Here is a 72,089-nt window from a genome sequence, read left to right on the forward strand (position 1 = left end):
GTCTGTATAGTCTGTAGCCTTTGACTGACTTTTAAGCCCACATACTATGTTAAAGACATTGCAACCTCTATCCCACTGGGCTCTTTGTATATCTTTGAATTACTAAAATAGATGTTAACATTTTCCACTCCTCCCTCTGCTTGGTTACAAAGGGGCTTAGTTGCAGGTACCTTTACATGAGGAGACATCTCACAAGCCCCCTTTTCCCTTTTAACAAACATAACTTTCTTTATGCCTTAGCTAAGGTCAGCCTTTATCTTGTCAAGCCTCAGACACGTACACAGGTTTTAGTGCTGGGCCTTGCAAAAAGACTAGAACAAAATCCAATATTCCTATAGTAATTAGTAAGAATACATGCCCAAAATTACTGGATATTGTATCTACTGATGCACCTTCCATAGAGAAAACATTTGCCGATAGTACACAATGGTTGTTAAAAGAATCATAACATGGGAAGCAAACCTCCTGGGCTTGAAAATGTGAAGTTGGAAGTCACATATCCTGTATTCTCAATTTCACATGTAGACTTCAATACTTACTAGCTGTGAGATCTGACAAAACATGAAATAGCTTACTCCAGGTCTTCCTCGCCATAAGAGTAGAATTTCATTGACCCACTGTGTTGTTTGTTGTTGTTGAAGATTATAAAACAAATCTATGTTAAGCATTTCAACACATTGCCAAGCACATAAAATGTGAGCTATTATTCCTATGTTAGTATCAAGTGACTCATACTAGAGATATCTTTTGACCTCTCTACCCAGGTGACACAGTATAATCTCACCTTCTCTTGGGATAGGTCAAGAACTGCAGCCCAGTGATTCAGAGAAAAGTGCCTTGACAAGGAAAACACCAAACATAGTTCCCCCTTTGGTGCTTAGCATAGCTCTTCTTCCCATTGCCATTCATCATTCTACATCGCTTAAGACTGTCTAAGGACCAAGACAATCAGAATTCCCACTTTCATCCATCATGATAAGTGAAGTACATTAAAATATATTTTTAAAAAATCTTCACACCAATACACTACCTTATCTCATCACTCATCACCCCCAGGCTAGTAGGAAAATGATGGCTTCAGTTGTGATTTTGTTTTAAATTTGAAAATGTTATATATTCCATCCACCTCACATGAGATTGTTTCACCCCAAGGTAACACACTTTGTTTTGTAAAATAAAAATGGAAACTTTTCTATTTTCTGTGTCCTTGAATATATAAACAGAAATTCTAGCATCTTCCATATCAGCTTTTCTCAAAACATACTCTACTGAGTGGTCCCCTGAGGTATGCTTCTTGGAAGTAGTAAAACAAATGCAGAAAATTTTGTATTTCCTATCTCTGGTCCCCTAGAGAATTGCACAGTGTACACTGGTATTTTTAAAGACTCTGAACAAAAACCCTTAAAAAATGTTTATATTAAATGATGAGTTACTCAGACTTTCAAATTTAAAAGAAAATAAGTCAGGCTTTCATTACTGTTACAAAATTCCTGAGGTAACCAACTCACAACAAGGAAAAATGCATTTTGTCATGTTGGTCTATGATCATCCAACCATATTTGGGGCCTGTAGTGAGGCAGAGCACCTGGACAAGATGGCATGGTGCTGCAGAGCTGATTACTCCATGATATCCAAAAGCCAGAGAGAGAGAAAGGAAGAGCCAGGGTCCCATTAACCCTTCAGTGGCACAGTCCCAGCCGTCTAACTTCCTTCCAGTAGGCCCTATTATGTAAGTGTTTTGCATCTTTTAATATTGTCATGACCTAGAAACCAAGACACTAACCCATGGACATGGCTGCTGGGAGCATATTTAAGGTGAAAAACATAATACTTTTTACTTTAATAACATAATTTCAATATTACAAAGGAAATTTAACATGTAAAAATGATGGGGTTTTTTGTTTAGTCTCATCTATATTTTAATTAAGTCAATGAGAACCCTTGAACTACTTTCTAAATTAAGTAAACTTCTGACAAATAGTTTAAGAGATTGAAAGCAGTCATTCATTTCTTCAGTAGAGTGTCCCTCATTGATCTTTTTAATGGACTGTTAGTCCTAAAATTATTGAAACAAATTAGTATAGGTGACCGGGATTTAATTAAAAAGTTACCCTAGTGAATACTTTATGGTATTAATATGCAAATTATGAGAGGGATTATTTTTAAAAGCTGTCTTGAAATCTTAGTTCAACTATGAACAGGAAATGTTCATTTTATTATTTTTGCATTCTGCTGTAAACATTGAAGGAGAGATTTCATACTTACTGTATGGATGGACTTTTGATATTTGAGACCCCTAAGGACATTCTTTGAATCACCATGTGGCTGTATGTCACAAAACACACAACTTGGGCAATGTCTTGTTGGCTTCCTAAGATACACTAACTCTTGATCTTCTCTTCAATGTGGGTAACAGATAAGCATGAAATCATGACTCTTTCTGGCTGAACAAAGTATAGTTTCCAAGGAACATCTGTTCAGAACTCCCAATTACATGTTTTGCCAAGGGCTTTCCATTTCAAAAGGCCCACTAAAGAAAAATGAAGTGCAACTTAGCAACACACATGCTGTTGATGGAGTCGGGTACTACATAAAATTGAATGAGAGAACTTCTCAACAATTTCATCAGCTTCTGTGTTAGTCCACAAATAAGCCAAGTTGGGGGAAACTGAACCTGAAAATGGGAGAAGAATTGAATAAGAAAGAAAAATATGAGCAAAACACAGACATTTAAAGGGTGCAGGTAAAATGCTCTAAACCACCAGAGCTGGAAGGAGACTTTGCACAAGATTTTCATGTTGCTGACTCTTCCAGGTATTTTTGAATTAATAAATGAGTGTGTTTATATTATCAAATATTATCTGAAATGTGCTACATGTTTGGCACTCTGAATTTGGAAGTGATATTTCCTTGTGACTTGTTTATATAGAATCCAGCTCCATGATTTCAGTGTAGAACAATGTGTTGATCATTTTTTAAAAGTTTCATTTTCCTTTCTTGTCTGATTATTCTCCATTTGTATCTGTTTGATCTATAAAAATACGTATGAAGAAAAGAACCCTTACTTTGTGTTAACAGATCAATCACTGACTTAAAAACAAGCTCTAAACATTAAAATGGTTTAATCAAACTTCCAACAAACACACATTAAAAGTATTATAGATTTATATTGGGGATCATGATGTAAATAACCCATTTTACTTAAATGGCTCAGATTCCCTTTCTTCTCTAAAATGTCAATTTGATGTTATGTAGTAATCAATAAAGAGTTTATTTTTAGTATTTTATTGCATTTTATACCTATTATAATACAGTAATACACTTTATTAAATTTAGCTGAACTTAGAGATATATCTATGGTTTTTCATACATCGTATGACTCTGATGCTTTACAGCTCATAATCCCTTGGGGTGCTTAGTCCCACCTGCTACTTTCCTCCAGCTCCTGTTCAACCTGCCTCCTTCCCTACACACTGTTGAACCCCTTGATGACTCTACTATCATTTTTATGTAGAGAGAGCATGGCTACATTTTCCCTCTAAATTTTTAGGCACATCACCTTGTTTATCTAGCTATCGTCTCAGCCTTTCTTCTAGCCTTAGAGAGAAATCCCTACCTCTCTAAACCTAACTGTTCTATTTCCATAGGAGGAGACAGGTTCCTCTTTAGCATGGCTTTTTTCTTAAATACAGCATCCTGATTTTGTGTCTGGTTCTATGTTTTCATTGCCTATTTTTCTGTAGAAGAAAAGTTCACTATCCAATAAGAAAAGCTAGTCTTACAGTAGGAGGGATCAAATTCTGAGAAAACAAGAGTTGTTTTTCTTTGGATGTAAGGACTTAAGTACACTCTACACTACATACTGCCTTCAAGATTAATCCAGCCTACATGAAACATATGGATACAAACAAAAGGAAAATAGAAAGAAAGCTATAGCAAGTTAAATATTCTCACACTGGACTACATAACAAGTTATGGTTCAACCCAGGCTACAAAGGAAAAGCTTGTTTCAATACTTCCCTGTGAGTTGTTTGTCAAGGATTTCCCAGAGACCATCAAAATGATACTAACTATTGTAAATACTCTTGTCTTCCTATCAGAATTTAATAATAAGGTTCTATTGCTAAAGATACCACACACTTTTGTCTTGGGGCATGGAGAAATGAAGTCGGTTCTGAACAAAAATTATATTCAAATTTGTATTTCTATATTGACAGGTTTGTGCAGCTCTCAGACATCATCAGGGATGTTTCTTTGTGCAGTGGATAGTATTTAATGTAGAAATTCACAACTGGTCAGAACACAAAGCAAAAGTTTGGATGGCATGCTTAGCCACAAATGAGACATCTGTATCACAACCAAGGCCCAAGAACAATAATGGAAGAGGAGGTGCAAAGATGAGAGTAGGAAGTAATAGAGGATTGGAGCAAATTAGTGTCTCTTACACATGACAAGGCTGATGTAGTTATAAACTCAAAGCAGCTATAGTTGCTTTGCACACGTTCAAACCAGTTATCATTCCCTCATAGAGCAAATTGAGGCAGGAATTGGGGGCTCATGAACATCCACCTCTAGCTCTGGAACTAATGGTAACTGATGGCTTCTGAAAAGGAGAGTCAATTTTCTTTAAGCCTGCCTCTGCAGGGTACCATACCCATGAATATATGAACAGTACAGATTTAACTTTACAAATTATTTTTAAATGAGTGAAAGAGGTTTGAAAGGGTAGAGAATATGGAGCTGTGATGTAGGACTCCCTTCCATATGCTGTGAATAGCACTGGTTAATAAAGAGTCTTCTTTTGGCCTATGGTAGCACAGAATAAAGCAAGGTGGGAATTCCAAGCAGACAGAGGAGGAGAGAGTAGGCAGAGTAAAATAGACACCATGTAGCTGCCACAGCAGACAGATGCTGGATGTCGGATGATGGATGGAAACTTACTGGTAGGCCACAACCGTGTGGCAATACACAGATTAATAGAAATGGGTTAATTTAAGATGTAAGAGCTAGCTGAAAATATGCTTAAGCTATTGACCAAACAGTATTGTAACTAATACAGATTCTGTGTGATTGTTTCAGGTCTTGGTGCCTGGGAAATGAACAGGCAGCATCTGCCAACAGAGCTGAGAGGAGTTAGGGAGATGACTGGGAGCAGAGAATATGATCAAAATATATTGTATGCATGTATGAAGTTCTAAATAAAATAATAAAAATATCAAGAAAGAAAATAAATAAGTAATGAACCCTAAAACACAATAATATTAAAATAAATATGTAAGATATAAAATATAAAGTTGGATTGCTGTTTTAGTAACTCAAGAACAGTACCACATAGCACACAACAAAGAAACACAAAGGATGGAATTGAGATCTGTTGACAACATCATTAAGCATATTCTCCAAAGCTGGTAAATGCTTAATGGGCTTCTCATTCCAAGTTCACCCTCCAACATTTCCATCACACACATTCATTTAATTATTGAACCTCCAATTATTTAGAACTTCTGTTAGGTCTCTTTCATAGTGATTACATTATAAATATTGCACACAATACTCTGACACATGTTTATTGAATCTGTGCACTGAAGCTGGGAGTAGGCATAGTATTTATGCAATAATAAGCATTTTCCAGAGATGAGTGTGTTGATAAAAAGCTGCCAGGGACATTTGAGTGATACAATTTGTTTTCTTACTTAGGAAGCAATGACATTCTCTTTCTTTTAAAGAAACTACTTTCATAAGCCATGTTTTAAAAATGTGAGCTTTCCAGAGATTAAAAGCTTTCTCTAGCCAAGCAGAAATAGGAGTGAGCTAAAACATCTTGATACACTCTGGACTGGACAGTGTTCAACAGGAAAGCTGTTAAGAAACCCATTCAGTGGTAATACTCTTCTGAGAGAATGTTCAAAATACAAAATTATGATTTCCAAGGTGGACTGAAAGCCAGGGAAGCCTCTGCCATTAATTATAGTTTCAAAGTCATTTTGATTTAAGTACATTTTGGAAGCTTTCTCTCTCTCTCTCTCTCTCTCTCTCTCTCTCTATATATATATATATATATATATATATATATATATATATATATATATATATACATCAAGCTAACATACATATGTGTTGATGTGTGTTTTGGCTTCATACTCACTACAAGTACTTTACTGATCAAATACAACTTGGTTATACAGACCTGACTTTGATAAAAACTATGTCAGTTCTAAGATTACAAAAGTCACATTGTTACCCCAGATGACAATGCAGTACAAAACACATTTTTAACTATATCATACTAATGAACAAAAAAAATCCCTACAGAATAGCCAGTGATAGTACAACTAAGTTGTATTATCTGATTGTGTCAAAAAAAAAACCACCCTGCTCTACAACTATGTATAAAGTTGAGCTTGCAAATAGTGAAACTAAAGGTGGGTGTCTGGTTCCTGTTTCAGCTCTAGTCATTATTGTGCACACCCTTGTGTTTCAAATCTCTTATTGGAAAGAAAGGAGGCAAATGCACTTGCTATAGCTTTCTTCCAAAACTCTTAGTGGGGAGAAGAGAGGTGACACAACCCAGAGGGATCTCAGATTCTGAAGTCTTTCATCCTTGGCTCAACCTGTTGTGTTAACTAGGGCCACTCAGGTACAGAAAACCTCACTCATTCTTGTGCATAGGATAATCCAACTATTTCACAAAATTAATATCACATATGAATAATTTCTTGTACATGAAAATATATCTGTAAATGGTAGATTTCTATTTTGCATGTCAAATTACTACCTTGGGGTTGTATAACAGATATTCACAAAGGATCTAGTAAGTATTGTTGAAATGCTAATTTCCCAGGAAAATAACTCTAAATGAGCTATAATTGTGGTATTATCAGATATTCAAATTATAATAATTAAAATGCTAGTAAAGTTTGTGGGGGGATTAGTTTGATAGTAAAGCCAGGTTTAACCATTTGAAACAAAAGAACACTGAAATTCTGAACGTACAAGGATTTAGTCAGAGTCACGGAATGTTTACCAGACAGGAGTCTGGGAGGCCCAACATTGCCATGTTGTGTTGAGACAGAATGTTTGGTTTACCCTGCAGCACTTCCTACTGAGTCAAGGAGACAATAATAATTTCTTTCCACCTCTTCTGACTCAGCAATCACTGCTTCACATCCTACACACACTCCTATCTTAGTAACATTTATACCTGCAAGTATCTAGGTGGAGAAGAGAGTTGAGGAAGTAACTTTTGAGTCCAATTATTCTTGCATTCTTTCCAGAATATCCTGCCTAATATCCCTGAATTGAGAGTGAATTCAATCATCTGAGACCATAGGCAGGATATACAGGAGCATTGGGGATGTCACAATAAAATCCTGGTATTTGTTATAGGAGAATAAATAGATACAAAGTGGTTAAGGATAGCAAACAGATAATACAACAAAATACTCCAGGCAGAAAGGTCATTATTTTCAGTCCTAAACAGTTTCATGACCTGAATCTGCTTTCTACAGCATCAATTTTTGCCTTTGGTATTTGTTTTTACTTTCTGGCTCCATCTAAATGCTTTTTTTTCTCTTTATAAACTCAATGCGAGTTCATGGTCTCTATACAAGAGTTGCTCCATCTAGTTATTGTCTTCATGTCATCAAGACATATTTCAGTCTTTGAGATTCACTCTCCTAATGAGAAACCTGGCTGCTGTGACCCTCTGTTTCCTAGAAAAAAATCCTACATGTGGATTCGACCTCGATTTGAAAATCCCTTTATTTCTTGCAGACTTAAATGCAAAAGAAAATGAGTTTTGAGGGAATAGATGTTTTGTGTCACCTTTCTTTGTTAATGTAGACCTGGACACAGAGCCCATCAACTACTTCTCTGCATACACAATTTCTGGGATTTCAGATGATTTTAGGATTATAGGCAATTCACAAGGTGGATTGGGATCAATTTACAAAGGGCAAAGGCAAAGAAAGGGTGAATCCAAACAATAGCATCAGGGGCAATCCACAATTCATTGCTGGCCAGATGGTCCAGGGTTAATTCTGTTAAATTAAGAATCCTGGCACAGGCTGGTGAAGGTGAGATGTAGACAGGTGAACATAAAGGAAAAAAAATCCAGGGAGAGCAGTGGATGCCCTATACCAGCTCTGGGAATAGAGTTTCAGGAGCCTTGAAGAGCAATTCTTGCTTCTGAGTCAAGGGTAGAAGAAACTCCTGATGGTACAAAGATGGATCAGACAAAAGGGACGATACTATCACATGCAGTATGAATTCATTCCCCATTTCTTGTCCAAACTAAGATAAAATGTGACTTTATGATGCAAACGCAGAAAAGGAACATAATCTCACCTGAGACAAAGTTCCCACTGAAAAGCCTCTGAAAGCAGAGTTGCTAACTGCTATATTTATGAGAGACAGTAGGGGAGTAAAACAAGTCCACAGAACAATAAAGTATATTGGTTTTAACGCTTCCGAGATTGTTTTAGACGAGTTATTCAGATGCAGTTCCGACGTATAAGGATAAATGGCAGGTTAAACTAAAACAATGTGCAGTGCAAAAGATTACACACATACATAATACAAACGACCTGATTTGTGTTTCTAATAAACATGTGAATCTTAAAGAGCCAGGGGAAATCGTTAATGCTGAATATTCAGAACAAGGAGAAGTTTTATCCAAGGGAGTATTTCATAGGCAGATGGAAGTGAATATGTAAAATTGTTCCAGTTAGGCAAATGTTCCAGATAAATTTTCAAGATAAAACATGCTAGCAGTCCTATGTAATTTGCTCTATTTTTAATAGTCTGTTACTGGGGTTTTTTTGTATGACTTAAGTTATTTTATCACCCTACCCCTTTGAAGCAACACTGAGGATATGAAAAATGGCACTGTAAGAAGAGCTCCGGCTAGGCGGCGGGTCGGAGTGCCCGTGGGATAATGATGCTTCAATAGGACTATGAAAAGATGACAGATGTACAAGGAAAAGTTCTTAAGTATGTTGGAGATAAAGTCCATTAAGCCCCCAAACCTTGTGACATCTGTCTCATCATTCACTCTAGGATTCATTATACAAGTGATTCAGTACTTCCAAGATATATTTATTAAAGCTGCTACCCTCGTGTTACAGCATCGTTCTTAGAAATACCCTGTTAAATTTATTCATAGAATTCCTAACAAGAAAATAAATAATTAAACGATTCCAAGTAGAGAAATAAATGCACATCACAAGCGTTAAAAAAGAAACTGGGAATAAAAATTAATGAATTTGACTGCCAACTCTGTCCGTTGTAAAATATGTATCTTTGGGCATCTTGCAAAGTCTTCTTGCATTCCTGCATCCTTGCTTATAAAACAGAGACACATTATGAAATGTCTATTAAATGATATCACATACTAAATTCACAGATGAGGTCACAGACAAATGGCTGAAAAAAATCATCAAAACAGTAAAAGATTCTAAATGGCAATGATCCAAGAGCTCCAAGAATTTCTATTTCTTTCATATGGTCTTAAAATGCTGCCTTGTTCAAACTAAACCCAACTGCAAAACAAAGCAAGAATTATAATGTTTAGTATGAGAAAGCAATGTTTTCATACTTATCAAAAATGACTTAAACTAGTCTCAAACTAATTTCACAGTAGCCAGAAATAATGGATGGCCAAGTCTTAACATAAGAAATGATGCCTTAGATTTTTATGCTTTTTTATTAAAACAAACACAGAATTGGATAACTCATGTCCAAGTTAAATTTCAAAACAATTGGCTGTAAAATTTTTGACACCAAATTTCTCTGAAAACTTGAACACAAAATTGAAATGGAAATTTTGGGGCTGTAATTCTGCAGGAATGATTGACTCACATGTTAAAGTACTTAGATTTTATCTCTAGCACTATAAAGAAACAAAGAGCACACACACACACACACACACACACACACACACCAAAAAACCCCGAAAACAGAAACAAACAACAATAATGAGTAAGTCTTTCATAACATCAAGGATCAAAGTCCTAAATATCCTTGGTTTGCACAATATATTCAAGTTAAAAATCAGCTATATACTAAAGCCAGGTGCAAAATAGCAATATTATGCACTCACACTGACAGTGGAATAAATTTTCTAGTACATGTTAGAGAGAGTTAGTACTTTAATAATTACTTAATCTGCATAAATTTTTACTGAAAGCTAATTATCCCATACAATGGAACAACTTAAAAACTATTAAGACATTGGTTTGTCAATCTTGTAAATCTTCTCAATTGACCGATTATTTGCTTTGTTGACTTAGGGTTGTTGTATTTGTGTGTGTGTGTGTGTGTGTGTGTGTGTGTGTGTGTGTGTGTGTGTTGATTTCATTAATTTCAGTCCTGAATTTGGTTATTGCTTCACATCTATTTTAGAGTGTAGGTTGTTACTATTTTCAGGCATATCATTAAATTATTAATTTGAGCTCTCTAAACTTTAGGGTATAGGCACATTGCACTGTAAACTTTTTCTTTTATGACTCTCTCAACTGTGTCTCAAGGACTTTAGTATGTTGTATATTCATTTAGATTCCATTTTCAGAATTTTTTATTTCCATTTTGATTTCTTCCTTTACCCAATAAGATTCACTAGCATGTTAGTTAGCTTCTATGAGTTTGTGTACGTTCTGTCATTTTTGTTATTGTTGATACCTAGCTTTATTCCACTATAGACAGAATGCCAAATGTGATTTTTTAAATGTCTTCTTGTATTTTTTGAGACTTGTTTTATGTCCTAATATGTGACCTATTTTGGAGAAAGTTCCATCAATTGCTGAGAAGACTGTGTATTTCTTTAGTGTCTGGGTATAATGTTTTGTAGATATCTGCTAGATTCATTGATTTATGATGCCATTTAACTCCAGAGTTTCTTTATTAGGTATTTCCAGATAACCTGTCTTGATGAGTATAGGGTGTTGAAATTATTCTTATTACTGGCTGGTGTCAATCTGTAGTTTTAAAATTAGTAGTGTTTCTTAAGGAGATTGGGAAAGAAATAATTCAAGATGCAAAATAACATTTAGTCTGGTATTCCTGGGAGAAAAGAATTAAAAGAGAACATTAAAAAAATGGAGACAATGTGCTTCAGATCCTTTTGAAGAATGAGAAAGAACAGAGGGAAGAGGTATTCATTCCTACATTCAAGGCCAAAAAAGTAAAAAAAAAAAAAGTAGAGAGATTTTTTTTAGATCAATATGGTAGATCATGTTTGCAAAGATGGCTACAGCAATATCTCTGACTCCAGACATTTATTTATAATGTGGCCTTGTCATCTGCTCATCATCAGGCAAAGTCTGTTTCTTTTCTCCTTGAAGATGTGCTGACCCTGCAATCCTTTTTTAACCATAAAGCATGTTGGTAGTCATGCTAGCATACAGCTTTGGAAACTAAGCTTTAAGCAACTTGCACAGCTTTTCCAGCCTTACTGTTTATGAAGTTTCATTACAAAGTTGATCACCATGCTATAGGTAACACCGCAGACATGTGCATGGTAGCAGAGCCTCTTGGCTGATAGATGAGTAGCAGCAATTGGGTCCTGTAAGACCTCAAAAGCCAAAGAAAAAATTTCTCACTAGATGCTTAATGGATATCAAATGGCAGCTAACTAGGAAATGGTATGATACCACTTAACTTTTAGAAATATTTCTGATTTCATGTTAAACAGTAAAGTAAAAAAAAAACTTAAGAGAGACAATAGGAAGTGACTGTAAATTGTTAGTTCAAGAAAGCATTGCCTCAGACGATGGACAATAGATAGAGAAGAAATTAAGATACAAGGTATGTATGTACTCAGGATGATTCTCCCACTGACCATCTTCCTTGAACCAGCAATGAATTTCAATAATCTATTTATCCTGTTACTAATGCCTTCATGTCAATGAACCTTCTATTGAGTGAATTTATCTCTCTCAGCTCTGCTTAAAACGTCCATGGAGATGACTCTTCCCAGAGTCACAGCTACTCTTCCAGGTGCACATATTCCTGTGCAAAAGCATGACATACTGAATTAATAAAATTTTGTGAGCACTATCAATTCTTATTAAATGAATTTGATCATGGTAACTGGGTCAAATATGTTATCTCTTTCAGCACTTTGCAGTAGGGACATAGACAAACATACCCTATTTATTGTATCTCATGTCTCATTTCTATGTGATGTCATGCTGCAAGTTTGAATTTCTTAAGTGACAGAAATTCAATTTCCTCAAATGGTCTTTGCTTGATTTCTTTAATTCTTTCTGGGTGAAGAAAAGAAATCATCCCAAAGCTTTTTGTTGTTGTTTTCCCTCATCAAGCCTGCTGCTCGATTGAAACTCGGCATTTGAATTCTTGAGATTAACTAGAAATGGAAACACCAGGAGGGAAAAAGAACTCCGAGCTATCCAAGCCAAGTTGGAGAGAAAGATCAAATGCCAGAAGCATGATATGTTTCCACAGACCTAGAGTAAGAAATGAGTGCATAAAATGAATCCTAGATTATAATATACATGTTCAAAATTATAGCCTGTATGCTACAAGTATTATCAGTCAAGGATGAAGAATTAAAGCCATGCATACCAACACAGGGGGTCAATAAAGATCAGCTGATCAAGAATCAACATCCTGGAAGTATTAAGATGAGAACTGAATAAAGCTCCTGAATAACAATAAAATCTAAATTCCACCAGCTTCCTTCCTTTGTTTAGTTCCAAAGTCTTCCCTTCCCTCAGGCTAGATTTTAGATGCTCATTCTTATAGCAAATTCTTCTTCCCTGTTACAATGCGTATTCTTATATTAATTTCTATCTCACTGGGTTTGGATTGTTATAATATGGTATGTCTTTGGGTGGTTTATGTGAAACTCTGAACCATGAATTTGCTTCCATGGTCTGGATGTTGGATGTTTAGGATTAGGGTACCAACAGAGTCAGGGACTTCTGTGGCCCTCCTTGCAATTTCAGTCTGTCAGCTTCTCACAGTATGCTCATGAACAGTAAAGAATGACTAGCAGACTGTCTAGCATCTCTTTCAGGAAAGATAAGTCCCATCCATGAGTTACTTTTTCATCTACGTTACCTCCCAAAAGTTTCCACAACCTGATATCATCACATTAGACATCAGAATTTCAACAAGTAAGTTTTGCTGTGGTACATTCAGTTGATAGCAATTGCCTGTTCCTACTCTATAGCTTCTCTAGGATACGACTAAAGCCGAATCTTATCCTAAAATATATATTGCTTAATGCAAAATATATTCTCAACAAATGCTTGTTACTGGAATAACTAAATGACTTCCTCCAATGTCAAAGACCAGCCTCAAGAAAACTCATACGTTCTAGGGTAGGAGTGTGAAGATTAGAATTATTAAACAAAAGGAACAGAGAAATGAGATAAAGAAGAAGAAGAAACACAGAACAGTATTGGGAGGGAAATTCAGTCAGTGCTGAGTTCTGAATCCATGCTTATTTTCCACATCCTTATATACTTCACTGCAAAAGGGGGGGAGGCAACAGACTACACTAACATGATATAAAGAATAAACTTGAATTCTCCAACATTTGGTCCAAATGGAGAAGATTCACCTCTATACCCAAAATACCAATTAACCACACCCTAGGTCAGAATGTCTCATTTGTAGCCACACCTATTGTCAACAACTTTGAAAGAGAAAAATTAACCTCAGACTCTTTGATCTCCAGTCAAGGTGGAACAGGCTCACATATATGAACCCTCACATTCCAACGACTGAAGTGAAAGAAAAACTTGGTCATAAGTTATGAAGTTCTGAAAGCTGGAGAGATGGCTCAGCAATCAGGATCACTGACTGCTTTTCCAGAGGTCCTGAGTTCAATTCCCATCAATCGCATGGTAGCTCACAACTAACTATAATGGTGTCTGATACCCTCTTCTGGTATGCAGATGAACATGTGGACAGAGAACTCATATAAATAAATAAATATTAAAATAAAATAATTATATAGTTCTATGTGATTTATATTAATGTTCTCCCAAAGGCTTAGGAGTTGGTAATACTATTAGGGCGTTGTGTGGTCAATGTTTTAAGAAGTGAAAACTAGGTCACATGCAACATGCCAAAAAGAGGATAGTAAGCCTCCACTCTTCTTTTATTTTGCCTGTCAGGTCCCATGAAATAAGCAGCTTCTTCTACCAGTCACTCCCAGCATGCTTCACTCTCTTGCCACAATCTCAAACAAAGGAAACAATGATCCAAAGATCAAAATCTCAAAATCTGTGAACCAAAATATAACTTCACTCTGTTTAAGTTGCTTTATCTCAGATATGTGCTGCAGAAGTAGAAGGCTAACACAAAACTAAGAGCAAGCCAGGCCTTTGTCAAAGTAGTAACCATTATCAATCTTCCATAGTTTGGATTTTGATTGTAACCCCCAGTTCCACATGTTCAAGCTTTAACTGCCAACCTGTGGTGTTGTAGAAACTTTGGAATTGTTCAAAAAGTAAAATATACTGTAATCAGGGTAGGCTACTGTGATGATGTCTTAAAAGGGAATCTCAAGATCCTAGCACCAGGATACACACACACACACACACACACACACACACACAAATGCACACATACACACATACGTATAAACACATCATTTATCTCTTTCTTTACTGTCTGGACATTATGATGTTAGCAAATTTCTTTGTAATATGTTTCTGGCAAAATAGGTTACTCTGCCCAATGAAATAAAGCAATGAGTATACTGATCACATAAAGCCTTCAAAATACTGATTCAAAAATAACCTTTTCTCTTTATAAATTGATTTATCTCTGTCATTCTATCTCAGTGACAGAAATGTAACTCACATGTCTGCTAAAAGAAGAATTGGGCTTAAAATGTTCTGGATTTACAAGAGAAAGTTAATATTCAATGGCCGAGTGAGATATAATAAAAATCTGGGAGATGAAGAGATCATTTACACTGTCATAGCTTGGAGTTTTCAAAGATACAGTTACTTATTTATATATAATTTAGGGTCTAAATATCAACAGTCATGTGTCACCTAAATTATGTTATTTGACATTGCAGGCTATGGCTGAAAAGGTATTTCAAGCTATGAAATATTGATTGTACTTATGCATAGAAACTGCTTTTAGAAAAGAATTTCTTTTCTAAGGTTCTGAATGCTAGTGGAATAAAATCAATGAGATTTTGTTCCTTTTTTCAGGGAAATTCCTTAAAGGCAATGATCTACAAATATTGATATGGTACAAGACACTACATTGCTGATGCTACAAAAGGGAATTCTTCATTTCAGTAGATAAAGGCATCTGAATAAAATACATGTAAAATCATGATGCCTTGTCCACAGACAACATCTATGACCACTTGTGATTTCAATGGCATCCGCTGACCCAGTGTGATAAGTATGAAGAGAAAGTGGTGTAAGTCCTCAGGACTCTATGTACAACAAAACAGCAGAAGGGATGTTCAGTAGACTGAGGACAATTGTCAAAAGATGACAAGTGCCTTTCAACATGATATTGAATTGATAAGGAAACTTCTGACCTATGGTATATCTTGTTAAAAAATTTTGAAGATGCTTGTGGCAGCACACATCTTCAATCCCAGAACCCCCTAAGTAGAAGCAGGTATATCTCTGTGAGTTCAAGGCCAGCCTGAGTATGTGGCTCAAGAATAGCCAGGACTATGTGGAGAGACTATCAAAAAACAAACAAAAAATTGTTATGTTTAATAATCAAGCATAAGTTTCAAAAATTGCACATGCACCTCTGAGTTCTTCATGTACACGCAAATCTGAAAATGGCTACACTAATAAACACTAAGTTATGAAACAAGACATGACTAACTCTTCACCTGTAGTATTTTATGTGTACCAGCTTCACCTTTCACTTAAATGCTGCTGGTTTCTTCCAAACATTGGCATGTGTAAGCACACTTCTACTGTTCAAAGGCTCTGGAATCAAATATTCTTGACCCTCTGTGTAAGTTCATTGGTTAAATCCTCCTTTTATCCTTTTATATAATTCTTTCTGTGAACTTCCAGATGGATAACAAGAGTTGACATATGCTAATTGAAAGCAAATGTGTGCTCTGCTCTCTTGTTTTATATTTCTCTCCTGCTCATTCTCTCTGGTGCTCCTTCTCTCCTTCCATTCCCTCTCCCACACACATGTGCTCTCTTTCGCCTCTCTCTCTCTCTCTCTCTCTCTCTCTCTCTCTCTCTCTCTCTCTCTCTCTCACACACACACACACACACACACACACACACACATTCACAGAAACACCATGCACATATATGCACTCAGCTAGAAAAATACCGTTAGCTGATAGATGTATTATGAGAACAGAAACCATGCTGAGAGCCCATAACACAAAGAAAGAAGAAGAAAAAATGTTGACAATACAAAGAAAAGAAGCAGGCCAATCAAATGCCAAAGCAAATGATTGTTTTCAAGTCATATATTGCAACGTTTATAGTTGAACTTAGAAAATGAGTAGGAAGCAGCTCATAACATCCCAAAGAATTTCACACTACTTTACACTGTCCTCAAAAATTTAGATTTTGCTCTTTCCCATTTGAGTTTATCGAGGTTGTTTGTAAGCAGATACCAGAGGCATGAAATAGCAGACCCCTTTTCTTTAAAAGAACTGGAGACATTTTATCTGAGATGCTAAAAATAAAATGACTATTGAGTGCAAATGTTCAAATTTCAGTGAATTCTTTTTGGCAAAAAAAAAAAAAAACATGGAATGGACTAAGTCATTTCCCTCAAAAATGTTTATGCTGAATCTGTATCCCTTAGTAACTCAGAATCTGATTGCATTTGGAGACAAGACTTTTAAAGAGATGAGTAAGTTAAATCAGGTCAAAGATATTCCCTAATCCAAAGCAACTGGTAACCTAGGAGATTAGAACAAAGAAAACAGATGAAAAGAAAGCTACAGGAATACATAGAAAAAGGCGGAGATGCCTCATTAGAAACTCAGCCTGCTGATACCTTGGTCTGTTTCTAGCCTTCAGAACTGTGAGAAAGCAATTTTGTTGTTGCTTAGGCTGCCATCTATAGCATGGTATTTAGTGTGGACAGTCCTACCAAGCTAGTACACTGCTAACTTCCTAAACACATGGTGAATACCACTTCTTAAATGCAAACCTAGTATTACAATAATCACTTTTCTGTATTACCTATAGCAAAAAAATGGTACTATCACTAAGAGAATCTCTTATGTAAGGAAACCAAGGTCAGTGAACAGCCCCCTAAGTAACAGCATTTGCCATCCAAGTCTGACAACTTGAATTCAATTACTGGATATCACAGTGAAAAACTGAACTGGTTCTTTAAAAGTCCTTTGAGCCCTACATGTATACTGTACAAGTGCGCCTGTGTTCATGTACACACAGAGAGAGAGACAGAGGGAGACAGAGAGAGATAAGATAATATCTTAAATAAAATAAAGTCAACACATCTTAAGGCTGTATATGTGCCTTCTTCCTAACTCTGGCCAAGTTTTTCACAACCTTCAAATCCTAAATGAGCCTCAAAGGAAAAGAAATGGTACATTCAGGAATTCCAAACAGACCCACAAAATTAGAAAGATCAAAGACTAAGCTATGGAAGCAAATAGTTAAAGTCTGTGTTTCTGAGAACTATGGGAAGTTTTCAATAGACAGGGAAATTCAAGTCAGGCTGCCTCTGTTATAGTCTCCATGATGCCTAATTTATTTTCCTAATCCCCCATGATGCTAACTTATGTTGCATTTATATATATATATATATATATATATATATATATATATATATATGCCTGCCTTCAGTCGCTGGATCAGAAGTTCCTCTGGGACAAACACCATGTGTCTGTCTCATTGAATGTGCATAAGTTTGATAATTGAGAGCAAACAAATGATTGAAAAAAAAAGTGAATGAGACAAAATCAGATACTGGGAGTGTCTATGACTATTACAAACAGCCAATGATAAGCAGCATAGGCACATGAATTCTTTAAAAGCAGCTATTAGCGTAACACTGTCTTTGGACCACACATACGCAGTGCCTGGAAGCATTATTCTGTCTCATTGTAAGTTCTCTGAAAATGGACTAGACCACATTACATCCAACATTCCTTATACTATTATAGCATGTCTAACAATGTGAACTAATGATGAATCAATAAATATAAATTTCTCCTTCCAATGAGAAACAAAGACACCAAAGTACCTAGGAAAAAAATAGACCTGTATTTGGAAAGTATATGTCTATACTGTGTCTCTAGTCATGATAATTGTAGTTTACCAAAACACATGCATTGATCAAATTGACTAATCTCAATTCAGTTTCAAAAATATACTCATTGGTTCCTATAGAAACATCACTTGAAATTTAATAAAAGTTATGCTGTAAAACAAATTTCAATAAGGAATTGAACTAGAAATCCTAACTGTGGATGTGGAGACAAGCCTTTGCAGGGTCATCCCCTCTGGGTCTGAAGAGCCTGTCAGTCACCTCACACAGCTCCACTCTGCTTTTGGTCAGCAGCCAGAAGGAAAGCACACGAATCAAATGGTTTAATCACGGTGTGTTCAGGAGCACTCAACATGCCTGTTATTTTAATGTGAGCTGAACATTCATCATTTTAATTACATATCCACAGCACCTTAGTCATCTACTTGGCAATTAAATGACTCAGGAGGTTGACTAGTAGCTCATTTGAATCAAGAAAAAAAAGTTATATAAAGAGATGGGGTGAAAGGGGGTGTGGGATTGACAAAATAGGTGTAAAAGAAACTCAAATTAATTAGACACATGTTATATGTCAACCACAGTGTTAGGTTCCTAATATGACTCATTTCATAACAACCTTCTAGGGCAGATACAGCCATCTGTAGCCTAGCTTACAGATGGGCTACCTGGATCTTAAAGATCCATTTAACCCATTTGGTAATTTTAAACAGCAATCATTTAATTATTTTTCTGATGACTGATGAATTCAGCTGGGATAGTCTTCTAGCATCTATAGAGATCCTTCAAACATGGCTGAATTTAGATCTAATAAAGGATTGGCTGTATCTTGGAAAGTGAGCAATTTTGTTAGCTAGTTATACCTATGTTTCATGTGCTATTTTTCATACATGCAATGAGAGGTCCAGCCTTGGAGGTACCATGAAGTCACTCTTCTGTTTCCCAAACCCATCCTTCTAGCTAAAACAATGACAGGGCCAAACCCATAGTTAGTGGATAAGGAAATAATATTTTCCCATAGACTAAAGTACAGTCACGTTGGTCAAAGAAGACTATAGCTATAACCATTCTGCAAGTCTCATCGGCATCAAGTGGTTTTATTTCCACGTCATCCAACCAGGTGGTGCTCATTTAGACAGATTTTGAAAAGAAATCTTGAGTCTTAGCTTCACATTTTCTCTCCATTGTCATTGTTCTCTCCTCAACCAATATTACATATGTGTAAGAATGCCAGATTCTAACTGAAAACATCCTACTGAAAAAGATCTACATCTACAGTTTATTATAAAATAAACTCCTCACACATAAAAGAGTTCCCACAACCTTGTATGTTAATGGCATAACAAGTTTCAAAGGGATTGAGTGAAGTGAGACTTTTGGATAAATATGCCTAAAAATTAGTGCATATAAACTACACAACAATGACTACTTACAGTTGGATTCAAATGCACAAGTGTGAGTTATAATCCATAAAACATATAAAAAATAAAAATTAAAAAGTGTCAATAGTTTTGTTGTAGAGCTAGAAATATAATATTCCTTATGATTCTCCTCTCACAGGAAACCACTTAAAGGCTATGAGAAAATGTAGGGGAGTGTGAATAAGAGTTATGAAGAAGGGATTAACAGAAAAAAAATCAGACCATATAACATGGAGGCAAAGTAGCCAAAAAGGTTCTCTGAGTCCTTATTTTACATACATGGGCAAGCAGCATGATACGTAACCACAGTGTGTACCACATGTTAATTCTTTTAAGATTTCTTTTTTCTTAATTTTGTTTATCTTGTGAGCATGTGTGTGTCTAAGTGTGGGGATGTACATATTTGTGTGTACAAAAGAGGAGACCAGAAGAGGGTGTCAGTTCTGCTGGAATTGGAGTTATGAACTACCTGGCATGGGTGTTTGAGATTTAAACTCTGGTCCCCTGGGAGAGAATTGTGGGCTCTTAACCATTGAGCTATTGAGCCATTTTCCATCTGCTTGCTTGCTTGCTTTCTTTCTTTCTTTCTTTCTTTCTGTCTGTCTGTCTGTTTCTCTCTCTCTTTCTCTCTCTCTTTGTTGTTTTGTGTGTCTATGCACATGCAAGCACACGCATGTGTGCCTCTATAGGCTAGAAGAAGGCACAGAATTCCCTGAATCTGGAGTTTACAGAGCCTGTGAGCCACTTGATATGGGTGCTGGAAACAGAATTCGAGTTCTCTGGAAAAACAGGAAGTGCTCATAATCAGTGAGCAATCTCTCCAGCTCCAATAATCATTTTTTATAGTTCAGGTAAGTACTCAGTTAAGTCTCCAATTGCTTCCATTTTTATAAAATTCATTAGCATAGAATTTCTTGAAAATTAAAATTAACAAAACAATGCATGCTATACTGTTCAACAAATATAATTTGACAAAAATCCAGAATATATTTCTTTTTGTTGAGATATGTTACATATCACACAAACACATATATATGAATGTATACATGTATATAGAATAGCATATTAAATAGAAGTTATATTCTTGATTTACTTATCTTGATAGTCAAACTATTCATGAAAGGTTCTATAAATATCTGTGGTTAACTAATTACTGGGTTTATTCATCCTATTTCTTCTATTTGTCCAAACATCTAGGTCTTTCTTGAACTATACAATAAGAAAATATTTGATGGAGTAAACAATCAAGGAAAAAAATAAAACACCAAAGTCTCTAATTCCTTCACTTTTCTATATTATCAAAACTAGCAGTTACCACCAATACAACAAAAACCAGCATCTCAATTTAAAAAAAAAGGGGTTCTATTTAAAAACTAAAGAACCAAGGTTAATAATAATCAGTATTTCCACAGGATGACGAAAGCGCAAAGATAGGCAGAGTCCGCCTGCTCTGTACTGCAATGTCAGCTAAGAAGTAAAGCTCCACATACTGGCTATGCCGCCCACAGGTCAAGTACTCCTCTGTCCCACCAGTGTCAGGGGTTTCCCTCATCACTGCATTTTGGGACTAGAGTTTCTTCTGCTTGATTGAGTCTGCCAAGCAAATGTTCTATTTCTCATTTTCATGAAGACATTGAATGTTTTGCCTTTAAAATTTGTGCAGATGTGAACAATCAAGTATGTTCATGTATAAAATGAATATTGCATGTATGAGCCTACATTTGGCTGTTAACTGTGAAGTCTTCAAGAAGACGTATAATCACATAAAATCCATATAACTACAGAAGCTAGGCACAGAGTAAGAGATTAGAGGGGAGTAACAGATCTCCCTAGGAAGGGGAAATAGAAATGATAGTTATAAAAAGACAGGGCAGGAGAACCTGGAATGGGAGAGTCAGATAGGGAAGGTGAAAGACCCCAACACCAGTCTCCATATTAAGATGTTTTGTGATGTTTTTGCGATAACCTAGGGAAAAACAGGATACCTATGAGTAGCAGAAGCAGCCTTGAGACCAGCTGCACCTGCCAAGGGGGCAAAACAGGATATCTGTGGGTGGCAGGAGCAGTCTTGAGAAAAACACCCAGTCCTTTGTGTATCAAAGCTCAGGAGGCAGAAACTGGCTGAAAACTGGCTTAATTTAGACTTGTTTTTGTTCTTAAGGTTCTGACAACTTGGTAACAGCTTTAAGTGCACAATCTATACAGGTAATATAGGTTATAAGATATGCTGAACCAGAAAATACTGACAGTTTACTGTACAATAGCCTTATCAGTGAGTGCTGTGGACCATTTCTACCAAAAGGAAATGCACTTGTTTTCATCCTGTTAGACTTGTTTTCATCCTGTTAGACTTGTTTTCATCCTGTTAGACTTGTTTTCATCCTGTTAGACTTGTTTTTATCCTGGTAGACTTGTTTTCATCCTGTTAGACTTGTTTTCGTCCTGTTAGACTTGTTTTCATCCTGTTAGACTTGTTTTTATCCTGTTGGACTTGTTTTCATCCTGATGTTGACCCCCCCATATGTTAATTTGAGTTGACCAATGATATTGCAGCTGCTATGGTTCCCTGTTATGTAGCCCTTTGACCCTATAAATGCTTGCTGGAAGAATACCAGGGGGAGGCTCAGTCTCACTGGAGTATTGAGTTCCCCGTTGGCGTCTTCGACATTAAAGAAGCATCTTGCTGTTTGCATCCATTGGCGTGGCTTATTGAGTCTGGGAAATCCGTCCCTGAACCCTAGAAATTAGGGTCTTTCAAAGGGAAGAAAACAGAGGGGTGATGGAGGAAATAAGGGGAGGGTGTTAGAAATTTTTCCTAACACGAGCTCTCTGCTGACACCAAAAATCCCAATCAAGTTGAATCACAAGAAGCCAAATTAAAGAATATCCAGGTTCAATCGGATTTCTACACTCTCGGATGGCCCCAAGGGGAACCCGGAAGCCTCAAGCACGACCTTTACAGGGAGCAGTTTAAATAGATTGGGGAAGTGTTCAAGGTTTTGGCGGGCTACCTTGCCCCTCCTCAGGGGAGGGGCCAAGGTTTGGCAGGCACAGGGGCAGGGCTTCCAAAGATGGAGGCCAGAGACCAGGCCTTAACAGAAGGTAGACAAAACTAAGGGTCATTTGTGGGGTTATATGGAAATATAATATATTAGAAGCATCCTAAAACATATGAAACATATGAAAATTATCTAAATGGAATAGTCAAATAATGAAGGTGATAGCTCCCAACTGAACCTATTAGGTTTTATTTCTGAAGACAAGAACTGCACAATTCATTGAAAATGGAGAAATTGAGCTGGTACCTATGTAGAGCCTACTATTATTCATAGTACTAGAAGATACTCTTCATGTTGCCAGAGGATAAAGGTAAACACCAACTCAGTTATAAACCCTTTGATCTCCAATGATGACCTGCCGGCAAGATAAACTGATGTAAAATTGACACAAAGTTTATGAAAGTAATGAAACAACATCTGACTGTATTTAAGGCCCACTCTATGAAATGGAACCCCATTCCCCTGCTTGTGGGGCCAAGAAACTGATACTAAAACTACTTTTCTGTTAGAAATGTAGCAATAAAATGGCTCCTAATAACATTCTGCTATGCTCATAAATCAGTGTCATGATCAGCCATCATTAGAGAGGCTTCCTCCTGCAGTAGAAGGGAACAAATACAGAGACCCACAAATGCACAATGTGAAAAGAGTGAGAGACCTTGGGACACTCAGCCCAAAATATGATGTTTCCATTAAATCCTTTCCTTGAGGGCTCAAGAAACCCTAGAGAAGAGGAGGCAGAAAGAATGTAAGAGCCAGAGGGGATGGAGAACATCGAGCAAGCAAGGCTTTCTAAGCATAGCAGACCCAACAGCATACAGATGACTTCACAGAGACTGTGGGAGCATGCCTAGAGCCTACACAGGTCTGGACCAAATAGAGTCCCAGTGCTGACAGGAAGGACAAACAAGCCCCAATCCCTAGCACAGAAACTATCTTCAACTGATAACCCCTAGTAAATGAAAAATTAGTTTTCTTCAATGGGATCTCAGTAGGTATACATAGCACTCTTATGACCATGCCCCATGGTCAGCAATAGATGGTCAATACAAAACAAACTCAATGGCATTTTTAGAGGTCCTTTGTCTAAAAACACCTTGTCAGGACTTTTTTAAAAAAAAAAAACCTTTAATATATTATGGCTTTGCAATTTTATGGGATATCTGTGTGTGAGGATGTGTGTGTCTCTGTGTATATTTGTGTTTCTTATGGTTTTTCTATGGTACTTCTATTTTTTTGCTTTGCCTTATTCCAGTTTCTTTATTTTTATTTTTTATTATTATTTTTAGATGCCTATTTGTATTCCAATGAGAAGAAAAGAAAGGGTGTTTGAGAAAGGCTGGCGGAATTGTGGAAGGGAAAACCATAATCAGAATATGTTGCATGAAAAAAATCTATATTCACTAAAAAGTGGCATATTGGTAAGTACAAGCAAAATTTTATTTTATAAAGCATGTGTTTATTTCATATAAAATATATGAAGCAAAAATACATATATTGCACAAAAATTAACAAATGTACAAAATCACTGTTATCAAAGTACAAAGTAAATTTAATAATGTTGTTGAATCCACAATAAGTGGAAAGCATTGCATTTTCAAAATTTAGCAGCAATCAACTAAAGAATCCGAAAGACAATTCTCTGTAATAGAGTATTAAAACAAATTAATATATCCTATCAGTAATGCATATAATTTTTGTTTTGTGTTGAAGTTTAAACTTTATAAATAAATTTTAGCATAAAAATTTCAAAGGCATAAAAGTGTTTTTTAAAAAGTTATTCCCTAGAAGACTGTTCGCCTTCTAGAGAAGCCCCATTCTTTCAATAGTGGTAAGACTGGCAGGGGCTAACAAAGGTGATGAGAACTAGGAACACAAGTATGATGGGAGTGTGATAGACATGAAAGAGAGGCTGTTTCTTAAATCCCCAAGAAGAACACAGGAATGGAAAGGAATGTTGGTTTGCTAGGATAACACTCAGACTTTAGAGATGGCTGCAATATGACCATAGAACAACAGTTAGGATCTGGTGGGAGAGGTTCTACCTCAACAGAGTCCAACAAAGCCAGAAGCCAGTAGAACAATCCTCCCAGCAACTATCTATTAGCAGCTTTCTCAAATCATCACCTTCTCTCAAATACAGAGAAATGGGGAAAGGGAAACAAAAGAAAGAAAACCGTTGCAGGGAGAGACCACTTGTTTCCCGAATACCTGGGCAGCTTAGACCCAAAAATAATCACACAGAAACTATATTCATTAAATCACTGTTTGGACCATTAGCTCTAGTTTGTTATTGGCTAACTCTTACATCTTAATTTAACCCATTTCCAGTCATCTGTTTATCACCACATGGATGTGGCTTACCAGATAAAGTTCCCAGCGTCTGTCTCCAGAGTCTCCATGTCTTCTCCTGACTCTGCCCTTCTTTCTCCCTGCATTCTGTTTAGTTTTCCCCACCTAGCTCTGTTCTCCTATTGCTCTGCTATAGGCCCAAAGAAGTTCCTTTATTAACCAATTGTAATCACAGCATACAGAGGGAAATCCCACATCAGAACACTCAGTCCTGGTCATCCAAATAGTATTTCAAAATCAATGTCTTCAAAGTGACTGAGTGATTATAAATTGCTAATCCTGACTATATTCCTCACTATGAACAGGAACACACATACCAGAGGTATATTTTCTCATAACAAAATAAAAAAGATGTGTTTTGCATATCGAGTACCACAATAGTACAATATTGTGCAAACTGTATTCGCTACATGCCTCCAAGGAAAATAGTTTTTTCTCGCTACAAATAAGACCAAGTTTGCACAAAATTAACTAACTTGCTCATCTTGGCTTTTCTGATAGCTGAGATTCCCACTCAAGTGTCCTCTGTTACAAGGTTCACCCACTCAATATTCATGGCTACATTCACAGCTTGCGATCAGTTCCACACATGTATAAAGATAATTTCTCAAAAAGACATATGTCCCCACAGGTGTCCCGAACAACAATGGTTTTCTTGGAACCTTCTTCCTAAAGCTCTAGTCACAACTCTGTCTCATTATTCTGCCTCATGTGCTACAGGATCCACTTAACCCAAATCTATTGCTTGCTCAAACTCCCACTTTTGACAGAGATTTTTGTAGCCTTTCTTCATTCCCATCAACTCAGCACCCATGGAACAGGAGCCATGAATATTTTCTAAGGTCCTCTAAGAAAGGCTTTTGTCATACTTCATAGTAACTTAGCATATTCCCACCTGAAGAACAGGAATATACCAATCTTCAGCTACCCTGCTGTCAAGGTTCTTCCGAAGGAAAACAAGAAGGAACCATGGCAGAAACTATATTTTTCCTTGGGCATGCCCTGGTAATTGTTGAAATTGTGCTATCTTTTGCATACTGCTCCTGAAATCCTTACTTTCTTTAAAGTTCTATCTCTGTATACACCAAACCTACTAGTTTGGTTATGGGTGACCTCAGTTTTCCAGAAAAGTTCTGTACAATATTTGATTCAATCAACATGGTCTACTGAATATAGAAATTAGTTCTGGAACTGGCAAATAATTAAAGGCAGACTCGTGATTATTTTTTGGTATATTGCCTCTTGGTTAATTTTATATAAATGTTAATAAAGAGAAAGCCTTTTCATTTTATTTTTAATTGCTTTTATTGAGCTCTATATTTTTATCCACACCCCTCTTTTCCTGACCCCCCTGCCATGATCTCCATGCTCCCAATTGACTCAGGAGATTTTGTCTTTTTCTACTTCCCATGTAGATTAGATCCATGTATGTCTCTCTTAGGATCCTCATTGTTGTCTAGGATCTCTGGGATTATGGTTTGTAGGCTGGTTTTCTTTGCTTTATGTTTAAAACCCACTTATAAGCCGGGCGGTGGTGGCGCACGCCTTTAATCCCAGCACTTGGGAGGCAGAGGCAGGCGGATCTCTGTGAGTTCGAGGCCAGCCTGGTCTACAAGAGCTAGTTCCAGGACAGGCTCTAAAAAAGCTGCAGAGAAACCCTGTCTCAAAAAACCAAAAAAAGAAAAAAAACCACTTATAAATGAGTACATATTATATTTGTCTTTCTGAGTCTGGGTTACCTCATTCAGTATGTTTTCTAGATTAATCCATTTGCTCAAAAATTTCAAGATGTCTTTATTTTTTTCCACTGTGTAGTACTCCAATGTGTAAATGTACATTTTTTTTTTCCATTCTTCAGTCGAGGGCCATTTAGGTTGTTTCTAGGTTCTGACTATGATAAATAATGCTGCTATGAACATTGTTGAGTACATGTCCTTGTAGTATGATTGAGTATCCTTTGGGGTAAATACACAAAAGTGGTATTTCTGGGTCTTGAGGAAGGTTGTTTACTAATTTTCTGAGAAATCTCCATATTGATATCCGAAAAGGCTGTACCAGCTTGCACTCCCACCAGCAATGCAGAAGTGTTTCCTTTACCCCACAACCTCTCCAGCATAAGTTGTCATCAGTGTTTTTGATCTTGGCCATTCTTACAGGTATAAGATGGAATCTCAGAGTTGTTTTGATTTGCATTTCTCTGATGACTAAGTATGTTGAGCATTTCCTTGGGTATCTTTCAGCCATTTTAGATTCCTCTGTTGAGAGTTCTCTGTTTAGGTCTGTACCCATTTTTATATTGGATAATTTGTTCTTTTGATGATTGATTTCCTGAGTTCTTTGTATATTTTGGAGATAAACTCACTCTCTGATGTGGGATTGGTGAAAATCTCTTCCCATTCTTTAGGCTACTGTTTTGTCTTGTTGACCATGTCCTTTGCTTTACAGAAGCTTTTCAGTTTCAGGAGGTCGCATTTATTAATTGTTTCTCTCAGTGTCTATGCTACTGGGATTATATTTAGGAAGTACCTACTCCTGCGGAGGTTACTGGCTCAGGCCTGCTTCATAGAGGTCACTGGCTTAGGCCTGATCCTACAAAGGTTGCTGGTTCCTCATACCTGCTCCTATGGAGGTCGCTGGCTCAGGCCTGATCCTGCAGAGGTCAGTGGCTCAGGCCTGCTCCCAAGGAAGTCACTAGTCTGGTTGGACCTGGTCCTGCAGAGGGTGCTGGCTCAGGTCTGCTCCCTCAGAGGTTGCTCCCTCACACCAGCTTCTGCATAAGTCTCTGGCTCAGGCCTGCTCCAGTGGAGATCACTGACTCTGGCCCAGATTTAATTTTTTGAGGGGTGGACCAAGAAAGTCTTTTTCAATGAAGTTTGCTACCATTATAGGATGTAGGTCTGGAGCCATAAGAAAAAGTCCATCTAAAACAGATCCCAATGATGAAAGTAGAACCAAGGAGTAAAAGTCCTTTAGGAAATCCTTGAGTCACTGAGTTTAGATGAAGACAAACTGTGGCTGGACTTTTAAGTTATACAACCAAGTTTCATTTCCTTAATTGAGCCATTATTAGCCAGATTTAAGACACTTATGACCCAAAGCGTTCTGAATAATGTATTTTTCAAAGGAAGCAACACTTCCAGTAATGGCAAACAACACACACAGAGTACTTAGGAGAAGTTAATTCACTTCTGTGAATCTGGCCTTTATCCCAATCTGGGGAGGTAGGGGCATCAGAAGCTTGTTCAGAAGAAAATCTCTATATTTCCCTTTTGTTGTTGTTGCTCAATCAAATAAATGGCAGTCCTCCCTCCTCCTACCACAAGCACCACCAGCTTTAGGTTTCTGTTTCTATTGAAATAAGTTTTTGAGGTGTTGCAATTATCAAACCGCTTCAAATTAAGATTCATTTTGTGCTTCTTATGAATCATATTAATCTTTTCAAAGAACCTTGAGATATTCAGGTGAGAGACCAGATAAAAGACAAAGCAACATTATTAAGTAATTTAATCATTATTATTCTTTCAAGAAAAAAATACAAGAATGAAAAATCTCCAGGGAACATGATAATTATGGAGACAATAATGGAGAGTTGATTAAGAAAAAGTCTCCTCAGCCTGGAAAATAACAGAATCTTCTAAGGGCTTTTAGTGATGCACAGTTTGTTTTCTTTTCATCCCTTGCAAAACCAGTACCTCTGCCCCCTCAGCACAAACACAGACATCCACATATGAAAGTCCCCACCCACCCACTCAGGGGTCTTTCTACATATTCTTAAGAAAGGTCGGAAGGAAAGCAGGAAGTAATTCGCACACAGGGATAGTAGTGCCATTTCATGAGACACTCTAGAAAGACTTCTCTGGTAGAGATGGACATTTTTAAAGGAATAAGCAACAGGAGAATCTCAAATAACTGCTCAGACAACTCATCAGAAGTAAGAAGCTATAAAGCTAGCAGCTGGGGAGGGGAGGTGGTCCATGAGTCATTATACACAAATTTCTTACTTAACATTCCAAAGTTCAGGACAGGATTTGGTGGTGAGTGGTAGACAGGCAAACTGTGATTGTCCTAAAAGACCAGTTTAGGGGACACTTAGAGGATGCATCTTCTGCAGCCTCCATGTCGGGATAAATTCCTATGGTGCCACATCACTTCATATAAAGGTCAGACAAAGAAACACTCAAGTGATAATGATGAAAAAAACAGTCATCTCTTAAGAATTAATGACTGGAGGGAAGCAATTGATGGTCTTTGGCTCTGCTTTCAGATCTTAACCCCAGTTGGCCATTAATTCTCAGGAAATGCCCTGTGCTGGGGATGTTATTACTGTTATAAACTATGGCTGAAGGAAACTGCACATGCTCAAACATCAGTGTAACAAATTCAGCTTAATGAACGAAGCACTCTGGAAAGCATATTCAGGATAGCCCAGAGAAAGAGCTGTTCCACATGCAGTTTTCTCAGCTTGTATCCACTGGCTCCTTTTAGTTAGAACTAAAACTAGAAATGGTACCAAACTAGACTCTGAACCTGCCTGGGTTGGCATATGATATTCCTGTGATTGATATTCCTGTATTGTCAGTGTTCTTGATTAGAGCAATATAATTACAGGGTTTATTGCTTATGTCAGTGAAATTACAAAGAGAAGATTAGCAGCTAGCACAGGGTTTTGCAGACATTTCCAGAGGTCTGTCCGCCCACTGACTAGTTGATGGAGTTGGTATTTTGCTCTCCACCAAATTATTTGTAAAAAGGAGCTGGACTATTTCATATTCCTTTCTGAGTGACATTTCTAAAACTGTCATCCTTATGCCTGAGGAGATAATTCCCCAAATTGGGTTTGCATGCTGAAAAAAATCAAAAGCTAATCCCCATAGGCTGTTTGAAATGCCACCTCTGCAGGGACTCCTCTTGAAGCAGGACTTCCAGAGTGACATGAAAGGATTAAGAGGTAAATAAAGGAATTGGGCATGCTCCAAAGTCAATCTATTCAAAGAGTAGGAAAAAACAAAATGTAAAAGTAATGCCACATCAGGGTTAACAGTCAGGAGTAAAATTCATTGAAACATAATAAGAATAGTATTAAGCAATAGGAAGAAATTTCCTGGGCCAAAATATAAGACATTAGCTGGGATTTTGAAATGATTCAAATATATATATATATATATATATATATATATATATATATATACACACACACACACACACACACACACACACACACACACACACACACACCATTAGGGGATCTTAGCCAAATGCTAATTTTGGTGCAATTCATTTTGAATCTGATAAACCAGACTAGTTGTGCATGCTTAGATAAGGAATAAATAGTAATGAACCTGTGTGTGAAGAGAATCTCCGGGAGATAACATCAAAATGATATTTTTCAAATCACTGTTCTTCGAAGCAGGATGCAAGGTAAGCATTTTATTCCAATTTTGAAGATGTACAGACTATAACTCAGTGATTGTTCAAGAGTCTATTTAAAAACAGATAGTCATAAACTTCCCAAGTCACACAACTGTCCCCCACATTCAAAGGAACTAGTTCAGTGCTTGTGGGACCACTAGCAGTGGGACCAGTATTTATCCCCAGTGCATGAACTGGCTCTTTAGAGCCCATTCCCAATGGATGGATACCTTTCTCAACCTAGGTACAGGAGGGAGGGCTTTGGTCCTGCCTCAAGTGATGTGACAGACTTTGTTGACTCCCATGGGAGCCCTCACCCTCTCTGAGGAGTGGACGGGGGGGGGGTGGAATGAGGAGAAGGTGGGAGGAGCTGGAGGACAGGAGGGAGAGGGAACTAGGATTAGTATGTAAAATAAGATTGTTTTTAAAATTTAAAAAAATGAAGTAAAACACTCATATAGAGAGAATACAGTATCTTAACCTTGCGTAATCTGACCTCAAAATTCAAGCCCTTTGTACTGCATTCTTTTAGAAATAGTTCAAGGCGCAGCAATTTGACTCACAGCTATGATTTCAGCATTTGGGAGCCTGAGGCAGAGAGGTGTTGCAAGTTCTGGACCAGCCTAAGAAACAATGAGCATAATGATTTTCATTCATGGCTACTGGGCAGAATGAGATCCTTTCTCCAACAGGAAAGAAGAAGGGAGAGAGAAAGATGGTGGAGAGGGATGGCCCAGGTGGCTTATGATCCTTCTATGCATCTCTAGACCTGTCTTCCAGGACCCCTTGTACCTGCTCCAGCCAAAACTGCTTTCTGCAATTCCTTCAGTGAACCCTGTAGTGTGGAGCTGCGGGCAGGCCTGCTTTTCATCCTGCCCAGCTCCCGGCCACTGGCTAACTTATGCCCTGAAATAACATCACACAAATTGTATTCTTTTAAACACTGCCTGGCCCATTATTTTCAACCTCTTACTCACATCTTGACTAACCCATATCTAATAATCTGTGTAACATCACAAATGGTGTCTTACCGGGAAAGATTCAGCACATCTGACCTGGTGGCTGGCTTCATTGCATCTCGCATCTCTCTGAGGAGAGGCATGGCGGTCTGACTAACTTAGGAGAGGCGTGGCATCTGACTGAGCCTTCTACCTCACTTCCTTCTTCCTGTTCTGTCTACTCCACCCACCTAAGGGCTGGCCAAGGCAGTTTGTTTATTAGCTAATGAGAATCCTCCATCAGAACCCTTTGACTTTGCCTGTACCATTATGCCTACCTGTGGATGCCCATGGAGGCCTGCGTGCCTGAACAAAGCCTCCAACAATACATGGCACATTCCATCTTCACACCTCCTGGCCACCCATGTGGTGCCTGAAGCACTCGTCTCTTACAAACCTTGTTTCACACCTGTGTGTGTCACATATTCTCTTGCTTAGAATAGGATTTAATTATAATTACAGTGTATTTCTCATCATCACAGCATCCTCTAAAAGAGTTTGCTGAATGAATGAATGCTACCATCTCACCACTCATAACTTTTCTTGATTGTCTGATTAGTAAACGTAAGCCAAATGAAGTTTGCCTCGTACAAAATAACCACATGTGACCACTCCTAGAGCTTTGATAAATAATTCTCTGATTAGATTCTTGGTTTGTCATCCTCCAAGATAAATCCGACGAACTCCATCAAAGTCTCAGACCCTTCCTCTTTCTTTTCTTCTTTGATTGTACTGTGATGGTTGCTGCAGTCAAGCCCTGTGTGCAAACGGAGCTCCAAGAATGAGAAGTATACTCCTAAAGAGAAGAATGTAGCCGGTGAAACTTGCCTCTTTTCAAACTGAGAACAGACTTGAGTCTAATATTTCCTTTCTCTCACTTGTTAGAACAGAGTCAGAATGAAACTCAGTCTGAATCCCCGAAAAGCACCCCATCACTCAAATGCACCCCATTACAGCTAATTACTGCAAGTGACACACTCTGTGATGGGCATGTGGTGTTCTCTAAGTCCTCTCAGGTATACCATGAATTACCTTACTAACTAATCAACGTCTCTTAGAAAAGTATCTTGCAAACCAAAGGTGGGTATCATAAGGATAAAATTATATTTCTTTTCTTTACCTTCTCCTCAGGATTTCTTCTTTAAAATGCAAGAGAGTTGATAAAAGTATTACCTTTTGAAATCACAGTGTGAGGTTAAGGGCTTTGTGACCTTTGAAACTGCCATCATGTACCACCAAAATCAGTTCTTTCCCAAGATATACAGAGGTAACCAGTGGTATCCCTTTGTCTCAAGGAAGCAAGAAAGATTTTAATTATTCCTTCTGTCTACTTGATTATATGAATATCTCCAAAACTCTTTGCATGAAATGTAATGAAATTCCTCATGTGAAATTTTATCCAGACAATGAAGTCATTTGTGGGCTATCCTCCTTGCATGTAATTCTAAAAAATACATTATAATAAAGTATGATTCCCTCATTTGTCTCTGTTGGTAGTGGAAGTTCTTTGTATAATTTTATGTTACATTTTCTGTACAAGGACAATTGATAGGCCATATGCTATGCACTTACATATGAGCAAGGCAGTTGTGTCATACGCATGAATTTATAATGAAAAAAAATTGCTTCTGAGATATATGAGGTTCACAAAGATCTCAACTGCACAAACAAAACATTGAGCGGCTTACAAAGAAATCCAGAAGATGGAGCAGAAGGAGAAAGATGTAGGGAAGAAACAGGAATAAAGACACAAAAAAGTTGTCTATCACAAGCAGTAAAATTGATTTGAGTGTTGAAAAATAATGCAGGTCCTAAGTGGGAATCTTGTACAGCTGAGCTGTATGAGATCATAATCCACTGAAATACCAGTCTGCATCCAAATATTTTAAAATTACATATATATCAGAAAGGATGATTGACTTCTTGAGTGTGTAATTTACCATGAAGGAAAACTGACTAGGAGGCATGAAAAACAACTGGTCTTATTGCAATAAATTAACAAAAATTCTTTTAAAAGTCAAATAATTACATTATGTAATTATTTTCTGCTTTTTTAATTGCAAAGAGAACACCTGCTGAGGACCCCCCTTCTTGCCTGCCTCCATCTCCAGAGGATCATATGGATTTTCTCCTATAGCATTTCTCTTCACCCACCTCTGTCTCAGCCCATAACTCCTGCAGGCATTTCCTGGAAACCCACAAGCCATGTCTGCTAGGGAAGCAAGTAAGTCAGGCAAGCAGGTGGGCTCTGTTTAGATCTTCACTGCCCTCCTTTTCCCCCAAGTACAGCCTAGTTTCATTCCCCAGCTTAGTAGCAGACCACCTGCTGTGGCTTCTCCTCCCTCTCTTTTCCAGTTCTCAAGGGAATTGAAACTGCTTTCCTCCAAATTGTGGATATCTGTGGCCACATCTTCTAGCTCACTTCCATTCATTTTTCTTAATTAATCAATTAATTAATTTTTCCCAGCCCAATCACAGTTTCCCCTTCCTCCTCTCCTCCCAATCCCTTCTGCAAATCCACTCCCTCTTTTTTCCCTCAAAAAAGTGTAAGCCTCCTAAGTGTATCAGTCAACCATGGCATATCAAGTTACAACATGACTGGGCATCTCCTCTCCTATCAAGGATGGACTAGGCAACTCAACAGGAGAAAGGGGTCCCAAGGACAGGCAACAGAGTCACAGATAGCCCTCTGTCCCTCTGCCAGGAGCCTCACAAGAAGACCAAACCACACAAATACAACACATGGACAGAGGGTCCAGATCAATCCCATGCAAGTCCTCTGGTAGGCAGTTCAGTCTCCATGAGCCCCAATGGGCCCAGGTCAATTTACTCTGCTTTCCTGTGGTGTACTTGGCCCCTGTGGCTCCCATAATCCTTCCTCCCCTTCTTCTACAGCATTCCCTGGGGTCTACCAAATGTTCTGTCTCTCCTTGTTTCTATTAGTTGCTAGGTGAGGTCTCTTTGATGGTAATTGAGCTAGGCAATGATCAATGAATATAGCATAATATTATTAGGAATTATTTAATTGACTTTTTATTTTGGACAGTAATATTTGGTTCTACCCTAAATCTATGTACTGTCCAATCTCTGAGTCTTGGCCTTCCAGGTAGTAGCAGGGGTGAGCTCCCTCTCATGGTCTCAATCTGGACCAATCATTAGTTGGCTACTCCTACAATTTCCTTCCTCCCAGCATATCTTGGACACAGGGCAAAATGTAGGTCAGGGGTTATGTGGCTGGGTTGGGGGTACCAAGCCCTCTACTGTAAGTTTTGACTGATTACAGGAGATGGCCTCTTCAGGCTCCTTATCTGCTATACCTAGGGGTCTTAGATAGAGCCACTCTCATAGATTCCTTGAAGTTTTGAAGGGACATGTCAATCGGTAGTTAGAATTAACCAAACCAGCTTAAGATAATAGATTCAGCTTTAATAAAATGGATAAAAAGGGGGACTTACACAACCAGGGTTCCAGTGAACCAGGAGCGCAGGGAACAAAGAGAAAGAGGTGAGTGCACCTGAATGTTTTATCTGTTTTCCTTGGCCTCATCCATTCTTGATGTCTATTCTGTTTCCCCTACACAGTGAGATTCATGTGTCCTCCCTTGAGCTCTCCTTGTCACTTAACCTCCTTGGGTCTATGGACTGTAACATGGTTGTCCTTTGCTTTATAGCTAACATCAACCTATAAGTGAGAATATACCATGCTTGTCTTTCTGGTTCTGGGTTACCTCATTCAGGATGATCTTTCCTAGTCCCATCCATTAGCTAGAAAATTTACGAATGTCATTGTTTTTAACAGTTGAGCAATACTCCATTGTATAGATGCACCACATTTTCTTTACCAATTATTTGATTAGTGGACATGTAGATTGTTCCAAGTTTCCAGCTCTTAAGAATAAAGCTTCTATGAGAATAGTTGAGCAAGTGTCCTTGTGATATGATAGAATGTCTTTTGGGTATTTAAGCTCAAGAGTGGTATAGCTGGGTCTTTAGGTAGGTTGATTTCCAAATTTCTGAGAAACTGACATATTGATTTCCAAAGTGGATATATAAGGTTGCACACCAACAAGCAATGAAGTAGTGCTCCCTTTGCTCCACATCCCTCACCAGCATAAGCTATCACTTGTGTTTTTGATCTTAGCCAATCTGACAGGTGTAAGATGCAATCGACGCACACCTCCAGGCCACCCTCATTCTTAAGAGCCAGTTCCCAATACCTAGATACCCATTCAATCTGGGATCCTCAGTGGCCATACCTGGCAGGATATCCGAAGCATTTTCTATCAGAAATGGCAATAGAAGTAAAGGAATGAAGCAACCACTCAACAAAGAAAACTAAAGTCAGATATCAGTGTCCAGAATTGCAGTCATCTCAAAGCCAGCTGCCAGAATGCCAGTGTTTAAAAACTAAGAACCATTTACAGCCAGGACAATGTGCTGCCACTAAAGCTCAACAACATTATCATGGTAGGTCCTGATAAATGTGTTATAACTGCAGACAAGGACTTCAAAATAACTTTTATAAATATATTAGAGACCCTTAAATAATAAATGAATCAATCCATTAAATAAATTGTGAAATAAATAAAGACAAAAAAGGAAATGAATAAAAGAGTTCAAGACCTGAAAGTGAAAATAGAATCAGTAAATAAAACTTAAATTGAAGAAAATCTGAAAATGAAAAGGTTAGATTCTCAAACAGGAATCTAAGAGGCAAGTCTCACTAACAGAATGCAAGAGATGAAAGCATCTTAGGCATTGAAGTCATGCAAAAAAATAGATAACTCAGTCAAATAAAACTTTAAATCTAAAATACTCACGGCATGAAACATCCAGGAAATCTGGAACATGATTAAAAAAAAGCATACATCCTATAGCCACACTGATGATTATCTTGCATATTACCATAGAACCTTCATCTGGTGAAGGATGGAGATAGAGACAGATACCCACATTGGAGCACTGGACTGAGCTCCCAAGGTCCTAATGAGGAGCAGAAGGAGGGAGAACATGAGCTAGGAAGTCAGGACCGCGAGGGGTGCATTCACCCACTGAGACGGTGGGACAGATCTAATGGGAGATCACCGAGGCCAGTTGGAATGAATGGAGCATGTGATCAAACTATACTTTTTGAATGTGGCTGACAGTGGAGGCTGACTGAGAAGCCAAGGACAATGGCGCTGGGCTTTGATTCTACTGCATGGATAGGCTCTGTGGGAGCCTTGTCAGTTTGGATGCTCACCTTCCTGGACCTGGGGGTAGTTGGGAAGACCTTGGACTTCCCATAGTGTATGGAACCCTGACTGCTCTTTGGCCTGGAGAGGGAGGGAGTGGGGGTGTAGGTGGAGGGGAGGGGAGGGAAGTGGGAGGAGAGGAGGAGATGGAAATTTTTAATAAAAAATAAATAAATAAGAAAAAAGCATACAAAATAAATAATAAGAATAAAGGAAGGAAAATAAAGTTAGGTCAAAGGAACAGAAAGCATTTTCAATAAATCATAGAAGAACATTTTTCCAACCTAAAGAAGTAGGTGTCTATCAAGATTCAAATAACATACAGAACATCAAAGAGATTGAACCAGAAAAGAAAGTTCCCTCATCACATAATAATAAAAATAATAAAGGTACAGAACAAGGAAAGAATATTAAACTTGACAGAGAAAAAGACCAAGTAACATAAATGCAGACCTATTAAAATAAACCTGACTTCTCAGTTGAGACTCTAAAGCTGAAAGAAGCAGTACAGACTCTAAGAGACCACAGGTGCCAGCCTAGATTACTATACCCAGCAAAATTTTTCATCATAATTAAAGGAGGAAGAAAAACTTGATAAAAACTAAATTTAAGCATTATCTGTCTACAAATCCAGTCCTACAGAAGGCAATAGAAAGGAAACTTCAACCTGAAGTTGTTAATCACACCCAAGAAAACTTGAGGAATAAATAATTCCAGACCAGTGAGTCAAAAGAGGGAAAATGAGGGAGAAAAGATACACACATAAAAAGAGGGCAAACACACACACACACATACACACACACACACACACAAATAACAACAGCAACTACATGATGAGAACCAACAAACAGTGCTCATGGCTAATTTTCAGTATCAGTGATCTCAAGTTCCCAATTAAAAGACACAGACTAACAGAATGGATGTGAAAATAGGATCCATCTTCCTGCTGTATCTAGAAATCTACCTTAACATCAATGACAGACACCACCACACAATAAAAACAAGGATGGAAAAAGATATTCCAAGTATATAGGCCTAAGAAGCAATCAGATATAGACATTTTAATACCTATTTAATACAAAACAGACTTCCAACCAAATTAACAAGAAGAGATAGGTAAGGACAGTACATACTCATATATACTCATCAAAGGAAAATTACACCAAGAGGGCAGGGCAATTTTTATATCTACACCCCAAACACAAGCACCCAAGTTCATAAAAGAAACACTATTGCAGCTTAAATCCTAATCCTCATGCTGATCTTCATACACTGATAGTTGGAAACTTCAATACTCCACTCTTGCCAATGGGCAGATCATGCAGATAAAAATTAAATAGAGACATGTTGAACATAACTGAAATTATAGACCTAATAGACCTAAAAAATATTTACAAACATTTCATCTAAGCACAAAAGAATAAACGTTCTCAGTTTATCATGAAACTTTTTCCAAAGTTGACCACATACTTTGACAGAAAGCAAGTCTCAACAAATGTAGTGATATTTTATTTGTGTTTTAACAAATAATGCTTGCCTGAAGATAGCAGAGGTAAGTCACTAGAGGCCAGGTAATGGTGGCACACACCTTTAATCCCAGACCTTGGGAGACAGAGGCAGACAGATCTCTGTTAGTTCAAGACAACCCTAGACTACATAAAATTATTCCAGTCTATAAGAGAAACACAACACACATAAAGGTGATCCCAGCTCTTGGGTCCCCACATCTTTAATCCCAGCACTAGGAAGGTAGAGACAGGAGTGATATAACTAAGTGGAGAGAGGAATATAAGGCAGGAGAAGACAGGAGCTCATTGCCATTTGAAGATGCCATCAGAGAACTCAGTCTGAGGAGATAGTCTGAGGACAAGTTTTCCCCTTTGGTCTAAGCATTGGTAGAGGTCAAAGTTCTCTCTAGTGACTGGCCAATCTGCTTCTCTGATATCTCAGCTTTCATCCCCTAATATCTTACTTGAGGTTTTTATTAAGAACAGTTAGAATTCATGCTATATTTGGTGCCCAATGTGGGGCTTAAACCCATGACCCTGAGATTAAGAGTCTCATGCTCTACCAACTAAGAAAAAAAATGAAATACAGAAAATTGAAGTAACACGCTACATCCCTGTCTGACTACCACGGAAAAATTGGATATCAACAACAAAAGAAACAACAGAAAGCTTACAAACTAATGGAAAGTGAATAACTCCCCACTGAGTGAAAAAAGAGTCAAGACAGAAAATAATAAAGCAACCACATGAAGAGTCAAAATAGAAAGAATTATAAACCAGTCTCCTTTATGGATAGAAATGGATGCCATTATTCAGATTTTACCAACTATACATCTAATATCTAAAATAAATAAAGAATTCAAGAAACTAGTTATTAAAAAATACAAATGATCCAATTAAAAACTCAGGTACAGATCTAAACAGAGAATTCTCAGAAAAGGAAAGTAAAATTACTGAGAAATGCTTAAAGAAAAGTCCAACATCCTTACTCATCAGAGAATTACAAATCAAAACTTCATTATATTTCATTGTGCATCTATCAAATTGGCTATTATCAATAAAACAACTGAAAACTCTGGTGAGGATGTGGAACAATAGAAACATTCGTCCATTTCTGGTGGGAGTTAAAACTTGCATAGCCACTATGGAAATCACTATGGAGCTTCCTCAGAAAGATAGGAATCTACCTTACGACCCAGCTATACCAGTCTTGGGGATAATCCCAAAGGACACTTCATACTACTGACAGACACCACCACAGAATAAAAACAAGGATGGAAAAAGATATTCCAAGTATATAGGCCTAAGAAGCAATCAGATTTGCTCAACCATATTATTGATCCTTTATTTATGATACCCAGAAATTGAAAAGAACTTGAATGTCTGCCAATGTATGAAGAAAGTGGTACATTTATAAAACAGACTATTACTCAGCTTTGAGAAATGGAAATCATGAAATCTACAGATGAATGGATAGAACTATTAAAAAACATCCTTACTGAGAACTGAGACCCAAAAAAACAAATATGTTATGTAATCACTTTTATGGTGATATTATCTGTTATATCAATGATAGGCAAGCTACAATCCATAGAACTAGAGGTTAGGTATAGAGTAAGAAAATGGATGAAAGAGATAGATTTCCTGAGGAAGGAGAAATAAAAAAGATAGCTATGGCTGGACAAGGTGAGGACTGGAATCTGAAGATCAAATGGGCACAAAGGAGGAAAGAAAGGTTCTGGACAGGAAATACAGAGAGGGACAACTAAGATTGGTTATATACATATATACATACATACATATATACATATACAATGTTTAATGTGTTATTTTGATACATGTATATAGGCACATGATGATGACGTCATCTTTAAGGAAATACATTTATAAAAACATTTATGCTTTATGACTGGGTCTTAAGCCATGCTTTCAAAGTTGCTGGTTCATGATCAAAAATAACTTTATCTTAGTGGGATTTCTTCTGAAAAAACAAGAGATTCATTTCAATTTCATACCTGCTCTGTCCATTTCACATGGACCTCCAAGTAAAAATATTACAAATGAGTCTATTTGCATACAAATATTTTAGCTACTTTTCTAATACTGAAATTTAAAACATAATCCTTATAAATTTTTAAGGAAACTACAAAAGAGCCACATACTCCATGTTGATTGAGTTGTCTCATATTCCTGCACAAGCAGCTACCACCTTTAAGATTTAACAAAGCAAGTCAGCACCTCTAGCACCAGTTCTGAGCTTCTGTTTTTGTGGAAGCCAGAGTCTTTATTCTGCCTTCATGCAGCTTCATAGGAGGTCCCTGAGATGACTACCCTGAGATGACTACCCTGAGATGACTACCCTGAGATGACTACCCTGGAGCGTTCTTCATCTGGCCCCATCTACCAACCTGCGCATGTGGCCTGGTTCACAGCATAGAAAATAAAAACATTGGAGTTTGGCTCCATTTTCCTGTGATTCTGTGTAAATTGAAATGGAGTCACAAGCTCTGCCTTGAATAAAAGCAGTAGGTCAAGAAAACCACTTCATAATCTGAAGGAATGATCAGTTCCACGTTACCGTTACCATGGCATTTACTTCAAGAAAGAACAAAGAAAACAGCTCACAATAGTAAACGGCAGGATGGTTGCTTGCTTTGTTTTGTTTTTTAAATATCACGTATCAACATTTTTCCACAGGAAAGCTTTGGTGTTCCTGCATGGCTTTGCCTAAGATAAAAAGACCCCCGAACTTTTCTCTTGGAAAATGTACTGTGGAAAGAAAATTCATCTACCTGCAGGCAATAACAAAGTGTAAGAAAAAAAATCTTATCTCCCACACCCCCAAAGCATTTTATCCAGTTGAAGTCTGGATCATATGAACATCTGAGACAGTCTATATAAGCAAAATGTGTATGATCCTCTCTTACAGCTAGCAAAACTGAAGGTATATTGTGTTATGAGCTAGGTCAAGTTTGCCAAACTGATGAGCTGCTTCAAGGGGCTGGGTAGGGACCATAAGTAAATAATGCAATTTAGAGGGGGTTAGTAGAGACCAAAGTGCAAGAAGCAGAATGTATAAATGAGTCACTTGTTCAAAATTCTGTGGAAGACAGACACCTCACCTGAGACACTATCTTATGACTGGTGAGTACACAAATTCCTGCAAAGAGTGAAGAAAAGGCTAGAATTGCAGATTTTTGTAGAATAAGCAGATTAGTGACCCATACGGAGCCTGACTGAGTGGCTCCTATGAAGTCCTGACATCCAGGACATTTTTGTGCTGGTTTTCTTTCACCCATCAGATAAATCTCTGTATCACTGGCTTCTGATCTTTTCCAAGCCAAGGGCATTTAGCAGGATTCTTTGTAGTTATGGAAACCAATAGTAGATGGACAACATCCATATGATGACAAATGAACTAATAATTTCTACAGGGTACTGTGTAGCTAAGCTATGCTGTTCCATATGGCAATGTGCATTGAATGCATCAGATTCATAACTTTCAATTTGTGATGATTGGTCAGGACATTACAAATTGAAAGTTGTTTACAATTGAAATTGAAACTGGGTGTTGTAAGTCAAGGAATATCCTTATCCCACAGACCTGTCTAGGTGGGTTTAGCCAACCCCTCTTTGTGGTAAGGAGTGGTCTCAGGAAACTGTTTCAGTACATTCTCTGCTGCGTGATTCTAGAACCACTAGACAGCAGGTGTGTGGATGGGTGTGGCTGGTCTCTCAGCACACAGCTTTCTATTCAGTTGCCTAGAGGGAGGCTGTATTGTACTTGTCTTACCGTCTCTTCCCTGAAGCTCCTCTATGTTCATCAGACTTTCATATTACCTCTTGATTCTTCACTAAATTCCTAACAAGACACTTTCTCCCTTTTCTTCTAAACAAGACAGATGGCTGTGATTCTGTTCTCAGTCCATGTCTGTGTTGCAGAACCCCATTGCATGAGAGTAAGGAGAGTACTGTTGAGTCTTTGCAGCAAGGGAAAATGGGTTCCAAAATGGTAGAGGGCTAAGAAGAAATAAAAATGGTAGCAGCAATCTACCAAATTGTGAGAGAGAAGTGTGTGAGCTTCCTGGAAGTAGCAGACAAGACAGGTGTGAACCAAAATCTGTGCATGTCAACGGCAATTATGAAATTACAGCTGCAATGTCACCGTAGATTGAGTTCTTGCAGTGCTAAAACATAGACATTATTTGTGCTATCACATTTTCTAATCGGCAGCCCAGTTGCCCCATAGGGGAATCCTTGCTCATCTTCATAGAGGGAGTGGAGCCTCAGAGGCTGGGGGTAGAAGAGGGTTAAACTAGTGAGAGGGATTCATCTCAAATCCTCATTGAACCCAAGACTGATTCCGCACAATCGATCACAGCAATGTCACTGACAGTAGTTAATTCTTCAGCGGGTAAGGGATCTAGCCAGTACTCTAGCTGTGATTCCAGGAGGCATCAGTACTTGGGTTTGGGAGCAGCCATTGGTTACAGTGAGGGTAAATTGTCATTTCCATCCTTAGCCTGCTTTTACCTGATACCTTTTCATACACCAAGTAAAACTCTATTACTCTGCCTCAGTGAGAAACCTTTCAGGAGCATTGACCGAACACAGAACTATTGTCAGGTCAGGCTTTAGTAACAAGCTCAACTCTACAACTTCAAACAATTCCAATTCCCTTACTTCTTTGATCTTCTGTCTCCATATAATCTGCACGCCCCCCGCCGCCCCGGCAGTGGCCTACTACTCAGACCATATTGAAGAGAAGTTATAGGAAGCTTGAGGATTAGTAAGTAATACAGTCCAGAAATTTCTCTGGAATTGGTACTGTCACCTTTTGATGGAAAAGGTCTAAGAGCCATAGGAGATGTGAATTTCTAAGGTCATAGGCCTGCCTCAAAGTGCTGAGTGCACTAACACACATTTGTTAATAACAAAGTGAGTTTAGATACACGGAAAGAAAGAAATACAAAATAAAAACAGAAAATAGAAAGAATTCAGATACAATAATCAAGATAACAATGAAAAGCTGTTTTCTTATTTTACCAAAGCTCATGCCTACTTCTTGAAGTAGGATCTGGTCATCTCTTGAGCAGCACCCTTTACCCCAGAGTGACCGTGACCCTCTACTATTTATAAAATAGCTTCCCCATGTGTATCTCCTAATAGGAAGCTATAGCTTCCTTTGCCAAGAAGAAGAACAAAGCCCAACAGGGAGGGATAGCTTTCACTTTCTCCATCTAGGTACCCCAGAACTGGCAAGGGCCTGCTGAATTCCTCTGAACTGCGCATGACCCCTCTACAAATATTAGGCAAACTGGGATGTCGATAGAACCTGGAAAGAAGCACGGATGTTTCCTGTGCAACAGCCAGGATTTATTTAGCGAGGGAGAAGCTCTCTGAAGGACAAGACGTAGGGTAAGTGTACACCACCTGGGATGATATCAGGAAAGCTGCTGCCAGAGGTCAGGAGTGGCAACAAAAACTCACTGCAAACTATATAAATAAAAAATTTCCTTGAAGTGTTGAAGAGCATTGAAACACTAAGAAAAGGATCCGTTTAAAACAAAATCAAGGAATTTTATCTGTTGTGATTCTTTTTATTATCTAGCATGGCGCTGGAGTTTGGAGAAGTTGGTTAGATCTTTTATTTCAATTATATGGGAAGAAAGAGACTAAAGTGGGTAGGTAAGTTGCTTACCAGGTATTAATTTGATGTCTGAGATAACATTTTAAAAAAAAGAAAGAAGTGGGTGTAAAAATAATAGCCATAGGAAAACTAAGGAAAGCTTCAAGATTTCTTTGGATTGAGCTACGTGATAATTTGCTCTGCAGCAGTTTCCTCTAGATGAAAACCTCCTATCTTGGAAAAAAGCTCCTTAAGACACAGGATGGTTTCTAAGGGGACACAATATTTCACCCTGTAGGGAAGCTTGTTAAACTCAGAAGATAAACAAATCAATGGCTTGAGGAAGTTTCTGAAACTTAGCAGATTTACTAGATCCTTCCCATGTTGGTTACTTTTCTATTGCTTTGACAAAATCACAAGCAAGGCAACTTCTAAAAGAAAGAGTTTAATTGGGCCTGTGGTACCAGGGGTTTAGAATCCACAATGGTAGAACAAATGGTGGCAGGAAACATAAGGGCTCACATCTTGAACTGCAAACATAAAACAGTGACAGTGAACTAGAAAAGGCATGAATCTTTAAAGTCTCAAAACCTGCCTCCAGTAACATACTTCCTATAATATTATATCCTTTAAGACTTCCCAAATAGCACCAACAACTGTGAACCAAATATTAAATACCTGAGACTATGGGGGACATTTCACATTCAAACCATTATGCCATCCTTTTCCAAGTATATATAAAGATCAAGGACTGCTGAGATATACTCCAGACAAGCTGAGCTGTCTAGAAGAAAAATAGACCCCCTGATCTGCCTGGAAGAGGCTCAGCTCTGAAAAGGACAGTCTCCAACCTAGTGAGTTGCCTACAGGTTGTACTGAGTGCTACAAATTTTTCAACTTCCATGAGCTGTTGACCATAATGAAATGGGCTTTGGTGATAGAGCTGTTTTGTAGTATTTAATCATTTCTTCTCCTTCCAGCAACTCTGACTCACAGTCTTACAAGTAACTTCAATAAAACTCATTAGTTTGTGAACTTGGACTTTGGTGGTATCTGTACTTTTATCTGTAGTCAATTCCCTCTCTGAATTGAGTAGATGTTAGTTTTACTTTCTTCAGGCACAATATCACACAACATACACTCCACTTAAAGAAACAGATTTGATAAGATGCTTGCTTCTTCCTCACTTCAAGACTAGGGGGAATTTGGGAAACTACTTGGAGAATATGAGATCCACTCTCTGGAGTCAAACAGACACACCAGAGTATTGGATGCATACATGGGAAGCAGGCTAAGCAGCCAGTGGTCTGTGTCTGAGACACTTGCCGAAGACCAACTACCGTTTAGCCATTGGCTGTTATTTTCATAGGGCTGCCATGACAAATTACCACAAGCTTGATAAGTTAAAGCTATACAAATTTATTTTGTTACAATTCTGGATGCCATAAATCTAAAATCAAGTTGTTAGGAGGGATAAAGTTCCCACCAGTAACTTTAAGAGAATTATTTCATAATTCTTTGAGCTTCCAATACTTCTAGGAATTCCATGGCTTGGGGTTGTCTAGTTCCAATCTCTACTTTGGACTTCACATGACTTTCTCCTCTGTGTCTCTTTTCCATCTATATTTCTCTTATAAGGACAAATAATTGAGTTTAGGACTCATTTCATCTAAAAATTCCTAATTACATCCTCAAAAACCTCTTATCCAAGTAATGTTTATATATTTAGGGGTAAGATACATAAAACCATTTCAGGTACATTTAGTCTCAGCCAGATTAAGGACTCTGCAGTAAAGTTGTTTTATTAGATTTGATTTGAAAACTATGTAGCCCAGCTCCTATATTTATAATCCTTTTTCCTTTTTATCCCACATGTTTGACTTCTAGGTAAGTGCCACAATACTTTCCTAGATGATTTAAAACAAAATTTAAATGTATCTTTAAAAACAGCATTCAGCCAGAGACAGGACACATTTATGGTGAGTTTCTAGAGATGGTAATCAGAATATTAGAGGTGCCATAAAGGTCAGAAGCAAGAAATCAAAAAGATAGATATACTGATTTAGTTAAAGTACTGGTGATTAACCTAACTATGTGTCCTCTGGAAAAAATATCCAAAGTCAGTAGAGGCAAGAAAGCCTAGAAGCTCCCTTAGGCCAGCGGGAAACAAGCTAACTACTGAAGCACTGTTGAAAAGATGCCCTTGTACTCCCTTTTACTTTCCCCACTTCTTCCTCAAATCTTGTGATTTTAGAAACTTCAGTTAACAAATTTAGAGAATACTGAGAATGGAGGAAAAGACCACTTACATCCTTTTTCAGAGGCAAAGTGATTTTCTATACTGAGTCTCACTGGGGCAGGAGCTTAGAAGGTTTCCTTTCCATGAAGACTAGGGAATGGGCCATTGCATAAACTTTGAAAATCTAATTGATAGATCATGGTTACATTTTCAATCTTAAATTTATGACAAGATTTTATATCACCTAATAATAATGATGATAAAAATGCTAGGGCTGCCTACAGTCTCATTCCAGAAGCCCAGAAATATCATTCCCCCAGACGAATGCATTTTTTACAAGCAGGAAACACTAATGTCAACAATTGACCTCTGAATGTCTTCTACATGTCCTCATCAGTCCAGATTCTAACTACACTCATAAAAGAACCTGAGAGTTCCCTTGACTCAGAACATTATTAGGATGACCAGTGGTATTGATTCACTGTTCCAAATTGTTTCCCAATCTGAAAAAGAAAATGAGAATCAGATTCAGTTTACTCTGTAGACCAATATACAAATGAGCCTAAAGGATATTCAATGGGATATGACATCCACCTTCAATTGACCATCCCAGAGAAGACCAAGCTTGCTGTGTTGGGAGACTTCCTCTGTGTCACATGTTTGCCCTGTGATGAGTCATCTACTCTGAAAGCTCTGATTATTGGTTTTGGTCCCTTAAAAATACCTCCCTTGCTGGGAGATGATGACAGATGTCACCCAGCATTCGGGTGGCAGAGGCAAGTGGATCTCGGAATTTAAGTCCAGCCTGGTCTACAGAGAATGTTCCAGGGCAGCCAGGAATACACAGACGAATTCTGACTCCAAAAATAAAAAATAGAAAATAAAAACTTAAATTACAAAAAAGAAGCTTTCCTTTCCCAGAGACAAGCCCTCTTATTGGTTGTCGAATGAGAGTGGTCGGCCTTGAAGCCATGTACACACCAACAACAAAACCAGGCTCATTTGGTCATACATACATACATACAAACATATTATATATATATATATATATATACATACATACATATATATATGTGTGTGTCTGTGTGTGTGTGTGTCTGTGTGTGTGTCTGTGTCTGTGTCTGTCTGTGTGTATTCATGCACACATGCAGACACACACACATCACACCACTCCATACCACACCACACAACACTACACCACATGTAACAATATTTTTTAAAGCATCTACTATGTTCATAGCAGCATTATTTGTAATAGCCAGAGCCTGGAAACAACCTAGATGTCCCTCAGTGAAAAAATGGATAAAGAAAGTGTGGAATATATACGCATTAGAGTACTACTCAGTGGTAAAAAGCAATGACATCTTGAATTTTGCATGCAAATGGATGGAAATAGAAAACACTATTCTGAGTGAGGTAACCCGGACCCAAAAAGATGAATATGGTATGTACTCACTCATTAGTGGATTCTAGCCATAAATGAAAGACATTGAGTCTATAATTCATGACTCTAGAGAAGCTAAATAGGAAGGTGAACCATCCCCCCCAAAAAACACGTAGTTATCCTTCTGGATATTGGAAGCAATTCTTTTTCAATTAAAAACATAGTTAAAAAATAAAAATGAAGCCTCCCCTTACATACTTGCTCAAGAAAAAATTTAAACACTCCTTGTCAGTAATGTTTAGAAGGATGCATTTTTTCCCTCTAATATTCTGCAAAAAGAAAATTATGGCTGCTATTGTTAAAGGCCTGAGCAGTTTGTGCTGCATGGAATATGGATTCTACTGTCGTCACATTATCAGTGTAGTTCCCGGGCGGGGGGGGGGGGGGGGGGGGGACTGTCAGTATCTTTCCACACACTGTAAAAAAGATAAAATAAGCTTAAAATTCATTTTTTGCACAAATAATCACTTCTTATTTTGAATTAAATATTAAAATACATCTTCCATTATGCTAAAATATGGATGTTATGATAATCTCTACCCAATAAATATGCCCCTGGCAGAAACTAAACCCATAAAAAGCTCAAGAAAATGATCACGCAATAACTTTTCTCCCCAATGGTGTTGTTATATTATTTAGGTAACTATGAAAATTCAAGTAGCAAAAAGCTACACGAATATTTGTGGATGTAAACAAAACAAAATGTGTTTTGGCCTTACAGAATACTTAGTATCCCAGAACTGATGGGAAGTTCAAAATTTAGGAATACATAAAATTTAAATTATGAACAGGTAGAAGGCTTTATTATTGAAATATATTAAGAACATTCCCTAGAATATTAAAACATGAACCCTTAGCGAGATCACATTTTTATAATTTTGTTAGAGAGTTACATGCTAAGCACTGTTGCCCTAAAAAAAGAAACTGTTTCCCCAAATTATTTTCTGTACCATAAAATGTGAAGGACAACTTGGTTATTCATCAATAATAAATTCTACAAATGCTACTGTGAAGGTGGATCCTGTATATCAGAACCCTGTTGTATATTCTTATGCACGATCCTGAAAAAACTTATTGTCCATACAATATTTTTAACGTGTTGATAGTGCACATGCCTCTTGATCTACTAATGAAATTGTCTCATTCTGTGCTGGACACATACTAAGGACCCAAACTAATCTGATTGCTTTAATTGCTCCTTCAGCTCAAGAAGTGGAGATCTCAAATGTATACAACCAGACATAGGCAGAATCAAAAAGGATGTCTTCTATCCCCCTAAGCCCTAGTCACGGGCAGCCCAGTTCTTTGCTCAATTTACTAAACCATTACCTCTCAGAAAAGAAAGAGGGGGGGTATTAATTTATTTTTAAAGAAAGTGATTATTCCTCCAAAGGAAAATTAATTACCCTCCAAGTACCACCATCTGTTTTAATGTTTTCAAGCTTAAACTTTGGAGAAAGGTGAAGTAACTTTAATATGTCCCCAATGATAGAGCTCAATGACTTTGTCATTAAGACAAAGCAGAATCATCTTGCATCAAGCACTGGAGAGCAATGGCACATGGGAGGTCAGGGCATTTCCTCCAGAGCTAGTCAGAATTTCTCTTTAGTACATAACACACTGCCATTATTCCTGGAGGAGTTCCAAGTATTTCAGGAGCCAGTGGTCCACAGTTGCTGTGACACTGAGAAGTTAGTCAACAAGGGATCTAGAATGACAATGGTTCCCTGACAATGAATTTGTATTATGTTTCCATTCCGTAAAGGGTAAGTTTATGCACTTACAAACTTTTAACATAGATTTTTCTCTTTGGAGTTGCACTAGTTCACAAGAGCTATGGCATTAAAGAAGAAAGGAGCCCTGGCTCAGTCCTATGCTGTTCTCCATGGATTGTTTTCTCTATTTAGTCTTCAGATGAATCCCGTGAAATAAGAATTATTGTAATTTACAGATGTGAAAACAAGTGTTCAGAAAGGTTAATCTGTCCAATATACTTCCAGCTTGCAAATGTTCTTTGATACTTGATTTGAAGCTACTATTGCTACTTAACAGGGTACAGAGAAGTATGTGAAAGAAAATGATTATGACTTCAGTAAAATGAATCCTAATTATGTTTGCAAGTGCGAGCAAGAACTGATATTTGATTGCAAATGGATCTGATTCAGAATTCAGGCATTTTATAATACAAATCTTTTTTACTCTCTTATACACCTAAATTTTTTTAATATGTTTTATAATTTTTTGTTTGGAATGACTCTACATTCAAAGAATCTCTGCAATGATGGTACAAACAGTTCCTGAGTGTCCCCCACTTTGTTTCAATTCTCCTAGCGTCTTCATTGTGCATTCACCAAATCTAAGAAAACAACAATGGTACCTTGCCATTACTTCAAACCCAGAATTCATGCAGAATTTACCTGCTTCTCCATCCATGCCCTGTTCCTATTCCAGCATCCTCTCAAGGATACAACATTGCACTTAGTTGCCATGACTCCCCTGTGCCCTGTGGGCTATGACAATTTCTCAGACTTCGCTTTTATTCATGAGCCGGTAGTTCTGAGGAGTACTGGCAAGGTGTTCTGTAAAGCGGGCCTCGGTCTTGAATATTTGTTAAATCTAAAAATCCTTCCTTAGCTCAACATGAGCCACATCAGTGTACCTTGGTGGTTTATCCAGGCTCAAAGGAGCTTAAGAAGAACAGTGTGCTGAAGTCTGCTAAGAAATGGTGTGCTAATAGTGATAAACCCAGCGGGACTTTGCAGAGTGATAGAAATGCTTTCTATGGCGATGGTGGGTTCAGCCATTCCTGCCCAAGCTTGCCTCTCCAGGGATAAGGGTCATTAATTCCAGAAATATATTCGAAGCTATAGCAAATACAAAAATACTAAAGGAAACCAGAAGTGGTTTTTTTTTTTTTTGAGAAGAAAAATTGTAATAGAAGGTGGGCTAGAAAATAGTTAAACTGGATTTGAGAGATGTTCAGTCAGAGTACTTATCTTGTTTTTGTTTTATGTTCTTTTTGTTGTTTTTGTTTCCTATGTGACAATATTTTATTTTTTTAATTTTTTAATTTTATTTTATTAATTTTTATTGAGCTCTACATTCTTCTCTGCTCCCCTTCCTAAGCACAAAGAAGCCCCAAATCTATGGGCAGAGATCCAGGAATGGTGATGAATATACGAGATGCAGAGACAGGGGAATGAATCTATGGGGTTCAATGACGAGCCAGCCTAGGGAAATTCAAGGTCAGTGAAAGGCCCTGTTCCCTGTTTCAAAACAAACAAACAAACAAGGTAGCCAGTGCATAAGGAATGGATTACACCAAGTTTGTCTTTGGGTCCCCACAAAGCTATACATGGACATACATATACACACATGCACACGCATGCGCAAGTACGCATGCAGGTGTGCGCGCGCACACGCACATACTACCTACATAGGTTCCATAGTCAGAGCAGACAAGGTCAAATAGTCCTGACCTTCAGACCCATCTTGACTAAACTACGCTTGAAAGTCACGTGCTTGCCTCCTCACAGCCCATTTTGCTCGGTTCATCAGTTACTTAATTTTTGTTTATCGGTTTTTTTTCTTACCGGTAACAACTTTCCAACCAGGAATCTTTGCTTCGGGTGAGAAATGATTTTACTTTCCACTATCTGAAGAAAGGGTCTGGGAGCCCAGCCCTGGCCAGACTCATGGTTGGGCATTTGTTCAGCAAGTTGCCCTAGCTGGATAGATCAGAAGATCTCTGCCATCACCAACTATTTTTTTTATTTGGATTCTTGTCTGAAAGTACCATACTTTATATGGCTATTAACTCAACAATGGCTTCTCTGTGACCTTAACCTTAACTTTCTTAGAACCTTAGCTGAGTGGACAACTGTGTCTACCATGTGACATTTATAGGTTCACGAATAAATTAAGGAAATTCTTCTGACTATGGAACCAGGGACTAACTTCACTTAACTCTACATAAACTCCAGGCCCTACCAAGAGGGCACCAATACTCTCCTTAATGTCTTGACTTAATGTCTCTGACTATGTAAAGGAAACAAATATCTTTGTTTATGATTTCTTGGTATAGATATTTTCCCCCAAAACCTTCATCTCCTACCTAACCATGTTCTGGGTAAATCGTTTGATTATTAACCCCTAGAGAAATTCTTAAAATTTTTCTAAGTAGCTAAATCACAGCTCAATGTGTGAACATCTCTTAAATTGAGGTAATGTTGCAAGAATAGCGATCACCCCAGGCAGAAAAGAGTGAAAATCAATATAACATATGTCTAGACAGGCAGATGCAATCTCTGCATAGGATGGATTTCTGTGTTTGATGGCCATATGTATCCTTTCTCCTTGGCCCTTGCTTGAACTCTTTCTATCAGGAAAGGCCTCACAAGGAAACTGACATAAAGACAAAGCAAACAGGCTTTTGTGTGTCATATGTCCTTGCTCAGCAAGGTGACTACAGTAGGAAAAAAAAATCTCCTCACTCAAGTAATTCCGAACGTGCATAGTGAAATGGATCTGTGGTGATCTGAGGGGCTTTCTTTGCTCAGCAAGGATCAGTGGGATGGAGTCGGTGACAACTCACTGTTAAAACCTCAGGCCACTTGTTTATTGATGAGTTCCGATTTTTATTTTCCTGCAGACTAGCCCAAACTCTGCTTCTCTACATCCAGCTCAGAATAAATGCATTATAGTAGACAGAAAAGAAAGAACAGCTTTAAGCCGTAAGTCTTCTAAAGAAGATGAATCTAAATGAGGGAAAAATAGAGTCAAGTTATCATTTGTGTTTATAAATGAGTCCATGTTTCTGCTGGTTGAATAACTGGGTGCATTTCAGACATGTGAAGAATACAGACTTGTGGGAAACTGCTAGAGAGAGCTGAATCATTCTGCACAACTCAAGGGAATTATAAATTCTCAGGAGGCTGAGAAGGGGAGGTAGGAGAAGTACCACAAAATGTCAGAAACGGGACCCTCAGCAGGCAGTACAGCCAGCAAGAACCACCCACAGAAAATGCTGAGCAGACATTTAAAAGCTTATAATCCCATACTTATACTTTCAATAACTTGGTTCTACAGTGTGTGACTATACAGTAGTCTTAGTTGTCTTGATACAGAATCAAGAAAGAACTGCATGCCCACCAAGGTTAGTAGCTACAATGGGAGGTCCAAGATCAGAAACTATAAAAGACATGAATGAGAAGTCGGGGAATACTGGACCTTGGATTCAGGTAACCACGAAAGCTTAAGCCTTTCCTGAACTCACAGGAACCTTTAAAAAGGCAGGGGAGATCCGAAAGTCAAGGAAAGAAAATATGGTTCTGTAAATTGGCTAAATTATAAGGGTCAAGATGATTCCAGCTCACATATATTTCAGTTACAAATACACTTCTACTTCTCTGTGGCCAAAACTTAACAACAAGAGGTGTAGGGTTCTAACCATGTATATTTATATACAATAAATTACAATATATATTAAATATATATATACATATATGTATATCGTGTGTGTATATACATATATGTGTGTATAATATACATGTATATATGTGTGTGTATCTCCTAGTTTTAATCCTGAGAAGTTTGAAATCAAGCACATTAGCCAATCTCTGATGGTATTCCACATTCACACTGCTATCTTGCTTTTTCAGCCACCCCAAAATCAACCCAGCAATGATCCGCACAGGCTCAGATTCACACAATTAAACAGTTGATTGTTCTCAAATCTGCACAACTATTAATGTTCAAAAGCCTTCATACTGCATTATTCACAAATTATTTTTAAAAATTCAGGGACCTAAAAACTGAAAGCACGCAAAAAAAAAATGCCCCCATCTGTAGAAAGTAAAATCTATTCTACCTGACTAGCTACATGTCAGAGAATCAATGCCTGTTCCAAAAGATGAGCATGAACTAGTGCGGAAAGAACTGTCTGTTCAAAATTATACAGACTGCTAAACAGTAATTCACACAAAAAAGCTGAACCCAGAGTTAGTCTTGCTACCATTCCCAGATGTAGTTCATTGAAAGGGAACTTGCCTGGCAAAGTTCAAGCCAGTAGTTTTGTGTCTATATTTCTATCAGTATAGAAGCATACTCATAGCAAATGTGTTTATTCATAAAATATTTACAAGATGAATACAACATGACAAATTCCTTCTTAAAATAAAAAGCAAAGAATATCATTCCCACCTGTAAGGAATTTATAGACTGTGAAGAAAAAAGCAGCTGCAATAGAGAAATGGAAGAAGGAAGGTATTCCATGCAGTGCAGTTGTATTTATCTAGATAGTCTATGTACATTAAACAAAGAGACTGGTATAGAGATAAAGAGTGAAGTTCATCAGGAAGAACTCTGAACATAGGTCTTCCTTGTGGTGGCTACTTAAAATATCACGATGGAGGACAAGCTCACGGAATAATGGCAGGACTAGGAAGCAGGAAGACCTGTCACAAAATAATCAAATAAGGGAAGAGTTGTTGGACTTAGGTGCTAGGATGGCCATAACAGTGAATAGATCAATAGCTGATTTGACTGATTAGGTGAGGATGTGGGAGGAGCCAAAATTATTATAACCTCTCAAGCTGGATGATGAATAAAAACATTATTTGCTAAATTGGGAGTGGGAGGGCCAGGGCAGGCTGGGAGGTGAAGATACTAGTGAAGGAGGATTAGAATTAGAATTATGGGTTGTAGAAGTAGATCTGTCTAAAAGACTTTCTTTTTTTAAAATCAACTAGGGTTGGGTGATTGTTTGCTTGCTTGATTAGAAACTTAAGCTTTTGTGCTGGCTAGTTTTATGTCAACTTGACATAAGCTAGAGTTATCTGAAGAGAAAATATTTCCAAACGATCTTGTAGTAAAACATTTTCTTAATTGACAGGGAGGGCCCCGTTAATTTTGGGTGGTCCTGGGTTGGTGGTCCCCAGTTCTATAAGAAAGTAAACTGAGCAAGCCATAAGGAGCAAGCCAGTAAGCAGCACTACTCCATGACATTATCTCCTACTTCCAGGTTCCTGCCCTCACTGCTTTGGATGATGAACTGTTATATGAAACTGTGAATAAAATAAACTCTTATCTCCCCAAATTGCTGTTGGTCATGGTGTTTTATCACAGCAGTAGTAACCCTTAGACAGCTTTGAATCAAGCCTTCCCCAACAGCACAACTTAAGAGCATTCTGAGTCAGGGCAGCATCTGGGCCTCAGTTACCAGAGAATTCAGGGACAGAAGCACTTAGATTCCCTCAGTTCCCCTCATCTCGTTCCTTTCTTTTATTTCTGTTTTATTTTTAAAACATATTTTAGTATACAAATATTTATATAAATCCTCATTATTCTGATTTATAAACTGCCATTCACTGTTTATAGAATACATAAAGGCAAAAATACTCTATCTTTGCATGCACAATTACAAATGATGTTTAAGATATTTAATGATTGCTTTGACAAGCCAGGTCCAATATATCACACTGATGTACATAGACTGAACACCCTCCATAGTTCCAAACCTGGACCTCAAGATAAGATGTTTGTATGTCTCCCAGTCTTCACTCTCAAATTTTCAAGACAGATTTATTGGTCAAGCTTGCATCCTTGCACCCTGGGGCAAACCAACTGTAGTACAGGAAAGGCTCACACCATTAACACAGTATCCCATTAATTGTTCGCTGCAGACATCTGCATTGAGTTCAGAAGACAGACCAGCATTTGAAAGCTGTGTCAGTCAGCACTCACTCACTACTACTATATATTTCCTCCTTTAAATAGTTTTATTTGAGACCATGGCTACAGAAATTTCAGTTTATAGTCATAGGGCTCCATGATTTCTGGGTCTGTGGGGAAAGAGAACACATTGTTGAAAGGAGGTAGTGCAGCAGAGACATTCACCTCATGTCTGCAGAGAAACAGAGAGAGAGGGAAAGAAAAAAGGCAAGCCTGGGCCAGCTGGCCTCTTCATTCTTCTTTTATTCTATTTGATCCCTCATTCTATTGGATGGTGCCATGAGCCTTTAAGTGAGGCTTCCCACAACAATTGCTATTCTGCCTGCCAACCATCTCTGAAAAAGTTCTCTCAGATACACACTGAGGTGTATGTCTCCCATCTAGAAGTTTCTCAAGTCAGTCAAGTTGAACTTCAAGATTCATCATCAGAGCATATGAATGAAGAACAATACCATGGTACTACATGAAGCTACTTTAAACTGTGACTGTGTCTTCCTAAATTAATCCCAATGTAAGGCATTAGTCATGTAAAGAAATGGGAATGCTAAGTGGTGGTTATAACATGAAGATTCTGATTCATGAATAAATCAATTCACACATTTGGGGATGTATGGATTAAAGAGCCATCATAGGAGTGGTTATGACATAAAATCGAATTCATTGGCTTATTTTCACTGTCTCATTAGATGTATGCCCTCTCCTATGTCATGACTCAGCACAAAAGCTCTCACCAAACAGCAAACCAATGCTAATGCAGGCTTCTATATTTTCAGGACTGTCAGAAAATAAGCCTATTTTCTTCATAATTTATCCAGCCTCCATGCGTCTTGTTATAACACCACCAAACATACAAGAACAATTAGGGAAGTTGTGCATAGATAGAAAAGGTCAAAGAAAGAAATTTAAGCTACAGGGTTAACAGTAATGAATGGTGAAACACCCATCCGAGGAAAATCAAGAAAGAGTAACCAAAGTGTCAGAAGGCAGAGCAGCAGATTATGTAGAAAGTGTGTTATGAAGCTGAGGGAAGAAAGGGATTAAGACAAAGGTACATAAGAAACATGTATTGGCACAGAAGCCAAGTACTCTGTGGAATGAGCAAGAAGTGGCCACTGAGAGGAAAAATAAGCAGTTTGACAGAACGCAGGGGCATGGGCCAGACTGGGGTGGGAAAGAATGTGAGCAGGAAGTGAGAGAATGGTGACAGGCTGCTGCTGTCAGGCCTGGAAGAGAACAGAACCCTCTGATACACACGTCTTTGTGTCACATGACTAGTGAAATGTGCCACAGCTATGTTTGTTTCTATTGACAGTCTTTGACACTATGGCTCATGAAGTCTGGTTCTGCACCATGTTTTATGCAAATGTTAATCCCAGGACTTATGTTCATTATAAACATAGATTTTTTTTCCTGTCAAAGCAATGTCAGTTGTAGAAAAAGTAAAAATGAACTATTAATAAAATTCACAAAGTTTTCATCAAAATAGTAACTCTTTTTTTTTTCCTTATGGTTTATTTTTTTTATATTTAAAAATTTCCATCTCCTTCCCTCCTCCTCCCCCCTCCCTCCCCTCCTCCTCCCCCTTCCCGCCCCTCCTTCTCCCCCTTCCCTTCCCTCCCCTCCACCCATACCTCCCCTCCCTCCCTCTCAAGGCCAAGGAGACATCAGGGTTCCCCACTCTATGCTAAGACCGAGGTCCTCCCAACTCCCCCCAGGTCCAGGAAGGTGATCGACCAAGCTGAGAAGGCTCCCACAGAGCCCGTCCATGCAGAGGAATCAGAGCCCAGAGCCATTGTCCTTTGCTTCTCAGTCAGCCCCCGCTGTTGGCCACATTCAGAGAGACGGGTTTGGTCGCATGATCCATCAGTTCCATTCCAACTGGAGTTGGTGATCTCCCATTAGTTCTGTCCCACCGTCTCCATGAGTGAACGCACCCCTCTCGTTCCTGACTTTCTCCCTCATGTTCTCGCTCCTTCTGCTCCTCATCAGGACCTTGGGAGCTCAGTCCAGTGCTCCAATGTGGGGCTCAGTCATCTTCCCCATCTGTCGCCAGCTGGAGGTTCCCTCACGGTCCTGACTTTCTTTCTCATGTTCTCTCTCCTTCTGCTCCTCATCAGGACCTTGGGAGCTCAGTCCGGTGCTCCAATGTGGGGCCCGGTCATTTTCTTCATCTATCGTCAGGTGGAGGTTCTATGGTGATATGCAAGAAATTCATCAGTATGGCTATAGGAACTGGCCTTTTCAGGCTAGGAGAGGGAGCCTGAAAAGGCCAGTTCCTATAGCAAAATAGTAACTCTTAAACTACTTTTAGATGGATGGGAGCTTCCTCATTGAAAATAAACTAAAGTACATAAATACCATGAGGTATTCCTCTGGTGTGCAAGCCACTGAAAAGATTGTGTGATGGAGGAGGGTCATCTGTCTATAAGTTACTTTTATTGGTTAAAAAATAAACTGCCTTGGCCCTTTAATAGGACAGAAAATTAGGTAGGCGGAGTAGACAGAGTAGAATTGTGGGAGAGAGAAAGCAGAGTCGGGCAGATGCCTCAGGCAGTCGCCATGCCTCTCTTCTCCGAGATGGACGCAGGCTAAGATCTCTCCTGGTAAGCAACCACCTCGTGGTGCTACACAGATTACTAAATATGGGTTAATTTGCCAATAAGAAGCGAAAACTAATGGGCCAGGCAGTGTTTAAAAGAATACAGTTTCTGTGTAATTATTTTGGGTATAAAGCTAGTCGGGTGGTGGGACAGAGCCCCACCATTCCTTCTACAATTGTGAGCACATGCCCACTGCTGAGAGCAAAGTTAACTTTTATCCAAAGAAGGGCCAACATGCTCACAGACAACAAAGCTCCCTTTGTGTGAAGGAAATCAAAAAGTCTAAAATAATGCTTTGAGTTTTATTAACTCAGAATGTCAGCCTTCAAAGAATTATTTCTGCTCTTGTAATTTTAATTCTTGTGAGTTTTATTTCACAAATTCTTTATTTGTTTCTTTTCCACTTTCTGTGATAAAATACCCTAACCAAAACAACTTATGGGACAAAGCATTTATTTAGCTCACAATTCAAGATACATTCCCTTGAGGGGGTGGGGAACAGGACAGTGGGAGCGTTAAGCAGCTGGTGACATTACATCCATGGTCAGAAGGTAAAAATGAAGGAGGGCCTGCATGTTGTTTGCTGCTCAGCTCCATTTATCCAACTTGCGCAGTCCACAGTCTTAGTGAAGGTATGGAATACTGATCTTGGGTGGGTCTTCTTGCCTCAATTATGCAATAAAGAAAACCCCTCCCAAGCATGCCCAGAGACCCTTCTCCCAGCTGATTCTCCGTTCTGTCAAGCTGACAATTAAAACCATCACAAACGCCCTAAGAATAGATGGAATCAGCTCTTTGTTAAATATTTGGTAGCTCTTTTAGTGCCTCTTGGCTATGGTGCTGGATTTCTTTTAAGATTTTTGGTGACTATAATATTAATGAAAAAAGTAGAAACCAAACTGAAAAAAAATTAAAGTATTGTCTGGTGTAGCATGCAAAGTCAAGTTTACCCAAGCTCAAATACACACAATCTCTTACAGCAAGCCTGAAATTTTCTGTGACTGGCAGAGTGGAAGTTATAAATAAATGGGAAAAATCTTTCTCAAAAGTCACACAAAAAATCCTATCAACCCAGTATAATTCAGTTAGCCTTTCAGCAGAAGCCAAATGAGCAAATGCTCAGAGGCTCAGTTTTTCACTGCATGACGGTGACAGCATCCACAGCCAGAGAATCTGTCCCTAAATTGTCATTTCCATAGTCCTTAACCCTTCTGGAGTACCAAGTTACCCTACATAATAGGCTAAAGGCTTTTTAATTCAAATATCAGTTTTATGAAACACACAAGAGAGCTTGATATTTACATCCTGAGAAATGACGTTTGGAAAACATTGTCTTTGGTTTGCATCATTAAACCATCATATTCTCATACACAGAATACTTTGTAGGAAGAGAATTCATATTCTCATACACATTTTGTAGGAAGAGAATTCATAATCCCTGCAATTCATAACACCCCATAGCCTCAAATCTGACTTGAGGTACTTAAAACAGCTTTCATTGGTCACACACGGCAAGGCAGCTCCATGCCAAGTGTGACTGTTGTGTGTCCAGGACAAGGTTGTAGTGATTGCCACAACATTACCCTGGTGAGCACTGACAGAGACATTCTAGACTTAGTACATGTTTTATGTGGAGTTGATTTTGGTGGTTGTACATTCGGAGACCTCGCAGCATCACCAGCTTTTTCATGACCTACACATTCAGGATCACAGCTTCATATGTGGTCACGAATCAAAGTTGAAGAAACTCCACCAAAACATAAAGCAGGAGTTTTCATTGAATTCATGGCCAAGAAGACTAGTAAAGACGGATCTTGTTAGGGAGAGCCACTATGGGGTCAGGGAGAAACATGGTGCTAGGAAAATTCCTAAGAATTCTCAAGGATGACCCCAGTTAAGACTCCTAGCAATAGTGGAGATGGTGCCTGAACTGGCCTTCCCCTGTAACCAAATTGGTACCCCCCACTATCATCATAGTGCCTTCATCCAGCAACTGATGCAACCAAATGCAGAGATCCACAGCCAAGCACCCGGACAGCTCTGGGAATCCAGTTGAAAAGAGAGAGGAGAGACTATATGAGCGAGGGAGGTCGAGATCATGATGGAGAAATCTATAGAGACAAGAACCAAGCTCATGGAAACTCATGAACTCTATACCAACAGGTGTGGAGCCTGCATGGGTTTGAGCTAGGCCCACCACATGTGGGAGACAATAGTCAAGCTTGGACTATCTGTGAGACACCTGGCAGTAGCACCAGGATCTATCCCTGTGCATAAGCTAGCTTATTGGAGCCCATTTTCTATAGTAGGATGTCATGTTCAGCCTTAATGCAGGGCAGTGGGGAGAGGGGCTTATTCCTGCCCCAACTTAATGTGTCAGGTTTTATTGACTTCTTATGGGAGCCCTTAGCCATTGAGAGGAGAGGATGGGGAGTGGGTTGGGGGAAGGGGACAGGGGTGAACTGTGGATGGAATGTAAAAAGTAATATAAAAAATAAATTAAAACAAAGACTTGTCCTTAAGTTTACTGAACCAGGTCAACAAAAGCCTAGATATGGCAATTTCAGAGAACAAGTTCTATAAAGGGTTGCTATGAAAAATATGAATTATATTATTGGTGTAAAATAAAGGAATCACCATCAGAATTCAAAGGTCCTAGAATAATTTTGACTTGTAAACAGTGAGAAATCAGGTGCTTCTGAACAGAGGAGCAAAGTGATTAGCAGTCATTTACACTAAGGGAATCTTGAGTGGCAGAAGATTGTAGACAGAACAAATCAAAGGTAAAAAATGTTCACCAGATTATGCTAAATTAAAGATTTTTTTAAACAGTCTAATTCTCCATCCACTGATGAATGTACAATGAAAATGTGGTACATTCATACAATAGGATGTCATTCAGCTGCTGAGAAAAATTGAAATTATATTTTAAGGTAAAAGGATGGAGCTAGAAAAGCATCATCCCAAGTAAATCAGCCAGACCCCAAAAGTCAAATTGTATATGTTCTCTCTTACATATAGATGCTAGTTTTTAAGGTTTCAAAAGTTGTGCTATACTCCAAGTAGCCACACAATTGGGCATCTAGTAAGGGACCAGGTGGGGAGGAGGGGATCTTTCAGTGAAGGGGAAATAGAATATACTGTTATAGAGAGACAATAGGTAAACCAGAGTATTATATAGGCATGAAATGGAAAAGAAGGGTAAAGGAGGAAATATATGGAGGGTTAACAAACATTAAAGGAATTAATGTTAACAAACATTAACATTTGAAAAATGTGTAGAAAACTACTACTGCATAAGCTTGCTAAAATGTATACATATACAAAAGGGAACTAAATGAAGTCACTATGCCCCAACTAGACATGCCACCAAGTAAAAATTCCAGTGCTGGGAGTGGCCTATACCTTGCTGCATCATTGGCCAAAGAGGTCCCATAAAACCACCCAAATATCACAGACTATTGGTTGTTCCCCTAACCCAGATGGCAATATGTGATTGCTGAAGACAACAGTTGCTTACGTCATCAAACATGGAAGAAAAGAAGAGTCGGTGCTTAACTAGAAGCTTCACTCATGCTCACGATCATTCATAATGCACTGGGGAAAATCAGTCATCAATATCACCCATATACATGAGATGAAAACACTGCTAAACTGGACAAGGTCCTGAGTCAAGATAAGTCATTGACCTACAGGAAAAATCAACACTATTATTCTTCTAAAGGAACACAGTAATAAAATGACCCCTAATGGCCTATAGCCCATAGATGAGTGCCTCACTCAACCCTCAGCAAAGAAGTTTCTTCTTGACTGAATGGTAACTAACAAAGAAACCCACAACTGAACAAAGTTCAGAGAGTAAGAGATTTTGGAGCACTCGGTGCTAAATAGAATGTCACCATCAAAGCCCTTTCCTCAAGGCCAATGATGGAATGGGCCTTAAATCCGATAAAAATGGTGGGTTGGCTACTCTCGTAATATCTGGGCGACTGCTACACCACTATATCTTGAAGAAGGTTGTTGTTATAAATTTCAGGGTTTGTGAATGAAAAGAGAAGGCAGAAAGACTGTAAAAGCCAGAGGGGATGAATGACACAAGGAGATGGTGGCTTCCTGAGACAACAGTACTGCTGCACTCACAGAGACTGTGGCCGTATGCATGATACTTGCTCAGGTTTAAGCCAGATGGGGTCCCAGTGCTGAGAGATGGAAGTGGACATGGGCCCAACCTCTAACCAAGAAGTGATTTGTTATTGCTACCCACTAGAAGAGGTAGCAATGTAGTGTCACTGTGTCTATCAACCACAGTTCAGGGCAGACTCCATGCCCAGTAGCTGGCCAACACAAAACAAACTCCATGTTTCTTGTGAACGTTTTTGTTACATCTGTCACATTTTGCCTTATTGGTCTCTGCTTATTTGTTCTGATTTTCTTTTTTGTTGGAGTGTTGAGAGAGAGACAGAGACAGAGAGACAGAGAGAGACAGAGACAGAGAGAGACAGAGAGTAACTTGGGTGGTTAGAGAAGTGAAGTGGAAAAGTTTGAGAAGTTGTGGAAAGTGATTAAAATATAGTATATGAAAAGAACTGAGAAAAATATATGAACACCGAAGTTTTTACATCTTAAAAATTATACATTCAGTGAAAAAGCTTTGGTCAAGAGTTTGTATGACTTTCAGCAATTTGCTTCTTCTACCTAGGAGAATATAAACTCTGGTTCTGAACTACCAGAGGTCTGATTCTGCCTTCAGAAACATGGAAAAACCAAAGGAAATAAATGGAGGAAAACTCAAAAAAGTTAAAACTAAATAAATGGGAAAAGAGATAAAAAGATAAGTAAACTGTTTGGTTGAATTGACCAATCAATTAATTCAAAAAATCAACCTAGCAGTGCCTTTCAATCTAGAGATATATCTTTTCAGAACTATTAAAAAGAGAAGGGTCAGGATCTCTTCCTCCAAGGTTACAATTCTAAAGGATGAAATAATGCTTTTATCAAACAATTAAATCACTTGGCAAAAATCAATTACTGATTGTATCCCAGATTCCGAGGAGAATTGCATCATAAAAAGTACTCCTTTGTAAATGGTCAAGGGCAAGGGCACAGCAGCCTTGAAACCTCTTTTAATAACCATGGTGGTCATTAGTGCCTACTTTACAAAGCAAAATGCTTCCATCTTCATATTTTCTAAGCAAATGAAAGCATATTACAAATAGTCCATTACCTGATTTCCTATCTTTTAGTATAAATGGATTCATTTTTAACATAATGATTCAAATGAGATTTTATTTTTCCAGAGAGTTGCAATATTAAGGGATTCTTCCGTACTTATTTCCTATCCCCATCAACAACAAGACTTCAAACACCATATCTGAAAATATGAAACATGCTTACCACCACACTATTTAGGCCTCGTTTCCTATGGTTGAAGAACTGTGGGCATCTGCAGAGGGGTGCATGGAATTCCTGTTCTCATCACGGTAAAAAAATATTCCTTCCCCATGATGCATACTACAATCTTTTGTATAACTATGTGATTATCTTTATATCAATTTAAATGTTCATATATGATAAAGTATCTTCTATTTTCTATTGTCTCCATGGGTGAAAATGTGAGATAAATTTTAACTGAATCAAGCAGCTCCTAATGGGCAGAAAACCTTCTTCTGATGATCTTTATTCATTTGGTGTCAGATGCTGCAGGTCTGGAGTGAAACTGCTCCTTTAATTAATATTTTCTTTGGCAAAGCTGGAAAATATTGGTGCTTCAATCCATGCTTGTGTTTGTAGATGGAACGGCAGGCTGCTTCCTGCCGCCCGGCTCACCGCCAGGCTCACAGCCACCAGCTAGCTTTACACCTGAAATAATTACACAGAAACTGTATTCATTTAAACACTGCCTGGCCCATTAGTTTCAGCCTCTTATTGGCTAATTCTCACATCTTGCTTTAACCCATATTTAGTAATCTGTGTAGCACCATGAGGTGGTCGCTTACCAGGAGAGATCTTAACCTCTGTCTGTCTCGGAGAGGAGAGGCAAGGCGACTGCCTGAGGCGTCTGCCTGACTCTGCTTTCTTTCTCCCACTATTCTGTTCTGTCTACTCCACCTACGTATGTTCTGACCTATCAGGCCAAGCAGTTTTCTTTATTAATTAACCAATAAGAGTAACACATAGACAGATGACCCTCCTCCATCATGTGTTTGCAGATTGGAGCCTTGAAAAAGTGAGTGAGGAAATCAGATAGAAGGAAGAAGTCAGCATTTTTGCTTAGTTTTAGCCAAAAAGGAATAAAAAGGAATATTTGCTCCTTTAACCACTTTTTACACCTCCAAACTCAATAAGCATCCAGTTATAAATACTTGTATCCGTGTTGTACCTACCCAATACTTCTTATTTGAGTTTTTATTCTGTGTCTCTTACTGAAAACATTTGGGCTCTCTGCTGCTGAACGAATTGAATCCACATCATGTGCTTTCAAGCTTTACCCCAAAAGTATGACTGTCTGGATGTTAAAGGAGAAGCACTATGTGTAAGATTGTTATTTCAGGCACAGGGAATGGGCTTCCTCCATCCACGTTAGCTACTGTTGTCTTATGCAGCTCATATTTAGGTAGCAGTTGTGCTGTTGAGACTTTATGGGCATTGCTTTCTAGATGTCATAGTCTCACAGCAAACTCCCTGATTCTCTGGCTCTTATGATCTTTCTGTCCCCCTGTCTGCCATGCTCCCTCAGCTTTAGCTGCCCAGGTTGTATTGTAGTAGTGTCAGTGGGAACTGCACAACACAGCTCTGCTTTCTTATTGGTTGGTTGTGATTTTCTGTAATTGTCTCCATCTGTTGCAAACAGAAGTTTCCTTGATGAGGAGTGAAGGCTAAATTTACCCATGGGTAAAAGGACAAATATCTACAAGTCTAACTTCTCCGCTTTACCTCATTTGGTCTTCTGATGTGGGAGAGTCTTCTGTTTGTGTTGATTTCATTGGTTAATAAAGAAACTGCCTTGGCCCATTTTATAGGCCAACCCTTAGGTGGGTGGAGTAGACAGAACAGAATGCTGGGAAGAAGGGAAGTTAGACAATCGCCATGCCTCTCCTCTCTGGGTCAGATGCGATGAAGCCAGCTACCAGGTCAGACATGCTGAATCTTTCCCCATAAGACACCACTTCGTGGTGCTACACAGATTATTAGAAATGGGTTAATCAAGATGTGAGAATTAGACAATAAGAAGCTGGAACTAATGGGCCAGGCAGTGTTTAAATGAATACAGTTTGTGTGTTGTTATTTCTGGGGCTAAGCTAGCTATGCGGGAGCTGGGTGGGATGAAAAGCAGGCCTGCCCGCAGCCCCTCACTACAGTCTTCTCTCTTTCCACAGAGTTGATTTGCCCCATGCATGTCACTGTTAAGTCCTACATTGACCATTCAACTTGTGTTTCCAAGCTTTCGTCATATTGTAATAGGGAACAGCATCTCTCCAGGGAACTCCTGAGCTCTCTGTGCCAAATATGGATGGCTGAGGCACTTACCTTACCTTGAGGACTGAGTGGCAACCAGTCTTTGTCCTGCAGTGACAAATACCTATTCTAGGACTACTCAGATTGTTGAGGCATCCAGCCTCTAGGACCAAGTACCAGGTTCTCAGCATCTCAGTTGTTATTTGGCTTTATTTTTTTATGATTTTAAAGCTCATTTCTTAAATTCTGATACATACTTACATATGTACATGTGACTGTGTGTGTGTCCCCTTAGTTCAGTTACTATAGAGAATCCAAACTAAGACACAGTCCTTCTCATACACCAAGAAACAGCTGCATGTATTTGTGTTCCTTTCCTCTACTTTGGGAAAATACTCTTTGTCAACCTAAATTTCTACACATAGCCATAATGCTTTATAAATTTGACATCCAAATACTTGGGTTCTTTAAGTAGATAAAAATTACTAGGATGTATAGTTTCTAAATCCATGAAACATAAATAAAAGCATACCAATTTTTTAAAAATTCATTCCCCAAATTATCAAAACCTGGGTTTGGGGCAGCTTACTTTATTAGTAAAGTACCTGCTTACAGAAGCATGGTGATTATAGGTGGATTCCCAAGCAGTCACATAAAAAATGAGCACAATGGCAGGAGTCTATAACCTCAGGTCTAGAGGTGGGCAGAGACAGGTGGGTCCTAGGACTTGATGACCAGGCAATCTTGCCAAAATGGCAAGCTTTATATCCAGGTAGAGAGCCAGTCATAAAAAACGATGGTGATGAATGACTGGAGAAGACATATGAAGTTACACAAACATATGTGTACATGCTTCACACACATACACACACACACACCTGCTCCCATACAACTAACTATATATGTGTGTGTGTATTTGTGTATACATATACATGTATATACATACATATATGTGTGGTATATGTGCATATATACAGATATAATATATGTGCATATTGGTACGTGTCACACAAACACACTCCCAAAAATCCCTTTATCAGCAGAATTATTCACAAGCCACCTGAGTTAAGGGATACAGTTTTCTTCAAAACAGCATCGCGTATATTAAGGCTGAATTAATTCCGTTTGCTTGACCTGAAGTCTTATTCACAGAGGGTATTCAATAAACAGATAATGAAAGGAAAACAAAGTGATTCTCTGAGCATGCCGAGCCTCCTCTGCAGTGACTAGTCATTAAACTTCTGCAGGATGAAAACCTGCCTCTTGTGTCAATATCCCATGACAGCATTTCCCTAAGTGAACAACGTATTTTAAGTTTGAATGCATTCCAAAGAGATCTTTGCTCTCCTGCTGTGTGTCTCTTGACTTCACTATTCCCTCTTAGAAACTCATCTCAGTGGCTTCCCCCAGTTAGCATGCCTGTTTGGCCCATGAATTCATTCGTTGAGCTCATAACTCATGTTCAAAAGCTCTCTAAGGGTCGCCAGTGCTTTATTTTGAAACAGTATTAATATATTGCCAAGGTGGTCTTCAGAAACCTGAACTCAAGTGGTCATTCTTAGCCTTCAAAGCAGATTCAACTCTGTGTCATCACCACAGTGGACCCTAATATCATTATTTTAAGATAAAAATTAAGTTGTACTACATTTGTAATGGGCAAGAAAGAAAGCTTAATATTTCTTGGCAGTGTAACAAAAATTAATGAAATTTTAATGCTCCTGTTTGAATTACTATATATTTGGCTGTAAATGCTAGATAGTACCATCTTTTTCTTTAAACAAAACTAGAACATCTGTGATGTTCTTATTAATTGATTGTAGTTTAGCTGTTATTTGTTAAATTTTGCATTGCTTTATTAAACATATTTGTGCATAGATCTTCACTACAGCTTACAGAAGCATGAGTCCCATAGTCTGGAAATTTATGAAGAATTCCTCGAGTGTGCTTCTTACTAAGAATTTTCAAACAATTTCTTATGGCAGAAACAAACAATATAACTTTCAGCATGCAATAAGCTGTTAGAGAACTGAAATTTGTTATGAATTTTCTACCAGTAAAATGACATAAGTCACATCTCCTTATGAGACAAAATACCCAAATAACTACCAAAGCAATATTTCCCATACCAGATAAAAAGTACTATGAAAAGTTCATCTTGCACATGAAATGAACAATAAACATCTCATTATTACCCATGTGTGTACACGCACTTTGTAGTATGTACATCATCTATTACCTTACTTCTCAAATAGCAGACTTACATGGAGTAGATAAAAACTTCTCTATGAGAACTAAAGGTATCTTTGCTTATGCTCTTGAATAGAATTTAAAAGAATGCATGTACAATTCTGAGATTGCAAAATCTATTTTTAGATTTTTAAGAAAAACTTCATTTTCTTACCAAGACTATTTACTGGTTTCATGCATTTAGCCTTCATGTGTTATAGAAAAAGTATCTAATATTTAGATATCTTAGAATAAACCATCTACATACTGATTAGAAAATAATCACATTTACAATGAGAGCATGAATGGACTCACCCAATCTATTGGTAAACATCCTCGGTTCTACAGCATAGTTTACCAAGAAAATGCCTTAATACCATTGAAATAATTAAATCCTAAATCTTCTGGCCAAATTGTAGCTAAACCACTTAGTGCAAAAAGCCACTAATTACTTATTTTCTTTGTTACAACATCCAGAACAATACTAGAATGCACAAAGCAATTGTGCTGAAAATGTACCCATTGTCTCCATAGTGAAAGCCATGGGGAGCACTGTCAAGAGTGTATTTATGATGATGCAACTGGTCGACAGGCCGAGCACAATGAACCAAACTGCATGTCCTCTTGTTCTCTTTTGGCATTGACTTTGCTCTTGCTTCTTAGTATGATAAAGGGGGTGGCTGGTCTGCCTGAGCATAGTCAATGCTGCTAGAGACAATTTATCACTGAGGGGAAGCATCTTGCACTAATGGAAATGGCAGGTGGCCAGGCCTAGCCTTCTAGTAACATGAGCAGCTAATTTTTGTCAGCTACAAGGTGTTGAGCATGATAGTATTGTGCAGACTTGTTTGTTTTAATAGTGGCTCCTTCTGTATTGTACTGAGTGATGTAGTAGGCTACCTCTTCTAGAAAAAGATGATTGTGGAAAGTTTCTGGTAAAAAGAAAACATAAGGTTAAATGTAAAGTTTAAATACAGCATCAAGGGAAAATGTTTAAATACAATACAAATAGAAGACCCTAGTGGCTATTTGAAAATAAATATCAAAATATCTTCAATGAGTTAGGGTGAAAAACTTCAGCAGACTTTGCAGGCTTCTGTGAGGGTTTGAAACTCCTACTATTTATCAACTGTGTAAATTTTGTCAAGTCGCTAAAATTCTGAATCTCAGATTTGTTCTGTTCCTTTATTTGGTTGTTTAATTTGAGTTTGATTATGTAACCTATAAAAATAAAGCAGACTTTATGATAACTATACTAAATAGCACTTAGTATATTTCTTATGCAATAGAGTCTCAACTTAATGGATGATTTAACATAATATTCAAAGATGGCATTTTCCTATGTTTCATAGTGAGGAGGAGAAATGCTGATCATGATATCCACCAGAAAATGGTGTTCACTGGCACAAAAATAGAAACCTCTCTCTGCCACAAAAAATCACCTAAATTAAGCCAGTTGTATCCACTGCTAAGTTTGTCTTCACATTTTAAGGGGACCCGAAGAGTGGTCCCTTAGAAGATTGCTCATAAAGGAATTTGCATCCTTTTAACCTAGACTGGAGGTGAAAATACAGTGCAGGTCTGTCAAGTAAATTTTACTGGGTACTGAACAAATACATGAAGCCACATAGTTCAAGGAGACAAAAAAACATACAACAAACTAGGCTTAATATAAAGCCGGGGATGTGGGTGCTGATTACAAAACATAGATTTCCTCTAAGCCTGATACGACCATCTGTCATCATAGACCTGGCATTGTGGTATTCCACAGAGTCCTTGGTCCATAGTCATGGCAATGAGATAAGAAAAAAATTGCAGTGCTGATGATACTGTTATTATTCCATAGTAGGAGGGAAGAGGGGCACAGGACTCTCAGCTGAAGTTCAATGCTTCACTCCCTCCTGAGCCTACTTGAGCTACAAATAATTTGGGAACGCATAGGGTTAACTAAAAAGGAGATTCCAAGATTCAACTTTCAAAAGACTGTTACCTATGATAGAATGAAACTCTGCCATGATTAGCTGTATTGAGGTCACCTATACTCTTTTGTAATCAACTCCCCACCCACGTGTCTGTTATTAGTAAACTTAATGAACTCCTTGGCTCACAGAGTTGAATTTGGGTCTAATCTGTGAATGGATAAGCTAAAATAAAGTATCACCCATGTTTACAAGTCTACAAGGTTGATTAACTGACTGGGTTGACTCCTGCAATACTGAAGAGTTTAAAATGTTTCAGGTTCAGAGCTCAATCATTCTGAGCCTAATCATTCTGAGCTATTCATCCCTTAAATCAGCTACTGTTGACAGCCACTATGTTTAACCTAACATTATACTTGTGTCTATTACGTAAATCCTTTTGGAATGTGCTAACAGACCATTAGCATCTAACAACCCAAATAGAGATTCCACACTCCACCCACCACAGCCAATCACCACACAGAGGTAGTTTATCTGTAGTTGGAATTATCTTTGGGCCACCAACCGGTCCCAAATAAAAACACAGAGACTTATTATTAATTATAAATGCTCAGCCTTAGTTTAGGTTTGTCCCACTAGCTTTTTTAACTTGACTTAACCTGTTTCTATTCATCTGTGTTTTGTCTCAGTGCTTTTTACCTTTCTTTCATTCTGTATGTCTTTTGCTTCTTCTCTCTTGCTTTCTCCATGTCTGACTGGCTGGCCCCTGGTGTCTCCTTGGCATCACCTTTCTTTCTGCCTCCTCCTACTTACTTTCCTTGCCCCAAAGTCTACCTATACTATAGGCCATTCAGCTTTTTTTTTTTTGAGACAGCTTTTTATCTCTGTATAATTCTGACTGTCCCAGAACTTACTCTGTAGACAAGGCTGGCTTTGAACTCACAGAGATCCACCTGCCTCTGCCTCCCAAGTGCTGGGATTAAAGGCGTGCACCACCATCATCCAGCTTAGCTTTTTATTATACCAAGCAGGTGCCATAGACAGGCAGGGTAAAAAAAAAACATATTTCCATAGTTAAATATTCTGCAACATAAACAAACGCAACACATGTTTGCATAGCTAAACAAATGGAATACAACTTTGCGTAGTTAAGCAAATATTTGGCAACATTCATCTGTTACTGCCATATCCATTTCTTTCTTTAAAGGGTAATAAATAAAGTTGTTTTTTTCACTGGTTTATATTTTTTTCATCACTCTATAAAGAGCTGATTTGTTAATCAGCCCACCCAACCCTCATCAAACAATAGTGTTAACACTCCCTGAGTCAGGGCTGGAAAAAAAAGGCAAGCAGTACCGGTTTGAGGACCTTAACATTGCCTAGAATTTCAACATAAAACTTTAGAGAAAGAAATAGTAAGATGGAGGTCACAGAAAGTACAAGATGATGGGACAATATTCTATGTCCCTAGATATGTAGAATTAATATTATGAAACTGTATTAACAAAATTAGTATATGAAATTAATGTCATACATATCAAAAATCATATGAACCCACAGAATACTAGAAATAGCTAAACAATCCTATGGAGTAAGAACAATGCTGGAGGTATTACAATCTCTGACCTCAGATAATGCTGAGAGGAATGCTGATAAAGACAACCCAATGCTGGCATAAAAGTAGACTGGGAGACCAAAGGAAGAGAATAGAGGACCAGAAATAAAACATCAAAGCTATGCCCACTTAATTTTTGAGAAAGGAGACAAAAACATTCTTTGGAGAAAAGATAGTTTATTTAACAAATGGTGCTGGCATCCTGGACTTTTCCCCGCAGAAGAATAAAATTAGATTTATATGCTTCTCCATGTACAAAAATCAATTCAAAATGGATCAAGGGCCTTAATTTGAAACCTAAAATACTGAAACTTTCACAAGCAAACACAGGGGTACAGTTCAAGACACTGGGATAACAAGGACTTTTTCAGTAGAACTCCACCAGCATAGGAACTGAAGTCAAGTACAACAGAAGAGACGACAGGGACACAAAGTTTCTGTACAGCAAGGGAAACAATCAGAAGAATTAACAGACAGTCCACAGAATAAAGGAAAATCTTTACCAGTTATGTGTCAACCAAAGGTTTAATATTTAAACAGTGTAAATAAGTGCAGAAATTAAATGCCAAGGAAATAAAACTGACAATTGACAAATAGGCAAGTGAACTGAACAGTTCGAAAAAAAAGGAAAAAATGAATTAAGGAAGAAAAGGAAGAAATGCAATTAATTGGCCAATTACTATTTTTAAAGGTGTTCAATACCCCAAGCCATCATGATATTTTGAAATTCTACCTTATTCTAATCAAATTGGCAAGCACCAAGAAATCTTACAAGTGTTTGAGGGGATGTGAAGAGAAAAGAACCCTCATTCATTGGTGGCGGTGGGTACAGCCACAGTGGAAATCGGTTTCAAGATTTCTCAAGAGATTTCAAACATGGCTACCATATGATCCAGCTACTTCCTTCTTAGGCATTGACCCAGAGAATTCCATATCAAACTATAGAAATATTGGTATCCCCATGCTTATTGTTGCTTTATTCACTGTTATAAAGAATCTGAATCAAATTAATTGACTAAC

The sequence above is a fragment of the Arvicola amphibius genome, chromosome 1 (assembly GCF_903992535.2).
Source record: "Arvicola amphibius chromosome 1, mArvAmp1.2, whole genome shotgun sequence".
Taxonomy (NCBI): domain Eukaryota; kingdom Metazoa; phylum Chordata; class Mammalia; order Rodentia; family Cricetidae; genus Arvicola; species Arvicola amphibius.